The sequence below is a fragment of the Acomys minous genome (genome assembly GCF_964271855.1).
Source record: "Acomys minous genome assembly, chromosome: 1".
Taxonomy (NCBI): Eukaryota; Metazoa; Chordata; class Mammalia; order Rodentia; family Muridae; genus Acomys; species Acomys minous.
The window spans coordinates 147661693-147722640 of record NC_140483.1 but is presented as its reverse complement, the minus strand read 5'-3'; the positions used below and the strand labels follow the sequence as shown (position 1 = coordinate 147722640).

At 38.2% G+C, this 60948-nt stretch overlaps 3 protein-coding genes and 1 long non-coding RNA gene across 4 annotated transcripts; 2 read left to right on the top strand and 2 right to left on the bottom strand.

Moving 5' to 3' along the window:
• Nucleotides 1-7755: 7755 nt before the first annotated feature.
• LOC311599714 lies at nt 7756-20813 on the bottom strand. The gene is made up of 3 exons (XR_014779976.1): nt 20661-20813; nt 16719-16915; nt 7756-8223 (listed from the first exon to the last, which is right to left on the bottom strand). It is a non-coding gene; the product is annotated as an uncharacterized lncRNA (long non-coding RNA).
• Nucleotides 11819-12769, top strand: LOC311597037 (olfactory receptor 13C9-like; the record flags this gene model as incomplete). Its single annotated transcript, XM_084781079.1, has 1 exon — nt 11819-12769. The coding sequence occupies one exon, from the start codon at nt 11819-11821 to the stop codon at nt 12767-12769; it is 951 nt and encodes a 316-aa protein (XP_084637205.1).
• Nucleotides 20814-31853: 11040 nt separating the features above from the next.
• Nucleotides 31854-32348, bottom strand: LOC311606832 (peptidyl-prolyl cis-trans isomerase A-like; the record flags this gene model as incomplete). The annotated part of the gene is made up of 2 exons (XM_084798241.1): nt 31854-31994; nt 32097-32348. 2 exons carry the CDS (start codon nt 32346-32348, stop codon nt 31854-31856), a joined length of 393 nt encoding a protein of 130 aa, XP_084654367.1.
• Nucleotides 32349-54420: 22072 nt separating this feature from the next.
• On the top strand, nt 54421-55380 carry OR13C8 (olfactory receptor family 13 subfamily C member 8; the record flags this gene model as incomplete). The annotated part of the gene is made up of 1 exon (XM_084785684.1): nt 54421-55380. One exon carries the CDS (start codon nt 54421-54423, stop codon nt 55378-55380), a length of 960 nt encoding a protein of 319 aa, XP_084641810.1.
• Between the last annotated feature and the right edge of the window lie 5568 nt (nt 55381-60948).

The window sequence follows — 60948 nt, the reverse complement described above, 5'->3', positions numbered from 1 at the left end:
TATGTACAGTAGTCTCAATTAGTTCCTGGTAATTCATGCTCTATGTTTTTGCAGCATGCATCTTCAAAGATAGCATGACCTCCTCTCTTTTTCATGCTTTTTTAGCATACCTAATCATCTCAAATTACACCATGTGCTGACACATCTGGTGTACAGATTAACCACATAATATTGGTCATTATTCTCTCCACTGGGAATCAGTGCTGTATGGTGAATAATTTGTGTGGTCCTTTTTTTTTCCCAAAAACTCAGCAAGTGTAGATTGTTCTGAAAACTCAAATTTATCTTTGATCTTGATGTTTTGGCTACCTGAGTTCCATGCCCAAACCTCATCAATTGTGGCTACAACACTGGTAGCACCTCAGGCTATGCTCCCTGAAACCCCTATTTGCTGTTACTCCAAAGGTTTTGTACCATCATGTGATGCACAGATGATTCCCATACAGGTTTCCATTATACTCAGATGGACCTGATCAGAATCCATGGGGTTTAGATTTAACCTTGTTGCAGTGGATGTAGGTCACCACACTGCCTCTGGATAATTTTGGAATGGCATCTTCTGTGTGCATGCTTTTTAACTGATTTCATTTTATCCCATAACACTGGACATAGCTCTCAAGCAGCACATACGTTTTCCAGCCAAGAAATTGTGATACCCTGCTGGATATGGGCTTATCATTGTGTGGGAGTTCCTAGAGCACTTGTTGTTGCCCTAAGGAATTCTTCTTGAAAAATTATCACCCACTGCTGGTGTTATGTACACAGCCTATGATACATAGCCTTTTTCCTGTGAAAAAGAGTAAAGTCTGCAGCAGAATGACCCTGTAATGTATTGGTCACTATGTGATTCTTTCAGCCAACATTTGTCTGTGTCTAATTGAGATCTAACAAGTTCATGGGGGAGCATCTGTCTGCCCCAAAACCATCAAAGATGACTTAGACATCCTCTATAAATCCATTCTCGGGACCAGTCACTTCAGTCCAGGATATTAAACAGATGAATACCCAGTCATTTTCCTGATGGGAGAAAACGATGACTAATATGACCAGCAAAGCACTGTCATAATCTCTGTAGAGCAGTAACTTCAGCATCACATGTGTGTGACATGGAGTAGCTTCAAGAATGTACTCAAGAAAGAATATGATGCTTTGGGGTATGGTGTGGCATCAATAAAGTCTTCTATGACAGATTTCTTACCACATGTGTAGGGATGAGAGCTCATTGCCTAAGCCCCTATCAGAATAACTCTTGCTCAACATATCTTGCACGTTGTGTCCCTCAATGAGACCACTTGCTGGTGGGTATCAGGGTTCAGAGTAAACCTGGTCTTGGGCTTTCTTTACCTCAAATTTATTTTTGATGCTTTCTTTTCTCCTGGAATAATGAGCCAACAGACACATTGATGGGATTGGGACAGCATCACCAGGTGAGTGGTTGGTGCTTACTTCATTGGTGAGTTTATAATTCATAAGGGTTGCTTTTTTTCTGAGGAGACTTTGATTCTAGAGCAGAGAATGTTCTGTTTAACTTGTCTGTGGCTCTTTTGGCTTCCTCAGTTCTCTGAGAGGTGCAGGGCCCACCGAACCTCTAACCAGTCCAGTTGCATGTTTACTCCTTTCCCCTCAGCCTCCGGGGAGGCTGCCTCCTTGCCTGGGGAATCCAGCAGCACTGGCTTGGATGTCTCAGGGCTGTCTATGGCAGGCTCTGGGATGGGACTCCTACTTGTCCAACCTGATGTCTGGGGCCAAGGAGGCCCTTGCCTTTGTGCTGGTTCTAGCCCTCCTCTGACCTGTAGCTATTCCTGTCAGACGTGGAGAAGACCTGCAGAACTCTTACTTCTTCTAAGTGATTCTTTTCCTTTCCTACGTCCACCTTCTTCCTGCCTTTCATCCCCCTTCCCTTCATTGCCCCCCTCACCCTTTCTACCTCTCTCTATTCCTTCCTTTCCTTCTATTTTTTCTCTTCCCCATTTTTTCTTCTAATTTTGGGCACAGGGCTTCACATCTCATTGAGCCTAGGCTGGTCTTGAGATTACTGTAGAACTGAGGCTGATCTTGAACTTCTGTACCTCCTCCTGCCACCTCCCCAAGTTCTGAGGTTACAGGAATGCACCATCATGCCTGGAACCCAAGGTAGGTGACCCTTTGAATGCCTATCCTCTTGCATAGATAGTGATAACTCATAACTGTTATCTCTGAGTTGTGTGAGTCTGGTATTAATTCTTCTGGAACAGTGGATGAAGCAGACATTAGCAGTGTCCTCTTTATATTTGTGTCTGAGCTTCCTCCTTTTCCTGTGATGGCCTCATTCCTCATGCATTAACCTGAGCATACTTACATGGTTTTTTTAAATATGCATAAACCAAAAAAGTTGTACCAAAACCCAAAACCCAATCCAAAACAGTGATAGGCTGAGTGGGGTGGTCAGCCAGGGCCACATAGTGAGGCCTCGTCTCAAGAAAACAAAACAAAATATACCCAAAACAAAACAAAAAATAAGCTGTATTGATACTTTGAATGGAGGATATTTTATGATGATTAAGAGATTAGAATCATCCAAGGACCAGGGTTGAATATACCACAGGGTTAAATAATATAAAATAATTCAATAGTTGTATTTTGGACATCTTGTTATCCCATGAGAGGTTAAAGGAGTCATCTTGTGAGAGCAGATAATTCCTAGCAGAACACTTATTTCATCCTTTGTACAGTCTGGCTCTTTAGTCTCCTCTTAGTTCATTTCTCTTCTGACCAGGTAAAATGAAGGATGCTTTTCAGAGTTTCTTTCCTTCAGCTATCCATTGATTACTTTTTGCTGCTGTTCCTTCCACTCTGGATTTTATTCAGACCACACAGAACCTTTGATCAATTATCTTATTTTCCAGAATCTTAAAATCAAATAAAGAAGATCAGAGAGAAAATGAGACCAGTATAGCTGACTCTCCATATTTGCAGATTCCAGGCTTGGATTTAACCAGCTGTGGGTTCCGAGTAGGTTAAAAAAATGCATCTGTGCTGCACCTGTACAGGCATTCTTGTCATTTTGTATAACGAACACACTATAATAGCCATTTGCATAACATTTGCGGTCTATTAAGTGTTAGAACCAGTCTAGAGGCGGTTAAGATTCATCAGAGGTTATGGGCTAAATGCACACACTACATCAGTTTTCATGCTGGACTTGAACATTCTTTGATTATCTGTTTAGAGGTCGGGTGGGTCCTGGAACCCGTCTCCTGTGGATACTGAGGGATAGGTATATTTAAATAATGCATAGTAAGTGCCATTAAAGGTACTGTGTAATATGTACATATTATATTCTAAATTCCTTGTAATTGATTAAAGCTGGCTGCAAGTATAAAATATGATTCCTCATTACCTCATTCAGACACAGGCCCAGGCATCCCTTGGAATGCTCTCATTTACAGGAATCAGAGAGCAGCCGAGGAAGACAACTAATAGACAAAGTATCTTTGTCTCACTTAAGGAATGCACAATATATTTTAAGAGGCGCTTGCTGTCATGGAGCATATTTTAAAATCACTTTCATTAATGTCAGCAGTGTTAATGTATGTGCTGCCTTCCTTTTTGTGCCCACGCACCTCCACAATCGTCAGGATAGAGATGATAGGACTGAACATGGCCTGTGTACCCCAGAGACAAGTCAACTAGCCTTCTTGAAATTATGTGTTTGGATGTCCCTTTTCTTTTTCTTAAAATATATTTTATTAATTTATTCATATTACATCTCAATTGTTATCCCATCCCTTGTATCCTCCCATTCCGCCCTCCCTCCAATTTTCCACTTACTCCCCTCTCTAATGACTGTGACTGAGGGGGACCTCCTCCCCCTGTATGTGCTCATAGCGTATCAGGTCTCTTCTTGGTAGCCCGCTATCCTTCCTCTGAGTGCTGCCAGGCCTCCCCATCCAGGGGATGTGGTCAAATATGGGGCACCAGAATCCCTGTGAAAGTCAGTCCCCACTTTCCACTCAACTGTGAAAATGCCCTGTCCATTGGCTAGATGTGGGTAGGGGTTCAAAGTTTACTGCACATATTGTCCTTGGCTGGTGCCATAGTTTGAGCAGGACCCCCAGGCCCAGATCTGCCCATCATAATGTTCTCCTTGTAGGTTTCTAGGACCCTCTGGATCCTTCTATTTCTTCATTCTCCCTTGGTTCTCTCACCTAGAGTCCCAATAGGAAGTCTTCCCCTCTGTCTCACTTTCCTGCTGACTCTCTCCATATCTCTTCAATATAGTACTGGAAGTTCTACCCAGGGAAAGGATGTTACTTTTCTTATGCCGAGAGGATTGTCTCATTCTCACATGGGCTTGGCGGGTGGATTTTTTTTAATCTTCAAGGGTCACCTACCACATAATACTGAGATTATTATTGATGATAGTGAGGATTCTCAGAGATGTGCTGATGGGCTTCAGTGTGACAAACCATCACTACAGATGTGAAAATGTCACTTTGAAGTGAGACTATTGTGAATGATTTCCCTTTTTAATTTGGGTTTAGGCATGGAAAGGATCATAGAAGAGCCTGTCCTCTTCTCCTGTCCTTGAAAGTCACTCTTCTTCCCCTGGTTGAATTTGCAGTTAGGAGCATCATTTTCCTAAGGAAGACGTTTTGTTCCAGCCCAGGCTCCTGAATTGTGCATGAAATGCACATGACTTCAACCAAATGACTTCAGTTTAAAAAATATCAAAGATTTTTGAATGAACTTCCTGCCTTACAGTCTATGAGCCACAAAAATCACATTTAAAAATAGCTTTATGTCCCTGTAGTATTCTACCTCAGCTGTCAAATACAACTCTAGACAAATAAATTAGCTGTTTGCATTGATGATTTATGAGTCAGTTTGTATTGTTTGGGTGATGGCATGGGGTTCATCTGTGTCAGTTACTTGTTAGAGGATGGCTGTGCTTCTTAACGAGACACTCATCCACATCACATGTGCTTACAGTGGTATCAGTTCTGGAAAGGACTCTCGCCAAATTCAAGATTCATTAAAGTACATAGGCTTAAAAATAGAAGAGTAAAAGGGGGATAGGCCAAAGCATCCAGCTTGATGAGTTTTACAAGTGGAACTTGACTGGGCGTAGAGCATGGGCACCCTACTCTTAGCCAGCAGTCTCTGATCAAGGCTGTCAATGAGCCTCAGTCATCTGGCGTTGATAGGAAAGCTGTTCAGGAAGATGGGAACCAAGTAGAGTTTCTTTTTTTTTTTTTTTAAATAATTTCCCTGAAAAGTTTGTTTTTGTTTGGAACTGCTATCAGAAAACAATTAGTTTTTGCAGATGTTAAAGTCATATATTTGGCTTTTCAACATCCTTGAGGTGTTTGCTGCCAAACCCCTTTACTTGCAAGCTTTTTAAAAAAATTCAATACTTTGGAATAAAGTTAACATGTGTGGAAGAATATCTATATATTTGATGAGAGAGTAATTCCTTTAAGTGATTCCAAATATTTGGCCCCTGAAGAAAGCACTCAGCCAAATACCATTATGTTGCAAGGTTGTCCTGTATTCATGCATTCCTCTCCAAGATAAGGTTTTATTACTTGTCACAGTGAAGAGAAGAAAAAGTTTCAGACTACGAATAGTCTATCACAAACGATTTCCCTATAAGACTTGGTGCTATGGATAATTTACATGTTATCCTTTGAAGCAGTAGTCCTTTTTTGTTTTGTTTTGTTTTGTTTTGGTTTTTTGAGACATGGTTTCACTGTGTAGCCCTGGTTGTCCTAGAACTATCTCTGTAGACCAGGCTGGCCTCAGACTCACAGAGATTCTCCTGCCTCTGCCTCCTGACTGCTGGGAATAGAGGTGCATGACATCATGCCTGGCCTGAAGCACTTTTAGTATTTATCTGTTTCAATGATTTGTATGAAAGCATCATAGTATATCCATTTAGTGAATATTTAAATCTATAGTATATTTGAAGAATTTTCATTTATATTACAACAGTTATGTTTAAATATTAAATTAAAGAAAAATGGAAACAATATTCAGCATTGTTTACAAAATTAAAACTGAGAGTAGAAGAACTTCTGCAGAAAAAGTATTCAAGAATTAACCACAGCATCTTTCCTGAAATTTCCAAATTTTTCATATAAATATTAATTCATGTAAATAAAACAAAAGCATAGTTCATCAAAGAGAAAATGAGTCAGATGCCTAAACAAGAAATATTAAGTCAGCAACAAAATCTCATTTTATTTATTTTAAAATATTTATTATGTATTCAGTATTTATTTTGTGTGGTTTTTTTTTCTGGAGCTGAGGACAGAACCCAGGGCTTTGTGCTTGCTACACAAGCTCTCTACCACTAAGCTAAATGCTCCATGCCTTTATTTATTTATTTATTTATTTATTTATTTATTTATTTAGTGTGTGTGAGCCATTTCACTGGTTCAAAACCTGATTTTAAATATTTGTGCGATGTAATTGAATTTATGGAAGTTACATATTGACACTTACATTTATTTTGTAGTGTACATGCATTAGGAGTTTCCCACATCATAGTTTATGAGAGATAGACAAATATACTTTAAAATGAAACTTTTGGTGGCACATATGAGTGAGTAATTTAGCTTTATAAGATTAACCACTATGTTTCAGCTTTAATGTGACAGTTTGATAAAATAGTGATTAATACAATAATCTGATGATTTTGAACTGCTCTGATGTGATGTTAAGGAAAATTTATTTAAAAAGCCCCTGGGTAGGATTTAGGTGGGGATAAGGAAAGAGAAATAATTGACAAAGACCTCTGTTTTCAGATCCCGACATTAAAAGATCTGTTTTATTTATTTTAATTATGAGTATATGTGTTTTCCTGTGTGTGTGCATGTGTGTGCAGGTACCTGGGGAGGCCAAAAGGAGGCGTCAGACCCCTGGGTCTGGAGCTATGAGCCTGACATGGGTGTTGGAAACAGAGCTCTGAAAAAGCAGGGAGAGCTATTAACCACTTAGTTTTTTAAACTTTGCAATAGTATTCCTAAAAAAGATCATAACACTTTAGCACAAGTTTTTTAGAAGCAAGCTTAGCCATGTGTTGGCTGGAATTGACATAGTGGCTGAGAATCAGTTTCCTGTGATCAAAGATGGTCATTGATCTTCACCGACAGTAAGGGACTTAATATGTGTAAAAGTTTTACAACAATGTCAGAAAATTCATGCACTATTATTCTTGCTAACAAGCAAGAATTAATACCACTTAACAAATTCTTTCTACTTCCTAATAAGACATGATACTTACTAAAAACTGGAACAGAGTGATTAGAATGCAGTTAAAAAGCTGGGCAAGGTGGCACACACCTCAGGGAGGTAGAGTCAGGCAGATCTCTGTAAGAGACCAGCCTGGTCTACAGAGCGAGTTCTGGACAGCTAAAGCTACACAGAAAAACCCTGCCTCAAAAAACCAAAAGAAAGAAAGAAAGAGAGAAAGAAAGAAAGAAAAAGAAGATAGTTGAAATAAGTATCTTACAATAGAAGGTAGGGTAGTAAAGGTCTTAAAATCTTTTGATTGGTTGTTACAGACACAGCTAATTGGTCTAATCTAATTAAGTCTTTAGGGTATTGCACTTGAAGTTCCAAAACTTTCATGCATATTTGCCCTGAAGCAATTTAAAATTATGGCTTAGAAAAAAAAAAAAACAAACCTAAAAATGTCCCCAAGAGCAAGAAGTATTTAAATTACTTTACTGAGCCTAAAGCAGATTCTTTGGAGACTTTCCTGAGCCTTACAGCAGAGTGGTGTGAAATGTGCTGTGTTCTCTAGCTGAACTGCCCAATATTTAAGTGTGCACCATTTGAGGCCGAAGAACAACAGCAAACCATATTCTCCTTGGAAGCACAATTGCCTGTCCTAGAAAGGTTTGGAGTAATTTAGAAATGCCTTTTGTAAATCATCCATGCCAATGTTTGCCAGGTAGTTTGTCTTGTTACATCACAGCTTTCCCAGTAGTAACTTCTTTAGGAAGACTCAGACTCCTGGAAACTTTGTAGAATAGACTGGAAGTCGAAGATCATGGCAAGATAGTTTACTACGTGTTGCAAGTTGGGAGGTAAGTGGACCTTCCCTCAGGATATGCCAGTTGTTAACAAGAGAGGGCGTCTTTTTTAAATAAGTCTTATGCTGTAGGGATGCGGCATTTCTTGCTTGGGAAAGTGTCTATTAAGTAGGGATAAAAGCCTTCAGGAGCATGTTCTTACCTGTAGTGAAAATTAAGAAAAAGTTTTACCATCTCAACAGTCTATGGTTTGAACACTGAAATAAAAATGCATATTTAAGTCTGTGATTTCTAGCTGGAATTGGAAATACCTTTGGTCAAAACATTGTTAACTGGTTCTAATTTCATTACAAGTATGCATGCATCTAAGATTTCCCTCCCCAATGAAGCTGTTGCAATCTGTCATTGGATTTGTCCTTTTGATCAGAATGTAAAGCAGGATGTGACTGAACTTTAATAAAATTCAGTGGTTATAATGATTTACTTTGGGGCAAAAATTCAGTTTTGTTTTGTTCAGGTTTGAAACAGATTGTCATGTCAACCACAAATGGACAGCATTTTGCCTTGGTCCCTGGTCTGGATCATCTACCTGAGAAGGCTACTTGTGATGTTCCATCTTGTTCTTAGACACACCTTTGAACTTGGGGGTGACAGAAGGAGAGATGGAGAGGAACACTGACTCATTAATGGGAAACATTCTGACTTACACTTACATGAATGTTGAAAGAATGATCTTAAATATTTAAGATTTTTCTTTTGTTGTTGGCAGTGCATTTCTGTGATGCCTGGAGATGTAATTTTTCTGGGCACATGCTGTTAGATTTTAGATGAATGAGCTGAGGTAACTTCCATTAAAAATGTCAGTCTGTGAACTTCGTATTTGAAAATGTGGTGGAATTTTGTAATAATGGTATAACATTATTTACTACAAAGTAAGTGGATTTTGGTAGATATGATGTAGATTTAATTCACTAAGAGGGAACAAGATATCTGATTGATAAGCGTTGAAGATATTCTTATAGTAAAGAGATATTAGTAAATGTAAAATAAGTCTAAAGAATAAGAAGTTGAAGGAAGATGAAGGAAACCAAAATAATGCTTACCATATGCTGTAGGCTTTATATGTATATTGGTTTATTTTCTCAGGAACCTGATAATAAGGCTATTAAAATTCCCATATTATACATGAGGATATAGAAAGTAAGGGAAGACAATTATCCAAAGTCTCAGAGCTCAGAAACGGCCAAGTTAACGCTTACATGCATGCTCTGTTATGTAGACAGAGTCCACATGACTTGATAACAAACTGAACGGTGGCAGTGGTTAGAAGAGTGATTTTCACAGGGGGATTACTTTTCAGATATCATGTGCTAGGGAATTGATATTTGGGAGACTTTGTTTATAAGAAGCTTCAAAAGCATCCAGGATTCACATAGAAAAGAATCAGGAACATCTAGCTTATAAAAGAGCCTCAAAGTAGAAAGGGTGACGTTGATTGAAGTAAGGACAAAATAGAAAAGAATTACCCTAATTATGGCCAGAAGTCATTAGAAGTAGTTAAAAGGTGTTTGAAGCAGGCTCAAAGGATTCACTTCAGATCTTCAACTGGTGTCAAGTTTGGCGAATAAAGAGCAGCAGTCTGTTAGGTACCCACTTGTTCCCAGAAATTCATTGTCCATGAATTAGTTGGAATACCAGTGTAGTCTCCATTCATGTAGAAAATATAACTGGAATTGTGTGTGTGTGTGTGTGTGTGTGTGTGTGTAACAGAAGGAAGAGGTGTGTCTCTAAAGGTTAAAAAAAAAAAAGCCTGGCTTGTGACTTCCTGGGAAAGGATGTGGGAGGCATCAGCACCACTCTGATGGCTAGGTGACTGCTGCAGCGGATGCTTTTCTGATGAATCACTCCGTGAGAAAGGTCATGAAGCTTTCATGTTGGTGAATGTCTTTGCAGTCACAGGCTTTCATTGGGATCCCTTTAGATTAGACCTGGGTTGCTAGCAATTAAAAATGTTTTCTTTTGAAAATGAGAAAATTAGCCACAGCCTGGAAAGCAGTATACGCAGATGATCTATATGACAAAAGACTCGTATTTATATACATATATATTTGTATGTGCATATGAAGAAGTATGAAAACTCAACAGCAAAAAATTTAAAATAGGCAAAAGATACATACTTTTTATGAAAATCAATATAAACAAGGCAAAAAGAATAAGGGAAGATATTCAACATCAGTGCTCACTGTGGATTTTAGTATAAATAAATCCTTAATGAAATATCTCTATATATTCATTGGAATGAATAGAAGGCACTGCTGGCAATACTAAATAGTGATGAAAATCAGAGCACCTGGGACTTTTACCTGTTGCTGCTTGGAAGACATACACCACACAGCCGCTCTAGAAAAGGTCAATTTATTGGAAAGTATACTATGTTGTCCTATGGGATTATTATTGCACTACTTGATATTTTTCTATGATACTTGGAAGTTTAGCACACACAAAACCCAAGGCTCAAATGTTTATGGCAGCTTGATTCATTACTTTCCCCATATAGAGACAGCTCAAACGCCCTTCCCAGGATGACTGGGAAGATACTTTTAGTATCTCCATGCAATGAAAAGCTACTCAGCACTTACAGCTTGGATGAGTCTTCGAGGACTTTGGTAAATAAAAATAAAAATAAAAAAACATCCAACATGGTTTATTTATGAGATTCTGAAAAGCTGGAACTTTAGGCATGGGAAGCATCTGTATGTTTAACAGGTTTTAGAATAAGAAGAAGTTACTAAAAATGGGGTAGGATAGATGAGGCAGGTTGTGGGTCTGTGACTTGGTGGTAATTGCGTGCATCTGTAAATGCTTTAAAGTTCTTAATTGAATATTAAAAGATTAAAAATTTAGTTTTCTTTGGGATGCTTGACTCCATGTATGCATTTAAACATGAAAAGAATGACTCCATCTTCTACTCTTTAGTGCCTCCCCCTCCTGAGACATTTACATTGTGATAAGAATTCCTATTATTCAGCTCCCTTGAATCGGATCCAGTTTTTTCATAACCATGCAGTGTGTGTGTGTGTGTGTGTGTGTGTGTGTGTGTGTGTGTGTGCGCGCGCGTGCGTGCGTGCGTGCGTGCGTGTGTGTTGGTTGGTTATTTTCATCATTTCTGGCTTTATCCCTTCAGAGTCATGTGCTTCTTTTGATATTTTTTGTACTTAGGGGCTACTGTGGAGCTCTTCTAATGGAAGCCAATCTTCTTTTTAAAATCATAAACCACATTTGTGATATAACACATTCTGTATTTCCTGCATGCGCTCTCTCTCTCTCTCTCTCTCTCTCTCTCTCTCTCTCTCTCTCTCTCTCTCTCTCTCTCTCACACACACACACACCAATTAAGTGTGGGCCACAGGAAGAGTGGCTTGAGTTTGAGCCTACACTACGACATACACCACTTTAGCTCTAACATCTTTAAAATGATAATGTTATCGCATTTGTGTGACACGGTCTAGTAAAAACAAGCTGCAGGGCTCTTAGCTCAGAATTGATGATCAATACAATAATTTATCTTTCATAGCCACATCGCTTATTCTCATCCTTACATTGTTTATTCTTTTTATCTTTTTCTCCTTCCCCCTCCTTTCCCCTCTCTCCTTTTTTTGTTTAACTCCTTCCCTCCCTTATGAGTTGAATGCAAATTTTATACTTCTGCATTGATAGACTTGAACCTGTTATAGTAGAGAATATGTGATTTACTTTTTTTTTTTTTAAATTCTCACAGGTAAAAGAGAGACAAAACAATGGAATGGGAAAACCAAACTCATTTGGAGGAATTTTTTCTGAAAGGGCTTTCTGGTTACCCAGGGCTTGAGCATCTCTTTTTTGTGCTCATCTTAATGATGTATGTAGTCATCTTAGCAGGCAATGGCACTCTTATAATAATCAGCATTTTTGACTCTCACCTTCACACCCCTATGTACTTCTTCCTGGGGAACCTGTCTTTCCTGGACATCTGCTTCACTACGTCTTCTATTCCCTTCGCCCTGGTAAGATTTCTCTCAGAAAGAAAAACTATTTCCTTTCTGGGCTGTGCAGTGCAGATGTTTCTTGGCTTAGCCATGGGGACAACAGAGTGTGTGCTCCTGGGCATGATGGCCTTTGACCGCTATGTGGCTATCTGCAACCCTTTGAGGTACCCTATCATCATGACCAAGAATTCCTATGTGGCTATGGCGTCTGGGTCCTGGTTTTCAGGCATTGCCAACTCTGCAGTACAAACTGCATTTGTGATGCGACTGCCTTTCTGTGGCAATGTCATCAATCATTTTCTCTGTGAAATCTTGGCTGTCATGAAGATGGCTTGTACTGACATCTCAGGCAATGAATTCATCATGGTTGTGGCCACAACTTTGTTCACTTTGATGCCACTGCTCCTCATTGTCATCTCGTACTCATTAATCATTTCCAGCATTCTCAAAATTCGCTCTGCTGAGGGGAGAAGGAAAGCCTTTTCTACCTGCTCAGCCCACTTGACTGTGGTGATAATATTCTATGGCACCATCCTGTTCATGTACATGAAACCCAAGTCTAGAGACACGCTCACTGTAGATGACTTGGATGCTACAGACAAACTTATATCCATGTTCTATGGGGTGATGACTCCCTTGATGAATCCTTTAATCTATAGCCTCAGAAACAAAGATGTGAAGGAGGCCGTAATAAATTTGAAGAGAAGGGTCTTAGGCAAATGAATGGTCAATGTGTTGCACACTGCTGAATTTCAAAACTCAGATTGGGATTTTAATTACTTTACTTTCTTATTTGCCTTTTTATGCATTATGTTCTCATTTTTATAATGAGATACAGCATTTCAAAATTATAGCATGTTTATAGAGAATTTTAAAGGTCTAGAAAGGATAGAAAAAAACCTCAAAGTAACATAACATTGAGACGTAACCTCTTTTTGACATATTGTGCATCTTCATAGTTCTGCATATTTTATTTTATAATATTAGAATTGGGTATATATGGCATTTTAATGGACACTATTTTTTTTATAAGCAATTGTTCTTCAAATCTTTCAATATAAATAAGTCTATGTTGTAAAAAATGCAAAACAGAAGAATCTGAAAGTACTTTATCAGTATTTTCCCCTGGAGTGTTTTCTATTATAGTATATTAATCTCACGTTTTTAAAGTCACCAAATGCTGTATCTTTTTGCAGCATTTAATTTTTTCCTGTGATGCTCTAAGGATGCTGGGAGTTGGGGCTATAAAGGAAACAGATAAATAGGATTTATGGGTACAGTCTCTACAACCAATGAATATGTTCTTTAAAAATGTTCTTTCATCTTTATATGTTAGATTTAGCATAACAAATGTACAAAACTAAAATATGGGGTTAAAAATTATCTTACTAAGGCCAAGAAACTACCCAGTGGGTAAAGTCACTTGCCTTGCAAACTTGGCAACCTGAATGTGTTTCCCAGATCCACATAAAAGTGGAAACAGTGACACACAACATTTCTGGCTGGCCTCCACATTTGTGCTGTGCCATAGGTGAATCTGACATCATGTAAATACACAAATGATTATGATGATAATTGTAAACTTAAAAGCTAGCTTACTGGGTCTGATAAGAACATTTATATATTTCATTGGATAGAGATCATTCCAGCTCCCATTTCTAAGAGGCCGGGTCGCTTTTTAGGCCTGAGGAAATTGTAGTGCTTTCCCAAATGCTAGAAGACTATCCAGGGTCTTGATTGTTAATGAGGATACTGGGAGTTATGCCTTATCTTTTGAAGTAGATTTTTTTTTGTGAGAAAGTAGAGACACAAAGGTTGTTAGACAGGTAAGAAAGTTTTGATTCCAATTTAAGTACACTCATAATTTCCCACCCAAGATTAATGTCAGAGTCTGTTCAATAAAGCATTGTATTCTATGATGTCTGCTTAGGTCATTATAGTGTATTTTGAATGAATCAGTAAATTCAAAGAATGTTGGGCACAAAGATTCTTTATAATGAACTCAGGATAAATTTAGAGTCTTTGGCTGTATACATTCATTTAATGTTTTAAAGTTTCCTTTTTAAATTTAGAGTAAGGACTATGAAGCAGTTATGACATACATTTAATTACTTTTAGATTCCATTATAGTTATTTATAGATTAAATCTTTTATCAAGGACAGAGGCCATCCAACACAACTGGCTATATATAATACAGAAACATAGTTCCACACATCAGCTCATGATATTCCACCTCTAAGAATCCTACAAATTAGGCACTCTGTTTCACCACAGGCCGTCTTTGATACCTCTGCAGTAAACTAACCACCACATGGCTTTAACGACTCTCTGGGATGAGAGATACAGTTCTTACTTTAAAAGAATTCTTTAATTACTTATACAGTATTCTGCCCACCACAAGAAGGCACCAGACCTCATTACAGGTGGTTGTTAGTCACCATGTGGTTGCTGGGAATTGAACTCAAGACCTTTGGAAGAGGAGACTGTGCTCTTAACCTCCGAGCCACCTCTCCAGCTCTGAGATACAGCTTTTAAACATCACATTTATACATTTTGATAGAAAATTAATTAAAGAGCAATCCATGAAAGCATGAATTTATAATTCCAGTAGGTGAACAAAGAAAGTTTTTCTCACAAAGTTGTAAGATCATGTTTTTTTTTTTTTTTTTTTTTTTAGAATGGCTTGCCTTTCCTTTTAATATGTTCATGTGTTCAAAATTGCTGGACATATGTCTGAGTGTAATTCTGACACACTTTAGTATGACAAACACAATATTTGAGTACTTGGAGGCCTTCTGTTTTAAAAGGTCATTGAGAATGATTTGGTTGAGGTTTTAGCAATGCTTCTACCTAAGATGGGAGTATAGTCAGATGAGCTGTGGCAGAATGTGAGATTTTCATAAAAGAGAGGCGGGGTAGATGGAGACAGGCATATAGCAAGAGGGGGAGAGGGAGACAGGGAGACAGACAGGGAGACAGGGAGACAGGGAGACAGGGAGACAGGGAGACGGGGGGGGGGGGGGGGGCCGGGCAGTCTTTGGATAGTACCTTCCACTATCCTTCCAGATTTCTAGTGGTGACATCTTATACCAATGTATCGCAGTAGCATATCTAATATGACTAATGTGGGTCCAAAATGCTGCTTAATGCCTGTCCATAGAAGAGGCCTAAACTAGAAGAAGATCTGAAGACAGTTGGGACATAAAGAGAGACAGATTTGACATTAACATTAATTTTCCAGAAAAGACTCTTTGTGAAAGCCTGGAGATTTTTTTCCTTTCTGTTTCCATAGAGATAACATTTTCATCACAAAATTGATGTGTTTCAGATTTATAGCATGAAAATAACATTTTACCTTTGAAATTATAAAGTATTCTAGAAGATCTTGTAAATTAAAGAACACATTTTTCACCCTTTTGTAAACTTAACTTCCTGAGTAAGGTTAGATATGATGCAGTTAGGTTTTATGACTATGAAAATTTCTCACCAGGTACCCCATAAAATAATGGGGAACACACACACACACACACACACACACACACACACACACACACACATATGAACATGGATGTGTAATTGATTTGCTGGCATGATATTCTAGAAGAGATCAGGAATGTTCAGATGTGGCCATGTACTGATATGATGTTCTAAATGTTTTCTAATTTAGTCAAGGAATTGTTTAGTTGCTTGAGCAAAAGAAGTGAGTGTGGGATTTTACAGAACCACTCTTAAGGAAGACCAATTAATGGGAGTAAAGTTAAAGTTGCTTTTAGGGGCTAAATACATGGCTCAGTGGTTAAGAGCACTAACTGCTCTTCCAGAGGTCCTGAGTTCAATTCCCAGCAACCACATGGTGGCTCACAACCATCTATAATGTGATCTGATGCCTTCTTCTTACCTGCAGAGGTACAAGCAGGCAGAGTACTGTATACATAATAAATAAATAAATCTTTAAAAAAGGTTGCTTTTAGGCATAAGACTAGAAAACAAGTAAATAGGTGAATAAGGCACCATTCAGGGAAGCTTAGAGAGTAATTATCATCAGTGCTGTGTGCATCCTCTACTTGTTACTCACTTGATCTACAAATAGTCTATCATCGTCATTCTAAAATAATAAAAACAGTGTCAACCAAACAATAGGCTTTTCTAACTGCTTATATTCTTTTTTTTTTTAAACCCAAATCTGCTTGAAATTAAGCCTGAGACCACTATCCACTTCTTCAACCCAATGATTCTTCAACTCAACATAAGCTAGCTCTGAACAGTGCTAGTAAGTAAAATTTAATGTGCTGCTTCCAGCTCTTATCTTATTTGATCTCTTTGTCAAATTTTATGTCTATTTTTGTATCATCACTACTTTAATTTTTCACATATATTATATGATTCTAAAAGCCATATCTGTTACAAGATAACCCAATACTATAAACTGTTGAAATATGGAGAGATGTTTACATAATATATGTATGTATAATTTGTAAATAAATTATGTGGCTTTTATGTTTAATAGATCTGGTGACTTATAGAGACACTCCTCCAGATACATATTTAATACATATCTTCAACTATTCCATATTAAATATCTATTTTTATGCACTTGATTATTTCAAACAAAATTGCTTCCAAAGCATTTATATGTATGCGCATTCATATTTTAAAGATTTATTTACTTACCATTTTTTGACAGTTTCATACGTGTGTTTTATGGATTTTAGCCATTCTCATCCCCAACTGCTTTGTCTCATGTTTGCTTCTTCTCTTGCTGAAATGTCCTTCTCAACAGGTTCCCTTTCCACGTTCACGCCCTCTTTCCTGTGTGACCCACTGAGCATTACTAAGATTTCAGTGTCATTTTAAGAGCTGCTTGTTTCCTGTGTGGATAGAGCAAAATACATGTAGATTTTTGGAAAAAGAAAAGTTTGCACCATATATTTAGACAGCCACATTTGGCAATTTCTTTTTGTTTCCTTTACGTAAAAGAGACTATTTTTCCCATGCAATACATTATGATTACAGTTCCCCTCCCTCTGCTCCTCCCAGCTCTTCCCTAGATCTGCTGCCCTCCACATCCAGCCCCTCTCATTAGAGAGCAAACAGGTTTCTGTGGGACTATGAGGAAATAAAATATAGTAAGATAAAAAACAGAAACTAACACATCAGAATTGGACAAAGCAAACAAACATAAGGAAAAGAGCCCAAGAGAAGGCAAAAGAAACAGACCCATTCATTTGCTTGCACACTCAGGAATTCCATAAAAACAATAAAACGGAGGTCATAATATATATGCAAAGGACTTATAAGGTAAAAAGAGAGAGGGAAATATATAAATAAAATGAAAGAGTCCTGACATTATGAGACAAAAAAAAACTTCCAAAAGAAATATTGCTTCTGTTTCTATATTGTAGAATAATTTGAGGAGTATTAGCTCTTCCTTCTATGTTTGGTAGATTTTTGTGCTAAAACCATCTGGACCTGGGCTTCTTTTGGTTGGAAGACTTTTGAAGACTGTTTCTATTTCCTTAGGGATTATAGGACTATTTAAACTGTTTACATGATCTTGATTTAACTTTGGTAAGTGAAATCTATCAAGAAAATTCTACATTTTTTTTAGGTTTTCCAATTTTGTGGAGTACAGGCGTTTGAAGTAAGACCTAATGACCCTTTGGATTTCCTGTGTCTGTATGCCCCCCTTTTCGTTTCTGATTTTGTTGATTTGGACTCTCTCCCTCTCTCTGCCTTTTAGTTTGGCTAAGGGTTTGTCAATCTTGTTGATTTTTCTCAAAGAACCAGCTCTTCTTTGCATTGTTCTCTTGTTTCTTATTTATTGATTTCAGGTTCGAGTTTGATTATTTCCTGTTGTCCACTCCTCACTGGTGTGTTTGCTTCTTTTTGTTCTAGAGCTTTCAGGTGTGCTGTTAAGTTGCTAGTACTGGCTCTCCCCAATTTCTTTATGAAAGTACTTAATGATAAGACCTTTCCTCTTAGCACTGCTTTCATTGTGTCCCATAAGTTTGGGTATGTTGTGCCTTAATTTTCATTGAATTCTAGAAAGTCTTTATTTATTTTTTCTTTATTTCATCCCGGACTCAGTGGTCATTGAGTAGGGAGTTCTTTAGTTTCCATGAATTTGTAGGCTTTCTCTTGTTGTTGAGTTCCAGCTTTAATCCATGGGGGTCTGATATGGTGCAAGAGGTTATTTTAATATTCTTATATTTGTTGAGGTTTGCTATGTGACTAAGTATGTTCCGTGAGGTACTGAGAAGAAGGTATGTTCTTTTATGTTTGGCTGTAGGCTCAATTTTCTTAACCAATATATTTTATTAACAACTTAGTGACTGAGCCTATGTCACTTATAACCCGACTAACCAAAACAATAGGAAATGAGGATTAATGGACACAATAACAAAACCTTAAGGATATCAGTTCTGAGGAGTGCTTCTCCGGGCATGAGCTGCAGGATTTCTTCTGCTGGAACCTGGGGTAACCAGAACCCAGAACCTCAGCAGGAGCTGGAGCCCCAAAGCCTTCCCTCGAGTGGTTCTCTCTAGGAGCGTCTTGAAGTGCAGCGGTGAACAGCCAAAACAATCCAAGTCTCCCAAAATGCCCTGCCTCCAGTTCTGGCCTCATTTATTTCCTCCCAGAGTCTGTTCACGGGATCTTTTCAGCTGGCAACAATTAAGCTCGTACAAAAGGTGGTTGTTCTTCTAGTGAATTAACCTCACCTGTTCTCTCATGAGACCGTCCTGATCCCTCACTTGGAATCCTAAAAAACAGGTTTATCTCTCCTTCATTTGGGTGAAATGTTCTGTAGATATCTGTTAGATCCATTTTATTCATGACCTCAGTTAGTTCCATTATTTCTCTGTTTAATTTCTGTATCGATGATCTTTCCATTGCTGAAAGTGGAGTGTTGAAGTCTCCCATTATTAATGTATGAGTTTGATGTGAGATTTAACCTTTAGTAATGTTTCTTTTACAAGTGTTGTTGCCCTTGTGTTTGGGGCATAGATACTTGGAATTGAGATGCCATTTTGGTGTATTTTTCCTTTGATGAATATGAAGTTTCCTTCCCCATTTCTTTTGATTAGTTTTGTTTGAAAGTCTATCTTATTAGATACTAGAGTGGCTATTCCAGCTTGCTTCTTGGGTACATTTGCTTGGAAAACCTTTTTCTAACTCTTTACTCTGAGGTAATGTCTATCTTTATTGCTGAGGTATTTTTTCTTATATGCAGCAGAATGACGTTTTCACATCTATTCGTTAGCCTGTGTCTTTTTATTGGGGAGTTGACGTCATTGATATTGGGAGATATTAATGACCAGTGGTCATTAATTCCTATAACTTTGATACTGGTGATGGTAGAGTGCATTGTGTGTGTGCTTCCTTCCTTTTGGATTTTTGGATTGTGGTTATTTATTTTCTGTTTTTCTGGTTATAGTTAGCCTTCTTGGGCTAGAGATTTCCTTCTAGTATCTTCTGTAGGTTTGTTGCAGGTAGTTTAAACTTGGTTTTGTCATGGAACATCTGTTTTCTCCATCTATAATGATTGAAGGTTTTTCTGGGTATAGTAGTCTAGGCTGCCATCTTTTAGTGTGGTCTTTTAGTGTCTGCATGTCATCTGCCCAGGCCCTTCTGGCTTTTGAAGTATATGTTGAGGAGTCAGCTGTAATTCTGATATGTTTGTCATTATATGTGTGTTGACCTTTTCCCCTTGCAACTTATAATATTCTTTCTTTGTTCTGTACATTACTGTTTTGATCATTAGGTGATAGGAGGATTTTCTTTTCTGGTCCAATCTATTTTGAGTTCTGTATGCTTCTTGTGTGTTTACAGGCATCACTTTCTTCAGGTTGGGGAAGTTTTCTTTTATGGTTTTGTTGAAAATATTTTTTGGGCCTTGGTACTGGGATTTGTTTCCTTCTTCTATTCTATTATTCTTAGGTTTTGTCTTTTCATAGTATCCCAGATTTCCTGGGTGTTTTATGTCAGGGCCTTTTTAGTTTTAACATTTTCTTTGACTGATGTATCAATTTCTTCAACCATATCTTCTACACTTGAGATTCTTTCTTCCATCTCTTGTATTCTGTTGGTGATGCTTATGGCTGTAGTTCTTGTTCTCTTCCATAAGTTTTCCATCTCCAGAATAGCCTCAGTTGTGTTTTCTTTATTGCTTCTAATTCAATTGTTAGGTCTTGAGAACAGTTTTATTCATTTATTTCCCCCATTTGATTGTATTTTCCTGTAGTTCTTTAAAGGATTTATTCAATTCCTTTATCTGTTTGATTGTATTTTCATGTATTTCTTTGAGGAAATAATTTTCCTCCTTTAAGACCTCTATTATTTTCATAACCTTGGATTTAAAGTAATTTTCTTGTGCTTCAGGGCTTGCAGTAGTAGGGCAGCTGTTTTTGAGTGGTGACATATGGCCCTGGGTGTTGTTGGTTGTGTGCTTACTCTGACCTCCAGCTATCTGATTATCTCTGCTGACAGGCCTGGTGGTTTCTGATGTCCAGGAAGTTTGGGAGAGGGCAGAGAAGGCTCAAAGCTGAATGTTTCTCAGCCTGCACAGGCCTCTTTGGGTTGGCAGATGTGGGTGAGAGCCTGAGTACAACTCACCTGTGCTGGCTTTGTCCCAAGTGAAACAGGCAGGTTTTACCTGTCTGGAGTCAGCAATGAGAAGGCTCTACACTGAATGTTGCTTGGGTTTCCAACTGGCCTCCTTGGAATGGTGGACAATGGGGGTTGGGTCCTACCGTACAGCTTCACTTTTCTGCTGGCTATATCACAGGTAGGATGCTTAAATAAGGGAGATTTCAAGCAGGGTTTGGCATTATGAAGTCATATGGGCAGTGAACAGGCTCTGACTTTACAGAATCATAATCAGATTCAGTGACGTAGTCACAATTGTTTGGTGGCCAAGCAGGTGCTGTGCTCCTGCCACTCAGATTTGGCTGGGCTCTGTCATGTTGGACCCATGCCCTGCATCCTTATATTGTCAAGCTGTTCTCAGCAAAGGGACCAGTAGGACTGTGGATTGGTTTCGGGATGTGACCCCGGGTATCTACAGGCTGCCCTTGGGGAAGTAGAAGGAATCCGAGGTCTGATTGATGGAGTGGAGTACCTCTGGAACTGGGAGCCTATGCTAGTAAAGGCTGAACACCCCAAGGAGCCAGGAGTCTGGGACCTTGGGCAAGACCAGGGCTCTGCATGGTGGGAAGAATATGAGGTGTAGTTGCTGGGGCTGAGAGTCCTTGGGACTAGGGACCAGTGCTTTGTATAGGCAGGTCTCACAGGGTGCGGCAGGATCTTGTGGAACTCCTGGACTTGAGAGACAGCCATGGAGGCCTGGAACTTGTGTCCATAGCTCCCAGGATGTGCCCTCCCATACAGGAAACACCAACACTGGTGTTTTGGGGTTAGCTGTTAGGTTACTCACTATAACCATGGCCTCTTGGATTCTGCCACTCAGATACAGTACACTCTGGCCACTGCCATCTTAAAAGTCACTCAGTGAAATTTTTAAGAGGCTCTTTTCAAATTCCTATGTGGAACACATGCACATAAACACACACACACACATACACACCTCACACATACATTTTTCCTTGGACATGCTGTACTTTCCTTGATGTATAATTTATTCTGTATCATTTTTCTTAAATTTATATGCAAAGTAATCATAAAAAGATAATTCTGGATCTTACTGTGTCCTAATATATATTTTCAACAGTAAATTGACTTTAGGAAAAATGACACTTAGATTTAACAAATAATAAAACTTTGGTGTACAGTGCTTTTTCATTATTGTAATAAAAGAAAAGCAATAGTCAGCCAGTGTATCTTTTTGTTTTACAACCATAAAATTAGCAAGTATTTATCCTTTGAGAGAACTGGATGTTCTAAATTAAGCATAATTATATTTACCTTAGCCATTGGGTAAATGCAAATTAAGACTTCAAAAATATTTTACTTCACTCCAATCAGAATGGCTTTAAAAATTAAAATACTAATGTCAAAGGCAAAAATTTGATCCTGGAGTGACCTTCTGATGTTTCTAGATTAATGTGTTTCAGGTCAAAGAATTGGGACAGGGACATACAATTAGAAAAGAAGTCGGGAGTTAGTCCCAGAACTTGGAAGGCAGAGGCAGGGAGATCTGTGTGAGTTTGAGGCCAGCCTGATCTACAAAAAGAGTCCAGGACAGTCAGGGCTCTGTGTAACAGAGAAACCCTGTCTAGAAAAACCAAATCAAACCAAACCAACCAACCAACCAACCAACCAGCCAACCAAGCAAAATGAAACAAAACAAAAACAAACAAACAAACAAACAAAAAGGAAAAAGAAATAGAGACCCTGTCTCTTGCTCTCCTTTTCTGGCTGACTACTCTGTTTGCATTCCCAAAGGCCTACTGATACAAGGTAAGACCCCCAATCTAGCCCACCCTAAGCTCCTGCCTACCAGTTCCCTTAAATCAGTCCCAACATCCTTAAATTGCATACCATGCCCTGGACTCCATTTTCTAGATCACAACTCTGCCTACTTTTCTGGAAGTTTCGCTGGCACCAGGGACCACAGAGGTAAGGTTAGCACCCAAAACTCCAGAGGCCACACTGGTCAAAAAAACCCCAGGGGAGTATCGTACTGGACCTGAAGACTCACTAGTCACCAGAATCTTAGGTTACTCAGGAAAGAAGACAAAGATGAAACAGAAACCATGTGATAATACAACAAAAACTACTCATTCAGCAAAGATAAACCCAGAAGTCATCATCTAAACCTATAAGAACTGCAAAACCCCATTTTCCACATAACTGTGGAGAATGTCCTGTCCATTGGCTAGATCAGAGTAGGGGTTCGATGTCTACTATTGTATTGTCCTTGGTTAGTGCAATAGTTTGAGCAGACCCCCTGGACCCCGGTCCACCCATCACAATGTTCTTCTTGTAGGGTTCTAGGACCCTCTGGGTCCTTCTATTTCCCCATCTCCTATATCTCTATCTCCCATAATTCTCTATCTCCTCTTCTCTTACCTAGATTCTCAGTAGGATGTCCTCACATCTATCCCAATCTCCTGGTAAGTGAAGACTTTTGTGGGACATGCCTTTTTGGCTAGTGCCCAATTATAAGTGAGTATATACCATGTGAGTCTTTCTGCTTCTGGGTTAACTAATTCATTATGATCATTTCTAGTCCCATCCATTTGTCCACAAATTTTGGAATTTCCTTGTTTTTAATAGCTGAGTAGTATTCCATAGTTTAAATGTACCACAATTTCTTTATCTATTCTTCAACTGAAGGACATTTAGGCTGTTTCCATGTTCTGGCTATTATGAATAAGGCTGCTATGAACATGGTTGAGCATATGTCCTTGTTGTGTTGTGGAGCATTTTCAAAGTATATTCCAAGGAGAGAAATAGCTGGGTCTTGAGGAAGCCCTATTCCCAGTTTCTGAGATAGCACCAGATAGATTTCCAAAGTAGTTGTACAAGTTTGCATTCCCACCAGCAATGAAAGAGTGCTCCTCTTTCTCTACATCCTCGCCAGCATGTGTCACTTGAATTTTTGATCTTAACCATTCTAATGGGTGTAAGATGGAATCTCAGAGTTGTTCTGATTTGCATTTCTCTGATGACTAAAGATGTTATGCTATGTATTTGGCCACCTTCCCTTGGTGGGGAGGCCTGGTGGCACTCAAAGAAAGAATAAGCAGGCTACCAAGATGAGACTTGATAGCCTATGATCATATAGTAGGGGAGGAGGTGAATTGGGTGAAAACGGGAGGGAGGGAGGAATGGGAGAATACAAGTGATGGGATAACTATTGAGTTGTAATCTGAATAAATTAATAAAATTAAAATATAAAATAATAGCTCAATAGTTAAAAAAGAAAAGAAAAGAAAAGAAAAGAAAAAGATCCGCAAAAGCCAGATGGCTAAAGGCTAGTGTAAGCACACAGTCTACAAGATCCAGGGCATTATGGCATCACCAGAGCCCTGCTATCCTACAACAAGAAGCCTTGGATAGCCTAACACAGCTGAAGCACAAGAAAGTGACCTTAAATCCAATCTTATGAAGATGAAAGAGGCTTTTAAAGAGGAAATAAACAAATCCCCAAAAGAAATATAGAAAATACAATTTAAAAAGAGAAGGAATTGAGTAAAACTGTTCAAGACCTGAGAATGGAAATAGAGGCAATAAAGAAAACACAAACTTAGAGAATCACTGAGACAGAAAACCTAGGGAAAAGATGCAAGCATCAGCAACAGAATACAAGAAATGGAAGAAAGAATCTCAGGTGTGGAACACATGATAGAAGAAATTGATACAGAGAAAGATCAAAGAAAATATTAAGACCAACAAAGTCAACTAACATAAACACATGGTATCATACAAAGACAGAAGAGCATGCATGGACTTGACATATATGTAGCCAATGGACAGTTTAATTTTCATGTGTTCCCCTAGAAAATGGAGCAGGTGTGTCTATGATTCTGTTGCCTGCTTCTGGTCATCTCGATCTAATCTGGCTGCCATGCCTTGCTTCAGTTGACAAGGATGAGCTCATTCCTGATGTGACTTGATGTTCTGGGGTGAGTTGGTGGTGGTAGGTTCCCCTTTTCTGAGGATGAGGAGAGGGAGGCAAGCAGAGGAAGGTCAGAGGGAGGAACCTGGAGGAGATCAGGGAGGGGGCTATGATAGAGATATAAAGTAAATATATAAATGAAAAATAAATTTAAAAAGAAAAGGTTAAATCTAAACAGTTTCTGACAAAAACATACAGGAAATTTGGGACACTATGAAAGGACCAAACATAAGAATACTAGGAAGAGAAGATGGAGAAGATTCTCAGCTCAAAAGCCCAGAAAATATCTTTAATGAAATCATAAAAGAAAATATCCCTAACCTAAAGAAAATAATGTCTATAAACCTATAAGAAGCTTGCAGAACAACAAATAGATTGAACCAAAATAGAAAATCCTCCAGACACATAATAATCAAAACACAAAATATTTAGAACAGATAAAGAATATTAGAAACCTCAAGGGAAAAACACCAAGTAATATATAAAGCTAGACCTATCATAATTACACCTGAAGTCTCAACAGAGACTCAAAAGACAGAAAGGTCTGGGCAGATGTCTTGCAGTCTCTAAGAGACCACAGATGCCAGCCCTGACTTCTATACTCAGCAAAACTTTTAGTTACTATAGATAGAGAAAACAAGATATTCCATGACAAAACAGAATTTAAACAATATCTATCCAAAAATATAGCCCTGCAGAAGATACTAGGAGGAAAACTCCAACCTGAGGAGGTTAACTACACTCAAGAAAATACAGGAAATAAATAATTTCATACCAGCAAAACCAAACAATAGGAACACACACACATACCACACACACATACACACACACACACGCACGCACGCACGCACGCATGCACCACCACCACCACCACCACCAATATCATAATCACAGGAATTAATAATCATTGGTCTTCAGTATCTCTAAATATCAATGGACTTAATTCCCCCAATAAAAAAGTCATACAATATCAGAATAGATGGGAAAATAGGATCCATCATTCTGTTGCATAAAAGAATCACACCTCAACAGTCAAAGATAGAAATTACTTCAGATTAAAGGTCTGGAAAAAGATTTTCCAAGCAAATAGACCCAAGGAATGAGCTAAAGTAGCCATTATAATATCTAATAAGATAGACTTCCAACTAATATTAATTAAAATTGATAGAGAAGGATACTTGATACTTATCAAAGGAAAATTCAACAAGAGGATGCCTCAGTTCTGAATATCTATGCCCCAAATGCATGGACACTCACATTTGTAAAAGAAATATTACTTAAGCTTAAATCACACATTGAATTCCACACATTAATAGTGGGAGATTTCAACACACTACTCTCACTAATGGACTGGTCATTGAAACAGAAACTAAGGGGAGAAATAATGGAACTAACAGATGTTATGACTCAAGTGAATCTAACATATATCTACAGAACATTTTACCCAAACATAAAGGAATATATCTTCTCAGCACCTCATGGAACCATCATCAAAACTGACCATATACTCAGTCACAAAGCAATTCTCAGCAGCCTTGTATCATACACATCTCTATGGACTTCAACAACAACAGAAACAGAAAACCTACAAGCCCATGGAAACTGAACAGCTATCTACTCAGTGAGCACTAGGTTAAGGAGGAAATGATGAAAAAAAAAATTAAAGACTTCCTAGAATTCAATGAAAATAAATGCATAACACACCCAAACTAACGGGACACAATAAAAGTGGTTCTAAGACAAAAATTCATAGCACTAAGAGCTTTCATAAAGAAATTAGTAAGATCACATACTAGTGACTTAACAGCATACCTGAAAGCTCTAGAACAAAAAGAAGCAAACACCAAAGAGTAGATGGCAGCAAATAATCAAATTCAGGGCTGAAATCAATAAAATAGAAACAAAAAGAGCAATACAAAGAATCAATGAAACAGAGAGTTGGTTCTTTAAGAAAATCAACAAGATAGACAGACCTTTATCCAAATTAACTAAAAGGTAGAGAGGGAATATTCAAATTAACAAAATTACAAACAAAAAGGGGGGACATAATAACAGACATTGAAGAAATCCAAAGAATCATTAGGTCTTACTTCAAAAGCTTATTTGTACCCCACAAAATTGGAAAATCTAAATGAAATTATTTTCTCAGTAGATATCTTTTGATTTAACCACAGTTAAATGAACAAGATCAGATAAACTATTTAAATAGACCTATAACCCATAAGGAAATAGAATCAATCATTAAAAGTCTCCCAACCAAAGAAAGCCCAGAGACAGATGGCTTTAGTGCAGACTTCTACCAAACCTAATTCCAACACTCCACAAATTATTTCACAAGATATAAACAGAAGGAACACTGCAAAATCCATTTGTATTAGCTCACTTCACCCCAATACTTATAGCTCAATCAAGAAAGAGAATTTCAGACGAATTTCCCTTATGAACATCGATGCAAAAATACTCAATGAAATACTTGCAAATCAAATCCAAGAGCATATCAAAATTGTCATCCACCTTGATCAAGTAGGTTTTATCCCACAGATGCAGGGATGTTTTAACATATGAAAATCCATCAATGTAATCTACCATATAACCAAATAAGAAGAAAAAACCCTCATGATCATCTCATTAGATGTTGAAAAAGCCTTTGACAAAACACCCCCTCTCCTTTATGATAACAGTCTTGGAGGGATCAAGGATACGGGCACATAACTAAACACAGTAAAGGTGATATACAGCAAGCCAATAACCATCATCAAATTAAATGGAGAGAAACTTAGGAGAGGATCGCACGTTGTTAAAAGTCCTGTGGCTGTAGTCATGTAGCCTCCACAGGCACTGGATCGCCTTCACAGGCACCAACCAATCCCAGTTAGAGTCACCTAGCCACAGAAAGGACTCCCCTAGAAGCCTGTAAAGGAGCCTATGAGCTTCTCCTCAGTGTTGCCGCCATTTTGCATGGATGGTTGGCCCCTGCATGAGTGCTATTTCTGTAAAATAAACACTTTTTGTTTTTACATACTATTTGAGTCTGCAGTCTTCCTTCAGCGATTTTCAGACACTTCCATTTGGTGTCTTGTCCGGGATCATTGGGGACCGCCAACTCAATAATTAACCTTTTCCAGGAGTGCGGTTATTCTCCACTGACTGGTGAGTTGGGGTGCATCCCTGTCCTCTCTGTTTATCCTTGTCTTTATCCCTCTGTGTCTGAATCTGGTGTCTGGACACAATCTGGACGACACTGGACAATGGGCAGAGGCACCAACTTCCTCTGCATAGCCTGGGGGTTCTAAGGATGCTCTGGACTTTCATCAGGTGGAATGGAAGTTTCCAGTCTGTCTCTGGTTTGGGTGACTACAAACAGGTTGCTCCCATCGGGCTCTGCTCGGTTATGGGACAAGCCACCTTCGCTGATTTGGTTTCTTATTTGTTCTCCGGGAGTCTGGTTTTGTCTCTGTGTTCTGTTTGATTTTGGATTGCCTTTGTACTTTCTTTTTCGGAATGTTTATGGTTCAGATGGTGTGCTCTGAGCTCTGCAAAGGCTGGACTACACCGTGCAAGCTGCCCTGGGCTCTTGAAGCCCCCAGCAGCTCTCTTCTGTTCCACACTGCCAGAAAAGACTTCATCATCCACACCTGGGGGCCAGAGAGGCTGACACTGAGCCTCTCCACTCCGTGAGGCCACTGTCTGCCAGTGCAGCCACCAGGTCACATCTGCGCTCAGGCTACTTCCTGCACTTCCCTGCAGCCTTTGGAGTGCTGGATCCACGCTGCTGGCTTTAATTAGCTTGTGGTCTCCACTCTATGCGACTTCAAGCTAAGAGCTGCTGCGGGCACACCGAAAAGCAGCTGCAACTTGTGGAGTCCTGGGCTTGGCACCACTCCACTGTTGAGGCCCCCTACACCTGCTGTAGCTTAGAAACATTGCTGTAAGGTAAGCTCCAGATGTTGCCTGCAGCAAGGGGCTACATCTGGAGAAAGTAAAGAAAGTTTTGTTTGTCTGTTTTGAATGTATGGATGTATATATGGCCACTACATGTTTACTTCTGACTGTTCTTAAATGGATAAGTTTACTATGTGCTGTATATTTGGGTTATAGAATATTGGTATTGGGTATAGTAAAAAAAATCTGTAACATTTATAACAAAAAGTTAGCTTAAAACAAGTTACTCAGGGTTGGGACCATTCTGGGCAACAACACATGGCATGGGACCAAGGAAACAGGTCTTTAAAGATACTTTAGAGTGGGATAAGGCTTTAATGCAATCTCATAAAAGATAGAGTTTAAAGTAATGTTTCTTTAATAAGGTATTTATTGTTTTATAATTACATGTATTATCAGTATTATCTGTATTATCTGTAGGCCTGGCTAGTAAGCAATTAAGACACAAACATTTGTTATATTTTAAAATAGCCTTAGTTAACCTGGGGCAGGGCAGATATCAATCCTTTAAACTACCTCCCATAGTGGGGCAGGCATGGGACCCCTGCCTCAATCTTGTGTCATCTGTTTCCAATAACCTCTTTCAAGCTACTTCCCATCTACAATCTCATATACTTGTTCATGTTTTTAATCTGGGCCAGATTTTTTAAATCTATGTTGGCCATGCGATGTTGTTGTTGTTTTTTTAAATTTAACCCATGGCAGCCTTCCTATCTTCTCTTCAGGTCTCTTTCCTTTCTCCCTGTGGCAGGCAGTTTGTTTGTTTGTTTGTTTGTTTTGTTTTGTTTTTAGGATTTTTTAAGCCCCACCTATCTCCTCTGTCTTGTCCAGGTGGGATGGCTTTTTATTAAGCAAAAGGTGGGTCAGAGACAGTAAGCAGTAATTAGCATCAAAGTACATCAGACCACGCCCCCAACAGGTATTAAAACTGGTATGTGTGCACATGCATTTGTAACATCTATAGAAACACAGATGTTTTAAAATAGTAATCATGTGGGCCACATGGTCTGCAGTTTTCCATATGATCTAATCCACCATCTTGAGATGGCTACGTGGAATAGGACAAGTATAAATCTTCTAAATTCTAATGATCTCTCTGCTTGCTGTTTTCCCCCCTTTAGACTAAGAAAGCAACAAGTCTCATTTTTAAATTGGTATAAATTTTTATAGACACTCAGAGTTATATTCTTACAACATATTATATATAGGATTCAATTCTGGTTCAAAATATTCTTTATATGATGGTAAAAATTTAAGGTTATAAAGGCTGGCTTGGATTAACAAGCTATTGTATTATTGACCCTGGAAGGGGGTGGTTCTAAACATATGTTAAGTTGGGATATATTAATTTTAGGGACATTCGATTGTTTACAATGTTAGAACTTGGTGATTATGCTCTATCTTCACTCTTAAAAAGGTTAAAAATCGGTGCCTCAGGAATATGGTTAGCCTTGTTTTCTGAATATGGGTATATTTTAAAATTGCCCACCACCAGCCTCTAACAACACATGGCTGATTTGGGAATAAAAAGGACAGAGCCATAACTTCTCTGTCATTTCAACCAAAGGCATTCACATGACTGGTAGACATCTTGGTTGTGGGAGAGTTGTAGCCCTACCACCATCTTTACTGAGGGCCATCAACTGCACTCAGTACTCTGCTGAGAGCAAAGTGCAACTTATATCTTTTAAGCTTTTGCTGTTCAGTCTGTAATGATGTACCATGATAGGATTAGCAGGATTTCCAGTCTTTCTATAAACTGTATCTATGATTGAAAGTTTTGCTTTGATACTAGTTCAAAGATGTATTCAAAGTTATACTAATAACCAGATGTAGTTAATTACAAGATTAAACTTTACTTAGTACTCTATATTTGTTTTCAAAGTTAAACAAAAAGTCGCTATAAACAAAATTTGCCAATTTAGATCTACTTGAGAGAGATGTGGTCCTCAAACACGTATCTGCAGAATATAGATTCATAACATTATGTTTTGTGTTTACAAGGTATAGTTTAGAGCAGATGACTAAGGACAAAGATTAACTTATATGTGCCAACCCTCAAGCTTGTCAGAGATCTGCCTAATATGGCATTAAATATATTCAAGCTTATTATGAGAGAGACTCCTAGCATTAATACTCCGAAGTCTCCAAGAAGATTTGGACATGACTTCAGCAATGGACTGTAGTATTCTTTTTTATTTTTAAATTTATTTTATTTACTTTTAATAATTTAATCAGATTACATTCCTATTATTATCTCCTCCCTTGTATCTTCCCTCCCTCCCTCGTTTTCCCTAGTCTCCTCTGAATTATGATATTCTAACCACTGGAAAAAACTGCCACCAATACCTTACCCACTGCTAGGACCCAGCCTGAACTGTGCACACACTTAACACCTGGAGAATTATTGTCCCATGTTGGTAAAAAAGAGATAAGGTCAGTTTCTCTCATGTTCTTCTTCCACAGACACAGCCTCTTGTCTTCTGTGCCTGATGCCAGACTTTCTCTGCCCCTGGTGCCATGAAAACCACAGGAACCTGCGACAACTGTCTAGGTGGTGAACTGACTAATTATTTCTATCATTTTAATTGATACATAAATTCATTTAAGTTACAATTTATCCTTCTCAGGTCTCTGAGCACATTGATGGCTAAGCTAATGATAACTTGACAGCTAGAGAATTGGATTCCTTGTTAGTTCATTAGTCAATTCATTAGGTAGTTAAAACTACTAGGTAATAGGTCTCTTATTTTAAAAAGGCAAACAGATTTGCCTTGCTCACAGTCTTCATGTTAAAAGGTAAACACATCTCAATTTTACTATTCCTTCATTTCAATGAATGATTCTAGTAGTCGAGTGCCTGTGTCTCCTGGTAAATAACTGCATAGAAAAAAAAATGTAAAGTTTACATAAGGTCTGAGGATATGAAAGTTTAAGTTGTAAGGATCTAAGAAAATGTCTGAGGATCTAAGACGATGTTCTAGGATTGGGAAACACAGGTCATGAAGAAAAGCTTTTAAGAAAGTGTTTGAGGGTCTAAGAAAGTGTTTGAAGGTTAGTAAATGCAAGTTAAGAAGATTTAAGGGTCTGAGATTTTTTTCCTATTTACTTTTTATTCATAATCATAAACTTAACTCTGCAATCCAGCTAAAGTTGGGAGGGGAATCAGGACAATATGGAACAGAGCAAAGATTACAGGGTGCTGGGAGCAGATGGGGTTGGGGCGCTCTCCTGAGCTACAGAAGGAATGGTCAGGTGGGTAAGATGCCTGCAAGTCAAAAGAATTAGAGTTGTCCACAGTCAGGAATGGTGACCTTCTTGCTGGTCTTGCCATTCCTGGACCCAAGGTGCTCCATGGCTTCTACGATGCTCATGCCCTTTTTCACCTTCCCAAAGACCACATGCTTGCCACCCAGCCACTCAGTCTTGCAGTGCAGATAAAAAAAACTTGGAATCATTTGTGTTTAGCCCAGCATTTGCTATGGACAGGATGCCAAGACCTGTGTGCTTCAGGATGAAGCTCTCACCCTTGAATTTCTCCCCCAAAATAGACCTGCTGCCAATGCCATTATGGAGTATGAAATCACCACCTGGCACATGAATCCTGGAATAATTCTGTGAGAGAAGAAACCCTTATATCCAAATCCTTTCCCTTCAGTGCTCAGAACATGAAAGTTTTCTACTTTCTTTGGAACTTTTTCTGCAAAGTGCTCGAAGCAGACGTGGGCCAAGGGCTTGCCATCAACTGCAATATTGAAGAACACGATGGGGTTGACCATGGCTGCAGCAAGCGATGAGCGGGGACAGCAGCGTCTGCCCTAAGATGTTTTAAGGTACATAAATGCAAGTTGTAAGCTATAAGAAAGTAACTGAAGACATTTGTTAGAGATTTCCCCCTTCTATACTATTGTTATATTTTTTATAGGATTTCAAAAGTTCAGAATTTTAACATTGATCAATAGAGTTCTGTAAGCCAGTGGAGCACTGACAACTTATTATTTAGTTGCAAGGCTAGGATTTCAATTTCCCTTTGTTTGGCTTCTGAATATTGACTTAAGGATGCTTCTCATCATGCTAAAAGCATGTCTGACCAATCTGTATATCTTGCCTTCTGGACTAAGAAAATAATGTTTATGCTTTTAACCCAAAGCTATAGTTTTAACTAAGTCTCAAAGACATAAGTCTACTCCTGCTGTCTTACACACACCTGTTAACTGCTTTTTATAAAATATGTTCTTAATACAATGGTAATGCTAATATACTTCCTTTTGTAAACTGCAATTCATATAAGCTTCAGGGAACAAAAAGTTCTAAGACCTGGATCCACATGCCACAGATCAAATGGATTCCAGATAAGTATATCCACCCATGTTAAAAATTGGATTTTCCCCCTTGGTTGTGGGATCTTTCAACTTCTCTAATTACTAGACAGTTTAAACTTATGTCTCTAGTCTATGTTTGTCTCAGCAGATTTTCACCTGGCTAACAGACTCCATCCAGGATCACCTGTGGATTCCAAGCTGTTGAGATCTGGACTTGCTGAAAGCTGATATAAACCAGTCCAGCCAATGTGATTGCTCTCTGTCTCTTCAACTGGATTGGCTAATCAGATGCTTCTGATAAGTGCCCCATTGCCTAGCCTTTGACTTGCTTTTCAGCATTCCTGGGTCCTGATAACAATGCCCTATTGTCAACTGGAAGCAGTTCAAGAAGAGAATATGTCCTCCATTGTCCCAAATAACAGGCTGAAATGCTAAATCAAAAGAAACTCTGGCATAAGGGACGAATGGCTACCTATTGGCATACCAGAAAACAGGCCTATAGTTCTGTTCCTCCTGGTCATGCTTTCTGCTCCTTACATGACAGATTTTATTTCATGTTTGTCCAAGACCGTATTAATACTGTTAAATTTATGGTTTCAAGGGCACAATGCAACCCCTTGTACACTGGACAGAAGCCATAACATCAAAAATGAAATTCAGGTACATAAAGACAGGAGCGAATGAGAAGATAGAGTGAGCCCAGTTGGATCTCTAGAGTTCAACGCATGGTGTTAAAATCACAATATCAGTCCTTAAATCCCACTCAAGGATTTGAGGTGGAACAATACTCAAGGGAATAAAAAGATTGGACATTGCTAAAAGGCCCATGGCTCGAGTCATGTAGCCTCCGTGAGCACCAGGCCACATCCACAGGAATGGACCAATCCCAGTAAGAGTCATGTAGCCTCCGTGAGCACCAGCCCACATCCACAGGAATGGACCAATCCCAGTAAGAGTCATGTAGCCTCCGTGAGCACCAGCCCACATCCACAGGAATGGACCAATCCCAGTAAGAGTCATGTAGCCTCCGTGAGCACCAGCCCACATCCACAGGAATGGACCAATCCCAGTAAGAGTCATGTAGCCTCTGTGAGCACCAGCCCACATCCACAGGAATGGACCAATCCCAGTAAGAGTCATGTAGCCTCCGTGAGCACCAGCCCACATCCACAGGAATGGACCAATCCCAGTAAGAGTCATGTAGCCTCCGTGAGCACCAGCCCCCATCCACAGGAATGGACCAATCCCAGTAAGAGTCATGTAGCCTCCGTGAGCACCAGCCCACATCCACAGGAATGGACCAATCCCAGTAAGAGTCATGTAGCCACAGATAGAATTCCCCAGAAATCTTAAAAAGAGGCTGCAAGCTCTTCCTCGGGGTGGCCACCATTTCGTATGGATGGTTGACCCCTGAATACAGGCTGTATTGCTGTTGGTAGATGGTATGACAGTGTACATGAGTAACCCCAAAAATTGTACCAAGGAATTCCTACAGCTGGTAAACATCCTCAACAAAGCGGCTGAATACAAAACTAACTTTAAAAAAAAATCGGTGCTAGAGGCCAGCTTCAGTGAATATCAGTGGGTGGCTGGTGTTTCTCTCTTTAACTCTTAATCCTTCAGGCTTGTAGCCTTTCTATTTACACTTTCACTCTTAAAGTTCCAGGTTGGTGGCCTTGCTATTTACACTGTAACTCTTAAGAAAAGGAGAGGTAACAGGGAATTGAACCCTGGATCTTCAGATTCAGGGTCTGAAGGCTTATCAGTTAAACTATTTAAGCTTTCCACCCCACCAAAACAGCTCTCTAGCTGAGAATCTTTGTTAAGGACAGGAGGTCTTAATCAGCTAAGCCTAGATGGCGAGCCAAGAGGTGTAAAAAGAAAAACTTCAGTTCTTTTTAGCTTGCTGGCTTAGCAGTGAACAGTGGTTTGCTGGAAGCTAGAGACCTAATTAAGAAGGCCAATAAAAGGCTTTGGACTGCTCATCACTTATTAAACTTAGTAAACTTAGAAGCATGCGAAAACATACATTTGGCAGACAAAGCAAGCTGATTTTTATGAACGTCACACACACATGCACATATACAATCAGTAGACAAAAAGAAAGCTCCCACAGATATCTTTCATGTACATATACATAAATATACAGGTTTAAATATATATACATACATATAGACAATATATATAGGCAGTTAGACATATAAACAGACAGACAGACAGACAGATTTTTGGATAAAACAGATGGCTTAAACAACTGTTTAATTCTGTCTTGGATTTTTATACAATCTAACAAAAATGTTCTCTATATATGAAAAAAATTACCTCATTGAAAGATACATACAATAAAAAAATAGACACAGGCATTACATAAAAAGGCAGTTAGAGTAGGACTATTGATTTTAAGTTCTTCATTAGAACTATATCTAACTAGATATTTTTATTTATTATAAGTTTAAAGCAGTGGTTTTATCTATGTACTTATTATGAGTTCAAAGCAGAATTTTCTTCTTTTTCTTATTCAAATTTATGTTACGTGTTCAAAGAAAGTTTTTTTTTTTATGTTAAGGTTTAGGCGTTTGTCTTGTCGCATATAGCTAACCATCTATTCTTTGTTTCTGTATTCATATGGTCTTTTCAGTATATACTGGGCTTTATCTTTGAACTAAACTTAGAATAAATATATTTTCTTGATCATGAATTTGTTTTATATTGCTTTCCCTCTTAGTGTAAATCAAGTGTTTAATACATGGAGGTTCACAGAGCTCCTAGAAGTTTTTGAAATACTGAAGGAGGGCTTTAAAATTACTTGAATCAAGTCAGAAATTCCTTAAAATCATCATCAGGGATTATTAAATCCTCAATTAATTTAAATAGCACTATGCCATGAAGACACATCTTGAAAATAATCTGCAAGAAGTCTGCTCAACAGAGAGAGTTGGGCAGATTATTATTCCTAAAGAGGAATAATATTATGCTACAAGCAGTGAGAGTCTATTCATGCTCAACTGCATTATACCAGGCATATGAGACATGTATAGGAAGGCAACAAAGCAACAATAAACACTTTTGAGGCAAAATCCTGGGGGCTTTGCCTAAGCCAGGGATACACACATCCATAAGCCATGCAAAAACGAGTGGCCTGCCTCCAGGAAGTCCACTTGTCTGCTTCAACAATCTAGCATGCATTTGCCCCAAAATAATCACTAGCCCTCTGATATACAAATGATAAGTAGGTTGAAAAACAACACCCTTTACAACAGCCACCAGTACTATAAAATACTGTGGTGTAACTCTAACCATGCAAGTGAAGACCTGTATGACAAGAGCTTCAAATATTTGAAGAAAGAAGTTGAAGAAGATATCAGATCTAAAGATTTCCCGTGCTCATAGATCCGTTGAATTAACATAGTAAATATGGCTTATGGCCTTCCTACCAAATGCAACCTGCAGATTCAATGAAATTCCCATCACAATTTTAACACAATTACTCATAGACCTTGAAAGAGCAATACTCAACTTTATATGGAAAAACAAAACAAAAACTCAGGATAGCTAAAACCATTTGTATAATAAAAGAATTTCTGGAGGTATCATCATCCCTGATTTCAAGTTGTACTGCAGAGCAACAGCAATAAAGCTGCACAGTATTGGCATAAAAACAGACAGGTTGATAATGGAATCGAGTCAAAGATCCAGAAGTAAATCCACACACCTATGGACACCTGATTTTTGACAAAGAATCCAAAACTATACGATGGAAAAAAGAAAGAATCTTCAACAAATGGTGTTGATCTGACTGGATGTCTGCATATAGAAGAATGCAGAGAGATACATATCTATCACCATGCACAAAACTCAAGTCTAAGTGCATCAAAGACTTCAACATAAAACTGGATACAATAAATCTGATAGACAGGAAAGTGTGGAATAGTTTTGAACACACTGGTTCAGAAGACAACTTCCTGATCAGAATAGCAACAGTTGACGTACTAAGAACAATTAATAAATGGCACCTCATGAAACCCAAAACTTTGATTAGGCAAAGGACACTGTCAAAAGGACAAAATGGGAAAAGATCTTCACCAAGCCCCCATCTGATAGGAGGCTGGTGTAAAAAATATATAAAGAACTCAAGAAACTAGACATCAACAAACCTAATTAAATCTAATTAAAAAATGTTTAGGTTTACAAACCTAAACAACAAATTCTCAACAGAGGAATCTCAAATGGCTGAGAAGCACTTAAAGAAAAACCTAGATGTCCCTCAACTAAAGAATGGATAAAGAAAATGTGGTACATTTACACAATAGATTATTACTCAGCTATTAAAAACAATGACATTGTGAAATTTGCAGAGAAATGGATGGAACTAGAAAAGATCATCCTGAATGAGGTAACCCAGACCCAGAAAGATACAGAAAAAATGTATTCACTTATATGTGGTGGATATTCATTCTAAAGTATACTATAGCCATGCTACAAACAAAGACCCAAAGAAGCAAGGGCCCAAGGCAGGAGGCTCTCAAGGCTGTGGTTTGTTTGCATAGCATCTACCTGTCTCACAGTGTAAACCACAGGCTTTTCTAGGGCGTGCTATGTTATCTGTAGCCAGGTTTTGTGGGTTCTACTCCCTGGATATTTTTGTATGTTAGTCCTAATGCTACTGTGAGAGCTACTCAGTCCCAATGCTACTGAGTCCCAACTCTCTTGCCACACTCACTTTGTTTGGTATAAGATGGTTCAGCATTTGTGTTTAGATCTTGGGTTACACTTGATCTCCATCTTTGAAGTGTGACAGCTATTTGGACTTACCTTGGGCCACTTTGCAGCACCAACTGATGTAGGACAACTGTCTGTCTGAGGGTTTAACAGTGGAGTACTGGCACATTGAATAAAGATTTGGAAGGCTAACATTCTTAGGAAATTGGTTTGCTTGCATTTAAATTTTAATAAGGCTCGCTGGATCTTTGATTTGTGGGCATGGGATATTCCAAGTATATGCTATCTTGGTGGATTTTAGGAAGAATTCTATCTGACCAGCTCTTTTACAATCTAAGAGTGTTTTCTGGCTCACTGGAACTCACTGTATGCCATTTTGAGTACTACCCTACAGTGTTGATGAATCTAGTTTGATGGAAGCTGAGAAACTGATTAGCTGCAGTGGGTACCATTAGAGGTTTATCTATTTGAGAGACAGAGAGTATGATGTAAAGAGAATTCTCCCACTGGCTCTCTCTGTGTGACCCTCGGTGACTAGAATCTTAGCTGGGGTGTTTTAAAAGAATACTTATTTTGTTGTATGTGCATGTGCGTATGTCTGTATTCTTGAGTGTGTGTATGTGTGTGCCAGACCCCGAGGAGTTGCAAGAAAACTCTGGATCCCCGAGAAGTGTAGGAACAGGTAGTTGTGAGGTACTATCTGGGTGCTGGGAACTGAATCCAGGTGTTCTGCAACTACTGAGTCATCCAGCATGCCCCTGACCTGATGTGCTGAGGGTGTCTGCTCCTATGGTATGCAGTGGTCTTCTAGGGACTCACATCAGAGGAATGCATCCTGTTTCCAAGTTGGAAGAAATACTAATATATCATCCAGAAAATGTATATAGTGTTGTTCGTCCCTCATTTTGAACTACCCTGCACTTCTTTCTACTGTGGTCTTCTGAGAAATGTGAGAAGGCATATTAGATTTAGGAAGATTCTGAACTATATAGAACTTTTTAATTTTCAAGATTTATTTATTTTATTTTGTGTATATGAGTGCTTTGCCTTCATGTATATATGTATACTGCATATGTATACTTGCATGTATACTGCAAGGTCAGAATAGGATGCTAGATTCCCTGGAACTTCAATTACAGATGGATGTGAGCCATCCTGTGGATTCTGGGAATTGAATCTGAGTCCTCTACAAGACCAGCCAGTGCTCTTAAAGCTGATCCATCTCTCCAAACCCCTGATTAGGACAGCTTATTGAACCCAAGCTCTTTTTTATGATACTATTTTTTTTATTGAAAAATAAAGTCATTCATATTACATCTCAATTGCTATACCATCCTGTGCATCCTCCCATTCCTCCCTCCCTCCCGCTTTCACCCCATTCCCCTTCCCTGGTGAGAGAAATATAGGAGATAGGGAAATAGATGGATCCAGAGGGTTCTAGAAACCTACAAGAAGAACACTATGATGGGCGGATCTGGGCCTAGGGGTTCTTCTCTATCTATGGCACCAACCAAGGACAATACGTACAGTCATCATCAAACCCCTACCCAGATCTAGCCAAGGGACAGCACATTCTCCGCAGTTAAGTGGAGACTGGGGACTGACTCTCACATGAACTCTGGTGCCCCATATTTGAACCCAAACTCTTAACTAGCACAAATTCTTGCTTCAGCCAGAAAAGTGGCCAATGCATCCTGATACAGAACAAGAACTTTATTTCTTGTAAGTAACTGACTAGTGTGTTTGCAGCTGCTCTGCTTTGACATTTAAAAAACTTGCTACACACTCAAATTATTCTCGTCATGCTTGCTTTAAGTGCATGCATGTGCATGCATGTGGACACTTTGGAGGAGTGGATTTCAGTTGCAGCATCTCTGCCTAGTGTTTCTTGCCTACCCTTCCCCCTTTACTTTCTCCTCTTTATTGCTGCCTCTTGAGAAACAGGGATTCATGTTTTATCCCAGCCAGGTCTAACTGAAAAAAAATTTTTTTAAACTTTGGCTCCATCTTGTATTCTGCCTGTGATATTTCCTTCAGCCATAGACATACTGATGATAATTTTCATATCAGTGCAGCAATAAATTATACAACATCCTAAATTTCCAAAGACAGGGAATTGGAATAATGTAAGAGGGACCCTAAAACATAGACCCTAAAGAATTAAAATTGCCTTTAAAATCCAGACCTGGGAAGAAAATCTGATGACGCCTTTGCACCCGAGGAGGCGGCAACTCCTTTCCAGGAAGAGGGTTAAGGAGCTCTGACAGCTTACCTCAGGGCTCTGTCGCCATGCTTAATCACTGCTTTTGTTTCATCTTTTTTTTTTTTAAATAAAATTGTAATCACTATACAGAAGGCCTTGAAGAGGCGCTAGGAGCTTTTCTTTCCCTAGCTCTGGAAATAGTGCAAATAAGTACCAGTTTCTTTTATCAATATCTGTCCTATTTTTTTTTTAAATAAAGAGAAACCTAAGGGACAGGTTTAAGTACCTCAGTACTTGGTCAGAGTAGCACAGGTGTTTTACAACACTAATTCCTGCAGCCCACTAATGTTAGGCATCTTCCGATTTATTTGTGCGACTTCTTTTTTTCATTAATGTTTATAGTTTTTTGGATGCAGTTCTTTCCCTCCCGTGGCTGCCTTTTTGTTTTTTCCTTAAACATTTGAACAGATTGATAAACAAGTCATCTAAAATATGATGGGATTGTTAAAAAAAAAAAAAGACAGAAAATGAAAGCTAGCTGAAATAGCGATGTGCTTTCCCATGTCATATGCCAGTTACTTCATTGGAAGAGCCCTTCTCTGCCTTTGCTTTTATGATGAAGAATGCATCACTTAAGATCTATTTTGAATGTCCACAACTCAAGCTACAAAGCACACTCAATATTAAAATACAGTGGTGGAAGTCTATATAAACATAAAGGAACAATTTTTAAATACTTTCTCAATATCATTGCTAACGATTTTCTTAAAAATCCCAGATGGCTACATAGTTCCACATAGATTTATTTTATTTTCTTTAATCTTTTATAAATGATTGTTTTAGAATGCTTTCCTTTATAAAGCATTCTAGACGTCACCTCTGTTATTGACAATTTAAGACTATGATATCCTTGTGTGTTATTTTAAAAGCTAAATAACAAGAATAATAAAAATGAGAGATGTCATTCGTGATTCTATAAATGAAATAACAAGATATCAAAATCTGTTCTTTGTTGTTGTTTTCAAAGGACTGACATCAGATGAGACTTTGGCATTCTGATACTATTTATAATCTGAAAATTAGAGTCTTGGACCTGTGATAGGAACATATTAAATTTTTTTTCTGAGGTCAGAGTTGAAGCAACAGAACAACACTGAAAAAGAAAGGGCAGTCAGGTTCCCATCAGACTTTACAAAGTCTGAAGTCTTTGGTACGAGGCAATCTGCCCTTCTCTTGGTTGCTTCTAGAAGATAGTGTAAGTCTGATTTTGATGAGTAAAACATCTCCCAGAAAGCCTACATTCATTTTCTATATACAATCTGACATTTAATGACAATTACAGGAACTACTATGAAACAGGGACCAAAAGAGAAAGGTGAACAACTAGCAGGGCATCCAAATATACCTGCTTTAAGACACATGCCCTAAAGCAGTGGTCCTCAACCTTTCTAATGCTGAGATCTTTTAATACAGTTTTTCATGCTGTGGTGCCCCCAGCCATAAATTTATTTTTGATTTTACTTCATAACTGTAATTCTGTCTGTCATGTTGTGAATTGAAATGTATTTATTTTTTAGAGAGGTTTGCCAAAAGGGTCACGACCCACAGGTTGAGAACCATCACTCTAAACCAATTACTAATCTATTTTTATCATAAGAATATACATCTTAGGTGCAACAGATAGGTGTGTTTCTATAGAAAGATAAGGTAAAATAGTTAGATAAGGCCCTCAAAAACCACAGAGACATACAGAATACGGCATTTAAAAATGTTTTTTATTATTCTAAAGATACACTTACAATGAGACAGGTTAACTCCCGGCAATACCCAGCCTACCTCACAGAGGATGATGAGCATCAGATAACCTCTTTATGGAGATGGCTTCCAATGTGGCAAACAAGCCACTGGGAAAAATGTTCTCATTTCTACCACAGACAGAATTCTGCCTAAAAAAGGGCAAGCTTGGATGCAGGCAGAGTCGACGGCCAAACTCTACCAAGACAGGGTAAGCAACTCCTCAACAGTTCCTGCCTCACAAATATGTCTATCAGATATATTGGGCCAGAAGGCTGAACATGATGTTCCAATGTTTATAGAGAGTTTGGGTGACCGCTCAGGCAGTAAATTGTCTCTGTCATTTTCTCATTTGGAAAGCTACTAACCTGTACTTCCTGTCTACTCAGATAATCAATTTTATTCCTTCTCAAGTCTCTATGGGATTGAAGACCAGAGAGTTTAGTTTTACAATTAATTTTAGCTGTTTAGGGGTTAAGATTTTTTTTTAGGTCTAGATAGATGTTTTAAAGTTGATAATGATGAGATATGATAGATATTGATTTACATTCAGAATTTTAGATGCACCAAGATAGAAAAGATGTTTTCTTCAAGGCTGCTAAATACAAATAGCCAAAACACTAAGAATGTAACATTTATATAATTCCTGATTTTGTCATGGTTCTTCTTGCTGTAGGTAGTCTATTGTATACATATGTGTGTGTAATAATATAAATGTTTATTTAAAAATATTTAATAAAAAAGAAAAAATAAAGTAACTGGTATTATTATGCCCGTGAAAATAGACAGCCAGCTGAATAAAATGCAGATAATATGAGAACGTGAGATGATATACAAATTAGTTACAGTTATGGAGTTGATAACTGCAATGACCATGAACTAAACCAATGAGCTTAACAATAAATTAGACAGGACTGAAGAAAGCTTAGCAGGTAGAAGGCAAGATTATACAGATCTATAGACTGACACATGAAGAAGAAAAAGGGAGGTGAACAAAGGGCTGTTATAATCATGTGATGGAAGTTTACACATGCATGACAACATTGCATTAAGTGAACACACACAATGATCATATTTATGTGAGAAAATAATATTTCCTATAAGGCAACAACATATTTTAACAATGAATAGGCTTAAGGGAAATGGTAGGAAACCCATTACTTTAACAGAATAAACTCCACTAATATTTTAGTTTTAAACAAAAGTATAAAACATAGACTTAAATATGTCTATCAATAAAATTGTGGAAATAATAATAATAAAGTATATTATTCATTTCCATAAGCAAACTATAAATGACTTTTTAAAAATCTATAATATTGTATTATTTTATTTTCTTTGCCAAAGTCAAATGATCCCCAGCAGATAATGGCGCTGAAACTACTTTTATTTCATTTTATATACTTTGGTTTTTTTGTAGCAATACCTAACAGAGTCTTGGAGTTCATAAAATATGGTTATATCCATAATTGCATTTGACCTCAGTTCTGGGTATCTATTATCTTAAAGACAGTATCCTGAGAATGTAAAAAACTTTGTACTGACACTAAAGTATTCTAGAGCATTTTGCTTTGACCCAGATATCAAAAGGTTCCAACCGCTGAGTCACCTAGTGAACTTACCGTAGAAAGAAGTAAGGTGAAAGACCAGGGCATATAGACCCCAGCTTAGCTCTCCAAAATGGAATCTAATAATGGGAGATTTTTATATTTATTCAGAGAAAGACAATGTTGAAATAAGAAAGCTGAAGAGTCCTCAAGACAACTAAACCAAATGAAAGTGTTCAGATGGCTAAGTTAACATGGAATAAAGTGAGAGTAATGCTGATGCCATAAAATGAGTTTGGAAATGACCCCTCCTTTTCAGTGTTTAGGAAAAGCTACTGTTAACTTGCCTCAGATCCATACAGAATGCATTAGTGGAGCCTTCTGCATTCAGGCTCTCTTTAGCTTTTAGAGGAGTGTTATGACTGTTGGTTTATTCGCTATACTGTTTTGATCTGTTCGGAGTTTCTATTTTTCTCGTTTTAGTTTTTGGCAGAGGTGTAAAAGTAACTTCTATTCTCCTGGTTAATTTGTTGTCTGGGAGGCTTACTACCTTGTTCTGCTAACTTAGGCCCAGGCCTGGAAGGTTCTAGCCTCTATACAATCTAATCTAGGCCTAGAGTGTTTTCAGCCTCTGAGGCTTACTGCTTAATAAGATCACCTTTACTTGTTATTTCTGAGCTCTGAAGTGTCTGGTTCAACTCAGCTGTTCTGGCTCAAACTCCTCTCCAAGTTGATTTATTTAATCTGTTTTCTCTCTTGGCCTGGAATTATTCTGCTTGGCCTCAAACTAACTCAGCAATATTCTCTAATCTTCTGGCTTCTTCTCATTTTCTGGCTTGTTCTGTCTTCCTCTGAGTTCTCTCTCTGCAAACCATCTCTCCATTACTGTCCTAATAAAACTGCCTCCTCTCTCTGAAAAATTGCTTCTTAAATACCTCCCCTTTCCTCTCTCTTCTTGTGAGAATTGGGTGTATCTTATTCTATCAATTTTTTTCCTGATTTGTCATCTTTTCTGCCACTCACTTTCAGACATGGGTGCTTCCTTCTACAAACTGATTTTACCTTTGTAAAGGCAAGTACCACTATGTCTGGACCTAAGCTTTTCTTTACCTGATACTTGCATACCAGGCTGACCTTGAACTCAGATCTGTTTCCTCTGTCTCCTGAATTAAAGGCATGTTTGTATTCCAGGCAGATCACACCAACCTAGAAGATATTTGGATGTGATCGCTTGTCAGCTGGATCACACAAACCTAGAAGGTCTTTGGATGTGATCTCTTGCCAGAAGCCATGTTCTTAATTAACATTCCTCTAAACAGGGGTTTATTAATTTCTCCAGGATTGTCCAGTTTGTGGCATCTACATTTTTTTATGAAAGTGTCTTGTCATTTGCATTTCTGTGGTATTGATTAAGCAGCCTTCACTTTTATTTATAATTCTACTTAGTTGAGTCTTTTCTTTTTCAGTTTAAAGAAAAATTTAACACTTGTTTATCCTATCAATAAATGCTAGTTTCAGGCACCCAAGATAGTTCAGCTGGCAAAGACACTTGCTATCCCATTTATTTCTCCCTAATTTTAGTCATCACAGGCCCTAGCCCTAGATGAAGAATGAATCAGTGGTATCTGAGAGAAAGAGAATGCATTTTCTTCAGGGATGAGCTGAATCTCAAGTGGTCAGTCCTAAATACACATATGTAAGAGCAACACTAAATGGACTCAGTGTGTAATTGTGTGTGTGTAAAAATAATTAAATATAGAAGAAGTGGTCATAAATTTGAGAGGTACTGAGGGGGAGATATGGGAGGAATTGGACAGGGGAAGAAGGACAAGTAGAAATGATGTGACTATGGTTCTCACATATACAATTTTCAAGAAAACATTTGTGTATAAAATTTAAAACATTGAACAGAAATAGAGTAAAAGTCTAGCTTGCCTTTTGGTACTTTGTGGGTTCTTCTTTTTTCAACCCTTTATTCCCCACTGTTTTCACCCCATATAACTAGAAAGAAGAGAAAGGAGTATAGAGTGGAAGAGATAGAGATATAGATAGATAGATAGATAGATAGATAGATAGATAGATAGATAGATAGACCCTTGACTCTAATTTCTTTCTTCTTTGAGCATGACTACTATCAAACTGCAACCAATCCCTCTGAACAGTCAACAACCACCAACCCCCATCCAGGCCCTTCTGTTTATGCACCTTCTGAAAAAAAAATCCCACAATGTCAAATGTCATACAATTGCAGAAACTATCTGCAGCTGGCAAAACAAAACCTCTGCCAGGGCATGAGGCAAATTATAGTCAGCTTCTGAGGACAGTCCAAAGCCGCCCCATGTCCCCACACCTGGGATTAAAATGGAACCATATTCTTATAATGTCCCTGTGTTTTTTGAAGGACCCCAAATTCCAGAATTCTCACTACATAAAAGAATGAACAGTGGTCATCATATCATGTCTTCTGATTGTAATGACTATAGCAGATTGCTTTGAGTTATCCCAGGTTTGACCAGTTTAGGATATGGTATGATAGAAGAGAAAATCCATGAGCCAGAGAGATGGTAAACACACTTTAGGCTTTGTAATTGACTTAAGTTCAGTCACAAGAACGCATATGAGAAGACAGCTCTTCCCACGTGTGTGCATGTACACGTGCACACACAAGCACATAAATAAATGTAATAGTTACAAAAAAGGAAAATCTGCAAATTAATTCAGAACCAGTCGCTCATACAATAGTATGAGATAAAATGAGAGATTATGTTTTTTGAGTGAGTCTATGACCAGGTTCACCTATTGGAATTTGAGCAAAGGGTCCCAGAATGTACTTTCTTTCTCTGTGAAATTGCCTGTAGGTGAACTCTAATGCTCAATGCACTATCAATTAAGCCTGCTAATAGGCACTGAAGTGCAATAGAAGTAAATAAAAGGGACAGAGTAATTCAATTGCAGGTAAATTAAAAGTAAAAGTAAGTCTCAAAATATGAGCTTAAAAATGAAAGTTATAAATAATTTAAGAAATAAAAGTGAAAGTTGCCTATGTAATTTGTACACCCCTTCCATAAAATATTCCTGCAGTGCACCTCATGTCTGAATGGAGGGTATTTTCTTTCCTAAAAAATTAGTTTATGCAAAACCCTTTTTATCCTTTTTAATAGGCCATGCTATGCAGAAGCCTTTATCACCACTTGAACACAATCAATAGTTAATGCTTAATATCTGGAATTCATTGAAATTTCTTGCTTTAATTAAGATATATGCAGTAATACTAACAATTCTATTGTGTTACCTAGCATGGCCTATAGTCAATGAAGTTTGGAGGTTATCTGTTGACAATTAATACTTAAATAATGGGGAACTCCAATATCCCCAGCCAGGACTGTTATGGTACTTATAAATTAAGATATACAAAAATCTAAGGGGTCTAGTATTTTGATATCTATTCAACTAATACATTTGTTTCTATTTCTATTTCAGAAGAAATTCAAAGTACATGTAAATGGAGTTTAATGAATAATTATTGTAATATGGTCTTTGAAGCTATTTTAATTAATCATTTTTTGCCACATTCTGGGAAGGTGATAAAGCATATGCAATTGAAACTTCTACTAATAATTCTTCAGATGATATGATGCTGAAGAATGAATGTGAATATTAAAATATCAAATTATGAATTATTATGAACAATATGAGTACCAGGGAATGGTTGATTGAACTTAATTAAACACAGGAAAATCACAAATAATAACACTTTTAGCAATTGTTTCATCTACTGTTATTTATTACTCAAACAATCAAAAGAAACATAGAACAAAAGTTCTGTGAACTCCAAAATGAAAACAAGAAAACACTAAAAGTTGAGTTGTTTGATTTATGAAGAAGGCAAATGTCAAACCTAGAAATGTCACTATTTCCTATTTATAAAGCTTCTGGAAGATGAGTGAAGCTGAATGTGATTGATTCTGAGTAGCAGCAGTAGGTGCCCTTAAAGCTTCAGAAAATATTCAAGCGCATTGCCAAAATAATACATTGGATATAATAAAATCTCAATTGTCAGATATAATTAGAAATATTAAAAACTTTTTATCACAATGATGGGTGCATTTGAGCAAATCCCCTATTGTTACCTTGGAATAGCCACTGGGATTTTGGTTTAAACAATTACCATTAGAAGCTTTCAATTTTATGCCTTTTGGAAAGCAGTAATAGTTGGCCGGTCAAACATTATTTTAGGCTCCTTTTGTTATATAAGAATGTGAAGCTATTTTGAGAACTGTAATATGCATCAACTTCATGGGAAGAACATTCTAGTGAGAAAGAAAACACAGGGTACCCAGTTAATATAAAGAATATGAATTTCAGAATAACTGGAGAGGCATTCATAGCACTCATGAAAAGTCCTGCCTCACCTTTGATCTGTAAATAATCTTTCTGAGGACATCCTTCATCCATAGATATATATGCACCTCTGTAGGATCAGCTATAAAAAGATGCCCAGTAAGGTAGCTACTCTTGGTAGCTCAAGAGCAGAAGGCTGAAAAATCAATGTCTAGTAGCTACGCTTTGAAAAGAAGAAAGATGGATCTGCTCAATGGGAAGAATGAATTGTTTCTTGTTTTCAGAGAAACTGGATAAAAACAATTGTCATATCGCATCCACTTTTGTCAACTGTTTGATTATAGAATAGAACCTGACAATATGGTGTTAAAGATAAGATTAGATTAATAAAAGGAATGTATATATATATATATATCACATATATATGAGATATATACATACATGCATACTCTCTCTCTCTATCTATATATATACACACATATATACACATACATACATATATGAATTTACAGAACATTTTATGGCCCTGAAGAGGATAGTCAAAGTGGGGTAAGACTCTGCTCATGACAAAAATCATAATCTGAATTTTGAAAAGTTTCGGGATTGACAAAGGGACACTCCATTAGTTCTTTGGGGGTGAATGACAAGTCTGGGACAAGAGCTGAGAGAATACCAGGAGGCAGGTAAGCAATGAAGCGTTATGTACCCCATCATTTCCCTCAGAGATTGAAACTGTTACGTAAGGGTTATTCTTGTCAACAGAGTAAACAACTGGAGACTAAAAGCAGTCATGGACCATGTACTAATTTCCCACGGTCACCTCAATGAAGGCCCCAGCAGGGCTCTTGAAAAGGATCCAGGAAGACTCACCACTGGCAAGAGTACAACGACTCAAAACCATGATTTCAGGTGGAAAAGAATAGCTCGTGTCTCAGAAAGACACTCCTTCTGGATTCGCACCTCTGACTATCAGAACAAATACCACAACCACCTTTAAAGGCTAATAGCAAAAACGCTATATTAATTTAAAAGTTTACAATCTAACCAAGGAATTCAAGTAAAGTTAAATTAGTTATGAATTACAACACACAATGGACTTATATACACTGACACACAAAGAAGCACATTTATTAAGAATTGCAGTCCCCTGTTGATTGAAGTTGCTGAGACTAGTGATGGGGATGGCAAGAAGTTGGCGAATAGCGATCACAATTCTTCCTGTGCTTAAATTCAACACAAGTAAAGGAAAGGGCAGACTGGTATTACAAACGTTATTAGGTTATTTTACAAAAATATGGAGAAGTGATGGTGCTTATTGAAACATCTATTTCTTATTCACTGGAGGATTGCATTTATGAGTTCTGCGGGATCAGTTGGTGAACATGACCCCGTGAAGCTGTTTCCAAATATAAGGGTCAATCATCCCTTTAGAACAGGTCATTCCTACTTTTCATGTTTTTAAAGTGGAATCTGTGGTGTTTTGTGTCTGGCGGATGAGGCAGGTTTTACATCTGTGTATGTCCAGTTCTCAGTGAGAGATGGTACAGTGCTGCTCAACGCTGTATGTGGAAGCATCTGGATCTAAGACGTTCTCTCTCATATACATATTGCACAACCATCGGCAAGACAGTACCCCTTCAGCATCTCAGAATCATCATCTATAGAATAGAATAGAAATGATTTTGTAACTCCACAGACTATTTCGAGAACATTGGTAGATGCTTGAAAGGACTATGCAAATGGTTATAATTATACTACTAATCCTGTGAGATTTTTAGATAAATCAGAACAATGCTTACATGAGATTTTCCACTTACAGTGTGAGTCTTAAACTCTTTCAATACTGTGGTATTATGAATGGCAACATCTGTGCTTTCGAACACCTACAGCAAGAATATACTAATTACAAGAGATAATTGGGTCTGACAACATTCTCCCTGGAGTTTCAGAAAGTTTTTTTTTTTTGGCTCTGCATATTTATGTTTCTAACTTGTTACAAATATCTGATCCCTCCCCAGCTCACTCAAACAATGATTTAAATGGTCTTCACATGCGAGTGGCTGGCCCTTTGGAAGATGTTTCTGAAGCTTAACACGAAAACAAGCATTTAGATCACAGCAAAGACTCACGAGCAACTCTGGCCCATTTTATATTTGTTTTCTAAGATTCAGCCGGAGTCTCTGGTCAAAAAAATGAGATTATTCTAAATAGGCTCATCTATTGCTTTTACCTGAGGAATAAAGCAAAGGTAAGTAGACACTAGAAGAAAATAACAGGCTCACCTCCCATGTACCTTGTTCTTACATGGGTTCCCTCACTGCATCCCGCAGCGCACAGACTGAAGAACGTTGCCTTTAGAACATAGTGGGAAACGGCTGTTAAAGAACAGCTGTGAAAAAAAAAAAAAAGGAATAGCTATGACCCTAACCAGGGGAGGAAACTACTCTTCAGGCTCAGAGCTTCAGGATCATATGCTATTTTGTAAATAGTGAGTTTGAAGTTATGAGAAGCTATCAGCTTTATTCCCCCAGTCCCCACCGCATTTCTCCGGCAAACATGACACTGAGTTTCGTGTCTAGAACCTAGAAACACTGTGAAACAGGCTTCTTTTCTTCAGTAGCCAAGTAACTTGAACACTGTTAGTATACCCACAATCTGCTGGAAAAAAATTCCCGTGCCAAATTTGTGAAATCACAATACAATAGTGATATCTCTGACCACGATGCCTGGAGAACAATTTTTAAGTAGTTAAGATATATCATTTATATAGTCAAAATGGCTATTTGTTTCAACTTATGGTAAAATATGATTCCTATATCTGAATGTGAATGAATTTATATTATATATAATTCTCTGTAAATATGAATTGACATAAACTACTCTCCTCTAAAAATACTTTCTGGGTTTCCATGAGACAGAATTACCATAATTAAAGTTTCTTTATTCTTGCTTATCATTTGCCAAGGAACATTACTTTGGGTCTGAGACTCTTAGTTGCAACTAATTATGACTCAAGGAAGAATCAAATATGTTTTAAGTCCCCACACTCCACTATAAATTCAGCAAAAGTGATCACACTCAAACTTAGCCCAGGCTAATGGCCTTCTGTTAGTGCCATATGTGAGCACACAACGCTGAGCAAAGCTAGAATTTCAGCATATTGCCACATAGCAGTGGCCACGGTCTTCTCTCTCTCTCTCTCTCTCTCTCTCTCTCTCTCTCTCTCTCTCTCTCTCTCTCTCTCATGTCCCGTAGACACTGGGGACCTTTGTGAAATCCAGTGGCATTTTCTACCCAGTGAGCATACCGACATACTTACTACTTTCAGGAGATAGAAGGGCTAGGGATGGGCAAGAAGAGAGAGGTCACATTTCTTTTAAAGGAAAAAAGAATAGAATAGTGATGAATAATTAAAGAATTAGGTACCCATGATGCCCCAGGCTATAGGTCTTTTTCTTCCCTGGGTTTTTCTGGAGAAGAGGCTTTTACACTCAGAGGCGAGAGAGATAAGAAAACCCAGGGAGAATGAGGCTGTTTATGTAATGAATGACTGTACTTGATTCAATAACTCACCATCAACCAGAGCCTATCTGTGATGGACCCAACAAAGCTTTATCCTGACCTTCATGCTGAAATCAGGTAGATGCACTTGCTTTCTACTTAGAGTACTGATCTGAGGACTCATAGGCAGTGGCAGATTGTCTTTTTCTCTGACCTAAAGTGAACTATGTCTCTACTACTCAAAGAAGATGAATCTTGAGTCCCTTTTTCTATGCATCAAAGAAGGAAGAAATGATTGCCCTGAGGGGTAAGTGCAGATGTGCCACTCACGTCTAAGTGTGTAGGAGAAAAGGGACAGTTCTTCAGAATGGCTGCATATTAATCTATTTCTTCTAGTGCTTTCATACTTAATGTCCCTTGGTCAAAAGTCAGCATTCTCCAATTGCCTCAAGAACAAATTATAACCCCTTAACCTCATGGTTGGCAGGTCAGCACTTCCTTTCTTGAGCACCTGAAGGTTGTATTGTCTCTTCCCTAGAGCCTCCAAGGACACATTTTGGCCTCAGTCAGTTGCCTAAGACTGTGCTTCTCAGCTCATGCGATGAAGTCCTTTGTAGTCCTTTCCCCATTCCTTGGAGTCCGTCTGTACTTACTCACTGAGCAGTTCAGAGGCTTTCTGGGGGAAAAGCAAATGGCCCACTATAAACATTTCTCACCATAGGGCATTGCCATGGTGCTCTCTAAGCACAGAACAATTTTTGTTGCTATTTCATAACTGTAATTTTGTTACTGTTATGAATCTTAATGTAAATATTTGATATGCAACTCCCAAAAGGGTTGCCACCCCACAGTTTCAGGACAACTGTTCTACTTGCTTTGTTTCTTGTATGTGCTATGAGCATGGCAACTTATCATCTGCAGGTAGAGTCAAAAGAATGCAGTTTCTCTTGGGGACAGAGGACTGAGTGGATGCCAAATAATTCCAAGACAGCTATGTTTATCTATGTCCAATCAGACCACAAACTCATAGGTAAACAGCCTCCACTGACCCTGGGAACTGTTTTTCATTCTCCCCCCTTACTGACCAGCCTGCCAGTCTATGACCTTTTTTCTTTTTTAGTTAGATTACAAACTGTAGTTTAAAAAACATTTTTTAAAAACAACTTTCAATTTACTCTTTTCTTTTAATGCTTTTCTTTCTCCTCCAACCCACTATGTATTATTTTCTTTTAATGCTTTTCCTTCTCCTCCAATCTATTATTTATTGTTTTTATAGTGTAGAGATCAAGTGTCCTCTATTTTTACGTTTATGACTGTTTCTTCTAACACTACATTTTTATCAATGTTTTATAAAAAGATGCCTATAAGTTTGTCTCCTTTAATTTTTGCATGTGTTCTAATCTGCCTGTGCTTTTTTGACTTGGGTCTTTGTTATTTGTTTTCTGTATTTTATTTTCTACGTCTCTGTGAATTATTTTCTGTGTGTTTTTTGTTTGTTTTTGCTTCATTTATTTGTTTTTTGAGACAGGGTTTCGCTGTGTAACCTTGGCTGTCTTGGACTTGCTTTGTAGACCAGGCTGGTCTCGAACTCACAAAGATCAACCTGCCTCTGCCTCCCCAAGTGCTGGGATTATTAATGTGTGTCACCACGCCCAGCTTATTTTCCATGGGTTTTAAAAGCCCCCTATTCTTACTTATACTCTCTGGTTCCATTAATATTTTCTCCTCAAACTAACAATTTCTTTAGGTTTATCATTAAAGTACACAGATCCTGATGAAATAATACTTTGATTTCTACGTCTTATAATGCTACATATATCATAAATCACCTTTTTCCAGTAATCTGTACATGTTGTAGATGTTTAGTTCATTTGCTTTCAATTTCTGAAAACTTTTGCAAGTGGCTATCCCTGTGACAGAGCTGTTACTGAGATCATGAACATCCAAGCTGTAGCTAGCCTCTTTTGTCCGCAGCAATATAATGATCAATGGCATCAAACTAGCTTGCCAAAAGAGCTTAGCTAGAATGTGTTTCCAGGGCTGGGCACTAGATCCAGTCTAGCTTTTGCTGTTGTTTTGCTAAGTATTTCCTGTCCAGTCTTTTGTAGTTGTTTTTCTTTAAGTGTGTGCACAGCACTCATACACACACACACACGCACACACACACACACACACACACACACACACACACATACACACACACACACACACACACACACACACACACACACAGACACACACCACGTACATGCCATGGTGCACTTGTAGAGGTTGGTCCACTACTTATACTCTGTGGGTTCTGGCTACGGTACCGAGGTATTCAGGCTTGGTGGCAGGCACCACTGAGCCATCTCACTGGCTTGCTATTCAATTTTAATGCAGAAAATGGCTTAGTACACAAATGTATCCTCCCACTAAAATTCTACCTGACTCCTGGCTTGTGGTTATTTTATAGATCTGTTTAAAATAATCATGTTTGAACACTTGATGGACACTTTTCAGATTCTGTTCTACAAAATTTATATAAGATACACACACACTATTTATATAAGATATAGGTTCTGAACATTTAGTAAGTCAGCCAATCTTCCTCACGGTTTCCAACCTGTGTTACAGAGTGAGTCCTTGTCTCAAGAAAGGAGAAAGACAAATCAACAAAAAACAATAAACAAAACAAAACAACTCCTCCAAAACAAAAAAACAAACAAAAATACCAAAACAGAAACAGGAATAATGAAAAGAAAAAAGATGCAACGAAACCCACTAGATTATATTAAATCAATTAATAACTATAATAAACAGACAAAATATTGTAGTATAAACAATACTCAACAAAGCATATTTATGCACAAAATCTAGGCTACTTAGACACTTTCCAGTCAATTAAATGTGAACCTGCAGATGTGGCAAGATTCACTTTCTTAATGAAAAAAACCTCAGGTAGGCATTCTTAATTCAAGGACTAAATTTGTGGTGAAAAATTTATACACACAAATAACAAAAAGGACTCAGCAGATTGCATTTACATATATTTGTGCATATACATACATACATACATACATATACACATACACGTATATATGTACTATATATAATCAAAGAAAAAAGTCTATTAGCTTGGCAGTGAAGGGGTATGAAAGAGGTTCAAGAGAAGCTACGTGGGAAGGCTGGAGGAAGAGAAGGGATGAAGGAGTGACGTAATTCTATTTCAATTAAAAACATTTTAAAACGAAAACTTCTTCATTACAATTAATAGTATTAAAAGTCAAATTCCCCCTTTATACTGTGACATCTAACTACAGGCGGGCCGCAGCAAAACTATGATTATTTTGTGAAGTGGCTCTTGAAACCTCTGCGTCAATTGTTGTTGTTGTCGTTTTTCTCTCTTCCCCCTAGAGTTCCTCTGGAGGGCGGGCATACTCGCATGGAGGGAGCCAACGCTTCCATGTTGACAGGCTTCGTCTTGGTGGGGCTGTCTGACCACCCAAGGCTCCAGACGGTTTTGTTTGTGCTAGTGTTGTGCATGTATCTGATGATACTGCTTGGAAATGGGGTTCTTATCTCAGCAGTGTTCTACGACCTCCACCTGCACACCCCCATGTATTTCTTCCTCTGTAACCTCTCCTTTCTGGACATCTGCTACACAAGCGCTTCTGTCCCACTCATTCTCAGTAGCTTCCTGGTCGTAAGGAAGAGCGTCTCCTTCCCCGAGTGCATGGTCCAAATGTTCCTCTCCTTTGCCATGGGTGCCACAGAATGTGTGCTCCTAGGCATAATGGCACTTGACCGCTTTATGGCCATCTGTTACCCACTGAGGTACCCTGTCATCATGAGCAAGGGTACCTATGTACCCATGGCGGTTGGATGCTGGGTTGCTGGGCTGGCTGATTCACTGGTGCAGACATCCCTTGCAGTCCGGTTACCATTCTGTGCTAATAATGTCATTCACCACTTTGTCTGTGAAATTCTAGCCATTCTGAAACTGGCTTGTACAGACATTTCCATCAACGTCATCAGCATGGCAGGGTCGAATCTGCTTTTTCTAGTTATTCCAGTGTTAGTCATTGGTGTCTCTTACACTTTCATCATCGCCACTATTTTGAGGATCCCTTCCGCTGAAGGAAAACAGAAGGCCTTCTCCACTTGCTCTGCTCACCTGACGGTGGTGATTATCTTCTATGGGACCATCTTCTTCATGTATGCAAAGCCCAAGTCTAACACCACTGCTAGGGCAGAACGTCAAAGTGTGATGGACGCACTCATCTCCCTCTTCTATGGGGTCATGACACCCATGCTCAATCCTCTCATCTATAGTCTGAGGAACAAGGATGTGAAGGCTGCTGTTCAGAACATGCTGAGGAGGAAAACGTCAGATAAAACATAAGTGATGCTTTAGACTGTGGGACTCACATCTGAGGTTATTATAAGCACAAAATTCATAAAAACCAAAATGCCACATGAAAATTTAACTCTTAAAAATATTTCGGTTGCTTTTGTTACAGTTAGGCTTTTGTTCTAAATGCAGAAATGAGACTTACTAATGTTTGTAAATGACAATATTACAGAAATGCAAGAAGGATGACAATTTAGTAATTACCAGCAAGAAAAGATAAACTCTTAAACATTTAGAAAATAAAAAGCAAAATGTGTGCTTTATAGTCTATAGCAGGTACACTATCAATGAGTAGGCAAAGTAAATATTAATCAATACATGATATAAGACATTTATTTATATAGTTATTTGTTTTTTTGAGACAGGGAAGGTTTCTCTGTGTAGCCCTGGCTCCTCTGAACTCGCTTTGTAGACCAGGATGGCCTTGAACTCACAGAGCTCTGTCTGCTTCTGTCTCCTTGAGTGCTGGGATTACAGGTGTCTTTCCCCATGCCTGCCAAGACATTTATTTTATTTGCTCTCTTATTTATTAGTTGCATTCAACACACAGGTGAATCCCCTGGTGAGGGGATCTTTTCTATTTATTTTACAATAACTCAACCTGTAACAGAGTCTAGACCATAATAAATGATAAATATTTTTAAACAAATACATGAATCATTTGATGTATGAGTTTCAAAATGTCTGCCATAGCCAAGGCAGTAACATTTACTAAAAGAGGAAATCGACAAGATGAAATATTTTAAATAAAATATATTTTACATATTGGTATTTTTGTCACACAAATGTTACTTAGTAGCTAAGGCTACGCTACTTACTGTTAGCTTGCACTAATGGAAAAAGTTACAAGCTGCAGCAAAGAGGGAGGGACAACAGGATGCAATAGGTTATCCAGATGGGAAATCCAATGCCAGCCTGACAACAGGTCTTCAGCCTGGTGCTAATTTGAGGATGCCAGCCTAGAACTCTTGCATAGCTCCCAACTATTCTAAAGGAGCAGTTGGGTTTTAGCATCTCTGTTTGGTTTGATAGCGTGTACTTTGCACAACTGAATCTCAAACATGAGCATTCACATCCTAGAAGGCACAACATTGAATTTAGCAATTGTCAGGAAAACAGTAGATAAGCTCATTGGCCTAAACATGTTTGTAGAGTGATTTCACAAAAGATGGGCTCGAGCAACTGCTTTTAGATGGAGCGTATTTGCCAGTTCAACAAAAGCACATGGGATATGACCAGTGAGTGAGACTTCAGTCAGTATCACTTCCTTGTTTCCACTATTCATAATTCAAAGGCCCCCTTGGGAGAAATATCTTTATTTTTAATAATTTAAGGTTCAGACAGAAGATTAAAAATATAAAAATATACTGAAGTAAACAATTTTATTGAGCGTCCATAAATCAAGATAAGTAGGCCAAATCTATTAAAAGTACATTAAGAGAAGTATATTTCTTGCTATACAACTTTAGAAAAAGGCATATTACTTTACTTCAGTCTGATGGCACTCAAAGAAAGGATAAGCAGGCTACCAAGATGAGACTTGATAGCCTATGACCATATAGTGGGGGAGGAGGTCCCCTTTGGTCATAGACCTAGGGGAAAGGAATAGAGTGAAAGCAGGAGGGAGGGAGGAACGGGAGGATACAAGTGATGGGATAACAATTGAGTTGTAATCTGAATAAACTAATTAAATTAAAAAAGAAAATATATTTATATAAAAAAGATTGAAATTAAAAGACAGAACATGCATGCTAGCAAATTATTCAAACATTGATATTTCTATATTGATGACTAACAAATAGATTTATGACAAAATAAAATTATTTCTAGTGAAGAAAAAGTAGCATTATGATAGAAAGTGAATTTAACCAAATTCTGAGCTTTAGGTCTCCTAACAAAAGACTTTCAATAGGTTAGAGGGAAGCGATATAATGAATGTACATCCTCTTTAAGTATTAAGACAATAAACAAAGATTTATAATGGTGTAAAATTTTTTGAGAAAAAATTAATTCCACTCTGATGGAACACAGATTTTTTAAAGCACATGTAAATTGTTCTTAAAAATCAATATTATGCCAAGCTTTATAACCAACAATTCCAAAGAAATTACATTAACTAATCTATACTCCTTTCATATATGCTCTTTAAAGATAATCAATTAAAGAATTCTTAAAATCTGGCACAATTAGAACACATTTGTAAACATGTGAAGAGCAGTAGCTTTATTAAGAATATTTAACAATTATAGTCATGTAAGTCAGAATGTATATCTGTTATTAACATCTACTATGATGGTAGGAACAAGTACCAGCTAAATAGTGGCTTTTTGTACAGGTCAGAGAAAAAAAATTAAGCATTTCTAACATGAAACCAAGCCTGTGATTTTAGTCACTGCTGCAGCTGCATTTATTGTTTATATCTAATGCCTATTCTGTTTGATTGGTAATTATACCATAATACTTGTAAAATATTTTTACCGTTACTTCTGCTATAATGAATTATAATTCATTGATATTGAGCAATGTATATTAAACTATGCTATATACAAACATAGCCTTTTGGGAATATTAATATTTAAATTCTTAACAGAAAGTTGATTTCAGAAAATAGAAGAGAGAAGGAAGGATACAAAAGGAAGATGATAAGGAAAAAACCAGAGAATTTAAATTCAGAAGCAGCATGCCAGACATTGTAGTATACTCATATCATGCTATTTGTGACTGATTTTTCAGAGTAATATTGAGAGTTGTATGACCCATTTACAGGCGAAGACTCTAAGATTCACAGAGGTCAGTCCACACTTGGATGCTGCAGCTGGGGTGTTTTCCTCCAAACCTGATAGTTCAGTTGGGAAATCTGAAGTCTAGTTACATATCTGTGTCAGGAAAATAATCCAAAGTATGTGAAATCATAGAAATGCTGAAAAGGGAGAGGGGAGGAAAGGAGGGAGAGGGAGGAGGTTGATTTTAAGAAGGATCCTAGAGTCAATCTGCCAGCCTCTTCTAGCGTTGACCCAGAGTGTCTAAGTCACAAGACCTTTCTTGTTAATGGCTTATTGTCATTTCACGAAGTAAAACATGACAGCTCAAAAGGAGCTCCCTTAACCAAAACCTTCAAGTTGTTCGGTCAGAAACTACATGCTACTTGTCACATGTTAAACATGTAACAGGATGAAACATGTAGCTATGTTGGCAGCTGACACTGGTAGCACCATTTCCTAGGTAGGGACTGTGAAAAGGCAAGAATCTGAGCTGCGCACAAGTAAGCAAGGGCTGGAACCTGCATGCATGCATTCATCTCTTTCTGTTCCTGACTCTGACCTGATGTGACCAACTGTTTCCAAGTTCCTGCTCTGACCTCCCTGCTATGAGGGACTGTAACATCAAACTTGAGTCAGAGGAAACCATTTATTTCTTCCATAAGTTGTTGCTTATTGTGCCAGGAATGAAACTTAGACAGTCCCCCAATACAAATTTTCATACCTTATACCTTTCATCTTGATTACTGCCCAATAGTTATTGGAAGGCAAGAGAGTGCCTTAGCTATATTTTAATTAATTAATCAACCAATTAATCAACCAATTAATTAATTAACTTTACATAATGACTGCAGTTTCTCCTCCCTTCTCTCCTGTGAACTTTTCACACACCAGCATCCACTCCTCCTTGTCTCCTCAGAAAAAGGGAGACCTCCCACAGATGTCAGCCAGCCTTGTCGTATCTAGTTGCAGTGTCGTAGCTACCTTTTACTGTGGATTTTCTTCAAAGCTGTTAATTGAACAAGTAGGCAAATTTACCGGACAGTGACCAAGTACAGGCTCATTATAAAAGAAGTCACGGATAACTGTTTCATCTATTCGTGAGATGGTTACTGCCTCCTCATCCTGAGGTCACACATATGCTTGAACTTCCTAAAGGAAATGGATGGTAAACATTGTGACCATTGGTTTTACCAAATCAGAAAGCCACTGAGTAAACCCAGGGACAAGGGTCTTCAGTGTGGTACCTTTAAAGAAGAGGAGCAGGTTGACTTTTTCATTTATTTTTACCTTAGTGTTAAGTCTGAATGTACAGTTTTAAACTGTGTAGATGAGAGGGTTACCTCCACACCGGCCTTAATTATTTCCACCTTTAAAGACCATGCAGGTGACCCGTCTGAACCTTAATTTCTTCATTTATTTTGAATATTACAGATACTATGTTAATAACCCATGTCATGTCGACAGTCTTATATGCCAGAGGATGATTCAACAAACTTGGTGCAAGAGACTAAGGGGAGTTCATTGCAAAGGATAATAGTAGATTTTCAGATTGAAGGTACCCAACCAACACATAAATACTAATTCTAGGCACTCTGCTTTATGCCTCAAATAATATGATTTTTCTTGCAAATGTTATGCAGCATGACTTTTCAGTGCATGGGCAGTCCAACAACCCCTTTCTAACCTCCTCGCAGTCTTTAGGAAAACAAGTACACTCATTAACAGAAGAGGCAAGGAGGCTTGCTAAGAGTTGAAGAAAGAAGGGCACGGATATTGTAGGGACTTTTGAGGGCTCTGTTTGGGGTTTAACAATAAAGATGAGGGAGAGACATCTACATCTGTATAGTGTAAGGCTTTTAATCTTTTGCTGAGGCAGTCTCTCAGCTAGCTCCCTAACTTAACCCTCCCTACCACATGGCTCTCTCTGTTTTTACCTCCCTACTCTATAGGCATGAGGTTATTGTGTAATTCAAATGCTGATTTCTGTACCACCCTTATCTGGTTGCAATCCTTGTTCTCTCCTGGCTCAGTGCTGTAGAAACACTGCTCCACAATTGTACCCTGGTATGCCAATAAAGCAGCTTATAGCCAATCACTGAGCATAGGAGAGAATATGGCCGGACTTCCTGTTAACCAGAGGAGGAGGAGGAGTTAGAAGAGGAAGTAGGGGATTCAGCTGTGGGAGAGGTCCAGGAGAGAGAGAGAGAGAGAGAGAGAGAGAGAGAGAGAGAGAGAGAGAGAGAGAGAGAGAGAAAGAGCTGCAACAGGGAAAGCTGCAAAGTGCAAATATCTCTGGGGATATATGCTGAGAGGAAGCCAAGTTAGCTTAGAAGGTTAAGAATAGATTAGTAACTACTCAGTTTTCTTCTTTCTCCTGCTTCTGGCCTTCTGCCCCTCCTCTTGGTTGCTCTGCCCCAGCTTTAGCCACCAGCACTTTATTCTGAAAAAAAAAAAAGCCACATTCCTTACTCATCCATTCTGGACCAACTGAATCAGCAGCAGAACAGTGCCTGGTCCATCTCTCTGTGTTGCTTTTTGGCAAGGAGGGCCACATCACCTTCATCACGGCAGCTTGCCTTGTAACACGATCGTGTCAGAGAGTCCTTTTTTTGGGCAGGTGAGAAAGTAACAAACATTTACATATCCAGCACAGCAGTTAACAATTGAGAATACAGGAACACGCCTTCACAGCCAGTTGAACAGTATGTGTGGGGGGTTATCCCAATGCTTAGATGTATAGAGACAGAACATACCAAATGAAGGCACAAAAAGGTAAAAAAAAAAAAAAAAAAAAAAA